General features: G+C 32.1%; 2 protein-coding genes across 3 annotated transcripts; one reads left to right on the forward strand and one right to left on the reverse strand.

Annotated features, from left to right (window-relative positions):
- Nucleotides 1-24,249: 24,249 nt before the first annotated feature.
- LOC139858701 (uncharacterized) lies at nt 24,250-27,638 on the reverse strand. Of its 2 annotated transcripts, none has more exons than XM_071847538.1 (9): nt 27,509-27,638; nt 26,647-26,906; nt 26,508-26,541; nt 25,999-26,129; nt 25,440-25,512; nt 25,228-25,327; nt 24,948-25,111; nt 24,780-24,826; nt 24,250-24,482 (listed from the first exon to the last, which is right to left on the reverse strand). In XM_071847538.1, exons 1-9 carry the CDS (start codon nt 27,579-27,581, stop codon nt 24,453-24,455), a joined length of 912 nt encoding a protein of 303 aa, XP_071703639.1. In that variant the 5' UTR covers nt 27,582-27,638; the 3' UTR covers nt 24,250-24,452. The 2 variants fall into 2 exon arrangements, with proteins under 2 accessions (XP_071703639.1, XP_071703638.1); XM_071847537.1 differs by having other exon boundaries at nt 26,644-26,906.
- Nucleotides 27,639-31,953: 4,315 nt separating this feature from the next.
- Nucleotides 31,954-34,813, forward strand: LOC139857611 (cytochrome P450 81Q32-like). Its single transcript, XM_071846427.1, has 2 exons — nt 31,954-32,976; nt 34,094-34,813. Exons 1-2 carry the CDS (start codon nt 32,077-32,079, stop codon nt 34,739-34,741), a joined length of 1,548 nt encoding a protein of 515 aa, XP_071702528.1. The 5' UTR covers nt 31,954-32,076; the 3' UTR covers nt 34,742-34,813.
- Nucleotides 34,814-72,089: the final 37,276 nt, after the last annotated feature.

Genomic DNA, 72,089 nt, shown 5'->3' on the forward strand with positions numbered 1-72,089 from the left:
GAAGCTTAATTTTTCTCTTCGATCGCTTATTAGCAGTCATATTGCTCAAATCAACGATTTACAACACTAAAACGAAACAAAATGAGTAAACGAACGTATTTACAGGTTGTAACGGGTCTTAATTTGGTGTACTATTTAAGTTGTTTAGTAACGGGAGGTTTTTTAATCCCTCCAGTTTTATCTTTTCATCTTTTACATGAAATAATTTATTTATTTTATTTCACTTGTTTTTTGCCAAAAAAAATAAATAAATAAATAAAATAAAACTTAAAAAGACATGATTACATGGTTTGTTCCTGAACTTATACACAAATTTCACATCTCGTCTTTAAACTTTTCTTTTTGCTAAGATTGTCCCTGTAGTTGTATTTTTTAACAATCTTCCCTTTGATAAAAAGTCGTTAAATATCTTCGTTAATTACTGTCATCTGCCAAGCACATGAGAGCATTTTAGTCATTTTTCTTCTTTATTTATCATCTAATTCAATTTTCGTCATTTTCATCCTCTTCAAGACAAAACCTTCAAAACAACTTCAAAAATAAAACCCAGATTTCAATGCTAATCCTAAATAAAATAAAGAAATCCTTTCATTTCTCTTTATCCTTAATTTTCTTATATATATATATATATATATATATATATATATATATATATATATATATATATATATATATATATATAACTTGTTTGCTATCATACGGGGAGATTGTCGGAAAAATATTTTCCTCTCATTAATGGATATCATGAAACAAATCGCAACCAACTTCTTGAGATCAACTTAAATGGTACGGGATTTAGTTTTTTTAGTTTACTAATCCCAAGAACTCTATTTGTAAAGGGATCTCGGGGTGATGATAAGTGTCTTTGCCTAGAGCAAAAACCCGATTTCATAACATGAAATTGTTTCTCCCCACTTTATCCAAGTTTTTGTACAATATTTGATCGATAAATACATTAAGCTTAGAGAAATCTTTTGTGCTATTCATTTTCGCACTAAATGTTGTTAAAATTGTTTTGCTTGAACAAGAAACCGGGACTATCAATTGGCATGACATGACTGAAGGGGTTGGTCTCCCAATGCCAAATGTTAGAACAGTTGATTGCTAAATATCGACCTCACCCTCAGATGGTGGATCTTCTTTCTCGTATATAAGTTTGCAGACACATTGTGAAATGTCCCGTTCTTATTGATTAAAAACGTTCCATATTAATTGATTTCGTTGCGAGGTTTTGACCTCTATATGAGACGTTTTTCAAAGACTGCATTCATTTTAAAACAAACCATAACCTTTATTTCATCAATAAAGGTTTAAAAAGCTTTACGTAGATTATCAAATAATGATAATCTAAAATATCCTGTTTACACACGACCATTACATAATGGTTTACAATACAAATATGTTACAACAAAATAAGTTTCTTGAATGCAGTTTTTACACAATATCATACAAGCATGGATTCCAAATCTCGTCCTTATTTAAGTATGCGACAGCGGAAGCTCTTAATAATCACCTGAGAATAAACATGCTTAAAACATCAACAAAAATGTTGGTGAGTTATAGGTTTAACCTATATATATCAAATCATAATAATAAACCACAAGATTTCATATTTCAAAACACATCCCATACATAGAGATAAAAATCATTCATATGGTGAACACCTGATAACCGACATTAACAAGATGCATATTTAAGAATATCCCCATCATTCTGGGACACCCTTCGGATATGATATAAATTTCGAAGTACTAAAGCATCCGGTACTTTGGATGGGGTTTGTTAGGCCCAATAGATCTATCTTTAGGATTCGCGTCAATTAGGGTGTCTGTTCCCTAATTCTTAGATTACCAGACTTAATAAAAAGGGGCATATTCGATTTCGATAATTCAACCATAGAATGTAGTTTCACGTACTTGTGTCTATTTTGTAAATCATTTATAAAACCTGCATGTATTCTCATCCCAAAAATATTAGATTTTAAAAGTGGGACTATAACTCACTTTCACAGATTTTTACTTCGTCGGGAAGTAAGACTTGTGTGACGATCCGGAAATTTCCGATCAAATTTAAACTTTATCTTTATATTATTCCGACATGATAAGCAAAGTTTGTTAAGTTAAATCTCAAGAATTTTAAATTGTGTTCATACATTCATTATAACCTCGACCAAATTCCGACGATTCACGAACCGTTATATATAAATAAATATGTATATATATGTATATATATATATATATATATATATATATATATATATATATATATTATAACTTAAAAATATTAATAAAGTATTAGACGTATAATACTTTACATGAACGTATTTGTTTCAATATGTTTATCGATGGAATTAGAAGATAATATCAAATGATTGATTTATCAGATACATTGTGATATGATTACGGGTCTATGCTATAAGGTCCACTGTGATTTAAGAAATCTATTCTTTTTGATGACATTCGGAAAATGGTAAAGTGATTTATAAGTAAGAACGTGGAGTGTAAATAACTTAGATGTTGGATATCGACAAGTTAAGTAACTCGACATTTTTCATTAAGATTATTTCATACGTTTATTTAACCTTTGAACTTTATCGCATGCTTCACCAACAGACTGTAATTTAAAAACTTGAAACCTATTATGAAAATATATAATTTTACTTTTCTAAAACGTTTTATGATATAACGATTTCTATTATTTTAACCTTTAAACAAAATGCTTCTTAAATATATTTAGTTTTGGAAAACAAAATTATCATATTTATTTGATTTAGTTTCAAACGTACAAAAACGTTTTCAGTTTAAAAAGAACTTTATTATTAAAACATATATAACTTTTATAAATATCTAGAATCACTTTTAATAACTCATTACTTAACCAGTATGATAAAGATAACGATATTTATATTTTATTTTATTAAATATATATAACAATTTAAATTAATATTATATATATTTATACGCATATTATACGTACATAGTTTTATACTTTTACTATACTTAAAGTTTACCTTTACTTTATTTTTACTTTACCTTAATTTTAATAATTTACTTTAATAATTCATACTTTAATAATTCACTTTAATAATTCATACTTTAATAATTTACTTTAATAATTCACACTTTAATAATTCACTTTAATAATTCATACTTTAATAATTCACTTTAATAATTCATACTTTAATAATTCACTTTAATAATTCATACTTTAATAATTCACTTTAATAATTCAAAAATCTATTATAAATAAAATTCAATAGGTTTCATTATTTGATAGAAACTTGAAAATATTTTCTCTAAACTCCCTCAATCAATTTACATATATATATTTACTCCGTATTATTTCAAGATATTATCAGTATACATAAAATATTACGACGGAGTGCTGTCCGAGTGATTTTGAAATTGTTTTTCGAGCGGGATAGAGCTAAGGAAATTATGGGTTAAAGCTATGGAGGTTATGGGTATGGTTCGGGAGTATTGCTCGTGAGTCAAACTAGTGTTTATCATCTCCGTTGCGTCTACATACTTTTTCTGCAATATTGAATCTCAATATTGATACGTTCGTGAATCCAAGGCCAACATTGCACTTGTTCAATGACGTCATATGTATTTTTACTACAAAATACAGTATTGTGAGTTTCATTTGCTCCCTTTTATATATATTTTTGGGACTGAGAATACATGCGCTGTTTTTATAAATGTTTTACGAAATAGGCACAAGTACTAAAACTAATTCTACGTGGGTTTAAACCAGAAATATACCCTTAGCTTGGTAACATTAAACTACTTGTCTATGTACGGTAGGCGCGAATCCTAAAGATAGATCTATTGGGCCTGACAAACCCCATCCTGAGTATGGGATGCTTTAGTACTTCGAGGTTATTTTAAACACACCTGATCTGGTGTACTTCAGAGGGTAAAACATGAACGTTAAGGCTTGTTACCGGGTGCCTACAACTTATAGAATACTTTTATACACTTGCGAGTGTACATATATTTATAAACGGAAATCTTGTGGTCTATTAATATATTGAAATGATTGTTATGATAAACCTATGAACTCACCAACCTTTTGGTTGACACTTTAAAGCATGTTTATTCTCAGGTATTAAAAAAATCTTCCACTGTGCATTAGCTCATTTTAAGGATATTACTTGGAGTCATTCATGGCATATTTTGAAAGACGTTGCATTCAAGTCATTGAGTTCATCAAGATTATTATTAAGTCAATTATAGTTGGATGTATTATGAAATGGTGTGCATACCGTCAATTTTCGTTGTAAAGAAAGTTTGTCTTTTAAAAACGAATGCAATGTTTGTAAAATGTATCATATAGAGGTCAAATACCTCGCGATGTAATCAACTATTGTGAATCGTTTATAATGTATATGAACGGGTCCTTTCAGTTGGTATCAGAGCGGTGGTCTTAGCGAACCAGTTCTGCATTAGTGTGTCTAACTGATAGTCGTTAGGATGCATTAGTGAGTCTGGACTTCGACCGTGTCTGCATGTCAAAAGTTTCGCTTATCATTTTTGTCGGAAATCATCTACTTATCATCTTTAGGAAATTACCTGCTCATTATTCTTAGTCTAGACACCTTTTACTGCATTGATTGCATGAATAAGTGTATAGACAAAATTCATATCTTAGCGTATCTGTTACTGTAGACCTTGCCTGATATCTCTCGTAAATTTCTCCGTAATTTAAGGGATCCTGGTACTATATATATCTATGCACATTATGCATTGAGAATACCATCCAACTATCAATTTCTGTCACTAAACTCTTCATACCAAAAATCTTTTCTGTGATCGCTTAAGATGGCCTCTACGAATCGACCAAGTTCCTCTGACTCCGAAGACAGCGTGACAGGAGCACACCAACCAATCAACTACCGTGATTACTGGAGAAAATGGGGGTGAGTTCGCGACATACTCACCCTATGGAGAAGGGAAGAAGGTACTCCATATCATGAACCAAATCTACCACCTAACCTTGGAGTACTTGACCCGCTAACCGGCGAACCCGTTCGCAACACCGTTTATACCCTTTTTGCAAGAATTTTTCATCTTGAGACTACCATTAACGGAACTAGAGAAGATATCCGACCTTTACCTCACATCGATAACCAACCAGGGTTAGTAGAAGAAGTTAAAGAACTCGGAGCTCGAGTGTTAACTTTAGAGAGCACGGTACACAATTTGCAAGCACCTGCAGTATCACCAACACCAGTAACATCACCAGCCTCAGCACCAACAGCACTAGTACCACCAACAACAACATCCGCGTCACCAGCTTCGACATCTCATTCTGTACCTCGAGTATAATCATTGTTCTACATGACGTTCTACATCATTTATTTTCATTCGACATAGCGATTATGTAATCTCTAATGTTTTAGAGATTATATATTCTTGTTCTAACGGTAAATCAAATGAGTTTAATATCATATTGACTCATTAAATCCATGATTACATCCGAAGAAAATATATAGGTATATATATATTTTTTTCATAAAGATTGTAATTAAAAATTCTTTCGTACAAACTGTTAATGGTGAAAATATTTTAACGGGTAGGTAATACCTGAGGAATATTTAGATTTCACATTAATAAGTTACATTGTACATTTTTCGAATCTGATTCAACAGTCATTTACTATCCTACTTACAACCACCGATATACGTATCCGTTCACCGCAGAATAATCATTTTCATCCAATTTTATATTTGAATTTTGACCTATCAGAATCCAACAAGTGGCATAATGAAGAAAACATTGGACAAAATAAAATTTGTTAGAAACAAACAAATTAACTATGAGAAATTTTGTTAAGAACTCACGCTAACTATTCCTAGCTAACTGTTCCTAGCTAACTGATTACATTTTATTTATCGCAATTTATTTATCGCAATTTATATTCTTGCAATTTTATTTATCGTCATTTAATTTCTGTTATTTATTTTTACGCATTTTAAATATCGAGACACGTATACAAGGTTTTGACATATCATATCGACGCATATATATATATATATATATATATATATATATATATATATATATATATATATATATATATATATATATATATATATATATATATATATATTATTTGGAATAACCATAGACACTCTATATGCAGTAATGCTGGAGTTAGCTATACAGGGTTGAGGTTGATTCTACAATAATATATATACTTTGAGTTGTGATCGAGTCTGAGACATGTATACGGGTCATGATACGTATTAATTAATTCGAATATTATATATTAAACTATATATGAATTATCGGACTGTTAATTGTGGACTATCGACTGTGGACTAATAACATTGGACAATTATAATGAATTAAAATATTGATTATAACATATGAAACTAAACAATTCTTCAAGTTTGCCACTTGATTTCATCCTAAACTTCATTTGTATCTTGACGATTACAATCTGCATTCAAATCTTTCATGATTCTTGAAAACATCTCAATCGAGAGGATAAACCAACCGCACTTCATCTACAGAAGAAAAGATCGATGCATATAGTTATGCACATGAAAACACTCGGAACCTGAGTAAACATTTAACACGTATCTGTGCTAGCTCCCTGGGCGTTGTTATTACCGAAAATCACTTTGCAATTCCTTTTCAAAGTAGCAAATTTTGTCACAGCTCCAGCAAATTAACTTCGACTTTTCGTTCGAAACAACCATATCATAATTTTGATATAAATGCGTGCTCTTTATTGTTACCGGGGAACCTTTTATATTCCACCATATTACCATCAACGTTTAATCATCTAAAAACACAATTCTCTTGAAACCACCTCGGATTGATAACCGATAACCCAGATATGGTAGCATTAAATGCAGAGAAAACAGCAAAATCGTAGATGGTCTAAACGGCCAAAAGTTTGATAATAAAGAATGGAATGTTGGGAACGCTCGATAGAAAATTTGGTACTGAAAAACAGATTGAGCTAACCATGAAGGAGACCAAGGACAAATACAAGGACCAAACCCTATATTCAAAGAATCCAGGTAATTCTGGATCCGATGAAATCTTTAGAGAATATCCTGCTTCGAAGTCATGTTAAAATCTTGCGGAAAATCTTTCTTCATCAACCTTCGATCTTAGAAATTCCAAAAATATCATCATAAATATCTTCGATATTTCTGAGGATATTTTCATAAGTATTCTTGTCCAAAATCATTTATCTCTTCGCGATATCAGTGTTATATCATAAAGGAAACTGTTTAGTTTCTAAAATCTGAAATCTTCAAGTTTGAAGTATGAATGTTTTCGAAGTAGTGTTGGGAACTGAAGCATGAGTTAGTATAATATAATGGCACTTGATCAACGTGATTATATTACAGTAAGTCATGCTGAGTTTCTAATGAAACATGATGATTCACAGACCATAACGTCATCATGTGCCATGTTACGCGACTCTTACATTCTATCTAATCTCTAAACATATCAAGAACATAATTTCTTGATAATTCTGTCTTTCCTCTTGAATTCTGGTAATTTAACCAACCAAGATCGTGCTATTACAATTTCTTCCTTAGAACATTAGTCATGTTCGTTCGAAACTCCATACTTACGAATTCTGAACCATTATTCGCTGACTTAAAGTCGAGAAGAGAAAACAAAAGGATGGAACTCCAAAATATAAAGGAAATAAAGAGGGTGAATTTATAATGAAATATCCGACAGAGCAATCAAAACAGATTATCGCATTTAACTAAAGAAGATCCTATTCCTTAATCTCCGAAGAATCAAATTTTATTCAGATTTTAAAGATTTCTTTAAATCCCTTGAATTCCAGAAATCCACCGTGACTACGTCAAAAGTTAAATTTCTATCTCAAACTGTTGTTACAGCTACCCTCGTACGCTTCACATAATCGAATCGTTTTATCTACATTACTCAGTAATGATGAAACTCTATTTATCAACTCATATTCGTCATGAAAACAGTTTTATGGTTAACCATGACGACCTTACTCAAATTTCGGGACGAAATTTCTTTAACGGGTAGGTACTGTGACGATCCGGAAATTTCCGATCAAATTTAAACTTTATCTTTATATTATTCCGACATGATAAGCAAAGTTTGTTAAGTTAAATCTCAAGAATTTTAAATTGTGTTCATACATTCATTATAACCTCGACCAAATTCCGACGATTCACGAACCGTTATATATAAATAAATATGTATATATATGTATATATATATATATATATTATAACTTAAAAATATTAATAAAGTATTAGACGTATAATACTTTACATGAACGTATTTGTTTCAATATGTTTATCGATGGAATTAGAAGATAATATCAAATGATTGATTTATCAGATACATTGTGATATGATTACGGGTCTATGTTATAAGGTCCACTGTGATTTAAGAAATCTATTCTTTTTGATGACATTCGGAAAATGGTAAAGTGATTTATAAGTAAGAACGTGGAGTGTAAATAACTTAGATGTTGGATATCGACAAGTTAAGTAACTCGACATTTTTCATTAAGATTATTTCATACGTTTATTTAACCTTTGAACTTTATCGCATGCTTCACCAACAGACTGTAATTTAAAAACTTGAAACCTATTATGAAAATATATAATTTTACTTTTCTAAAACGTTTTATGATATAACGATTTCTATTATTTTAACCTTTAAACAAAATGCTTCTTAAATATATTTAGTTTTGGAAAACAAAATTATCATATTTATTTGATTTAGTTTCAAACGTACAAAAACGTTTTCAGTTTAAAAAGAACTTTATTATTAAAACGTATATAACTTTTATAAATATCTAGAATCACTTTTAATAACTCATTACTTAACCAGTATGATAAAGATAACGATATTTATATTTTATTTTATTAAATATATATAACAATTTAAATTAATATTATATATATTTATACGCATATTATACGTACATAGTTTTATACTTTTACTATACTTAAAGTTTACCTTTACTTTATTTTTACTTTACCTTAATTTTAATAATTTACTTTAATAATTTATACTTTAATAATTCACTTTAATAATTCATACTTTAATAATTTACTTTAATAATTCATACTTTAATAATTCACTTTAATAATTCATACTTTAATAATTCACTTTAATAATTCATACTTTAATAATTCACTTTAATAATTCATACTTTAATAATTCACTTTAATAATTCAAAAATCTATTATAAATAAAATTCAATAGGTTTCATTATTTGATAGAAACTTGAAAATATTTTCTCTAAACTCCCTCAATCAATTTACATATATATATTTACTCCGTATTATTTCAAGATATTATCAGTATACATAAAATATTACGACGGAGTGCTGTCCGAGTGATTTTGAAATTGTTTTTCGAGCGGGATAGAGCTAAGGAAATTATGGGTTAAAGCTATGGAGGTTATGGGTATGGTTCGGGAGTATTGCTCGTGAGTCAAACTAGTGTTTATCATCTCCGTTGCATCTACATACTTTTTCTGCAATATTGAATCTCAATATTGATACGTTCGTGAATCCAAGGCCAACATTGCACTTGTTCAATGACGTCATATGTATTTTTACTACAAAATACAGTATTGTGAGTTTCATTTGCTCCCTTTTATATATATTTTTGGGACTGAGAATACATGCGCTGTTTTTATAAATGTTTTACGAAATAGGCACAAGTACTAAAACTAATTCTACGTGGGTTTAAACCAGAAATATACCCTTAGCTTGGTAACATTAAACTACTTGTCTATGTACGGTAGGCGTGAATCCTAAAGATAGATCTATTGGGCCTGACAAACCCCATCCTGAGTATGGGATGCTTTAGTACTTCGAGGTTATTTTAAACACACCTGATCTGGTGTACTTCAGAGGGTAAAACATGAACGTTAAGGCTTATTACCGGGTGCCTACAACTTATAGAATACTTTTATACACTTGCGAGTGTACATATATTTATAAACGGAAATCTTGTGGTCTATTAATATATTGAAATGATTGTTATGATAAACCTATGAACTCACCAACCTTTTGGTTGACACTTTAAAGCATGTTTATTCTCAGGTATTAAAGAAATCTTCCGCTGTGCATTAGCTCATTTTAAGGATATTACTTGGAGTCATTCATGGCATATTTTGAAAGACGTTGCATTCAAGTCATTGAGTTCATCAAGATTATTATTAAGTCAATTATAGTTGGATGTATTATGAAATGGTGTGCATACCGTCAATTTTCGTTGTAAAGAAAGTTTGTCTTTTAAAAACGAATGCAATGTTTGTAAAATGTATCATATAGAGGTCAAATACCTCGCGATGTAATCAACTATTGTGAATCATTTATAATGTATATGAACGGGTCCTTTCAACTTGGCCACTGGTTGATTCACGAACCTATAACAATATATACATATATATCAAAGTATGTTCAAAATATATTTACAACACTTTTAATATATTTTGATGTTTTAAGTTTATTAAGTCAGCTGTCCTCGTTAGTAACCTACAACTAGTTGTCTACAGTTAGATGTACAGAAATAAATCGATAAATATTATCTTGAATCAATCCACGACCCAGTGTATACGTATCTCAGTATTGATCACAACTCAAACTATATATATTTTGGAATCAACCTCAACCCTGTATAGCTAACTCCAACATTCACATATAGAGTGTCTATGGTTGTTCCGAAATATATATAGATGTGTCGACATGATAGGTCGAAACATTGTATACGTGTCTATGGTATCTCAAGATTACATAATATACAATACAAGTTGATTAAGTTATGGTTGGAATAGATTTGTTACCAATTTTCACGTAGCTAAAATAAGAAAAATTATCCAATCTTGTTTTACCCATAACTTCTTCATTTTAAATCCGTTTTGAGTGAATAAAATTTCTATGGTTTCATATTGAACTCTATTTTATGAATCTAAACATAAAAAGTATAGGTTTATAGTCGGAAAAATAAGTTACAAGTCGTTTTTGTAAAGGTAGTCATTTCAGTCGAAAGAACGACGTCTAGATGACCATTTTAGAAAACATACTTCCACTTTGAGTTTAACCATAATTTTTGGATATAGTTTCATGTTCATAATAAAAATCATTTTATCAGAATAACAACTTTTAAATCAAAGTTTATCATAGTTTTTAATTAACTAACCCAAAACAGCCAGCGGTGTTACTACGACGGCGTAAATCCGGTTTTACGGTGTTTTTCGTGTTTCCAGGTTTTAAATCATTAAGTTAGCATATCATATAGATATAGAACATGTGTTTAGTTGATTTTAAAAGTCAATTTAGAAGGATTAACTTTTGTTTGCGAACAAGTTTATAATTAACTAAACTATGTTCTAGTGATTACAAGTTTAAACCTTCGAATAAGATAGCTTTATATGTATAAATCGAATGATGTTATGAACATCATTACTACCTTAAGTTCCTTGGATAAACCTACTGGAAAAGAGAAAAATGGATCTAGCTTCAACGGATCCTTGGATGGCTCGAAGTTCTTGAAGCAGAATCATGACACGAAAACAAGTTCAAGTAAGATCATCACTTGAAATAAGATTGTTATAGTTATAGAAATTGAACCAAAGTTTGAATATGATTATTACCTTGTATTAGAATGATAACCTACTGTAAGAAACAAAGATTTCTTGAGGTTGGATGATCACCTTACAAGATTGGAAGTGAGCTAGCAAACTTGAAAGTATTCTTGATTTTATGTAACTAGAACTTGTAGAATATATGAAGAACACTTAGAACTTGAAGATAGAACTTGAGAGAGACCAATTAGATGAAGAAAATTGAATAATGAAAGTGTTTGTAGGTATTTTTGGTCGTTGGTGTATGGATTAGATATAAAGGATATGTAATTTTGTTTTCATGTAAATAAGTCATGAATGATTACTCATATTTTTGTAATTTTATGAGATATTTCATGCTAGTTGCCAAATGATGGTTCCCACATGTGTTAGGTGACTCACATGGGCTGCTAAGAGCTGATCATTGGAGTGTATATACCAATAGTACATACATCTAAAAGCTGTGTATTGTACGAGTACGAATACGGGTGCATACGAGTAGAATTGTTGATGAAACTGAACGAGGATGTAATTGTAAGCATTTTTGTTAAGTAGAAGTATTTTGATAATTGTATTGAAGTCTTTCAAAAGTGTATAAATACATATTAAAACACTACATGTATATACATTTTAACTGAGTCGTTAAGTCATCGTTAGTCGTTACATGTAAGTGTTGTTTTGAAACCTTTAGGTTAACGATCTTGTTAAATGTTGTTAACCCAATGTTTATAATATCAAATGAGATTTTAAATTATTATATTATCATGATATTATCATGTATGAATATCTCTTAATATGATATATATACATTAAATGTCTTTACAACGATAATCGTTACATATATGTCTCGTTTAAAATCATTAAGTTAGTAGTCTTGTTTTTACATATGTAGTTCATTGTTAATATACTTAATGATATGTTTACTTATCATAGTATCATGTTAACTATATATATATCCATATATATGTCATCATATAGTTTTTACAAGTTTTAACGTTCGTGAATCACCGGTCAACTTGGGTGGTCAATTGTCTATATGAAACATATTTCAATTAATCAAGTCTTAACAAGTTTGATTGCTTAACATGTTGGAAACATTTATTCATGTAAATATCAATCTCAATTAATATATATAAACATGGAAAAGTTCGGGTCACTACAGTACCTACCCGTTAAATAAATTTCGTCCCGAAATTTTAAGCTGTTGAAGGTGTTGACGAATCTTCTGGAAATAGATGCGGGTATTTCTTCTTCATCTGATCTTCACGCTCCCAGGTGAACTCGGGTCGTCTACGAGCATTCCATCGAACCTTAACAATTGGTATCTTGTTTTGCTTAAGTCTTTTAACCTCACGATCCATTATTTCGACGGGTTCTTCGATGAATTGGAGTTTTTCGTTGATTTGGATTTCATCTAACGGAATAGTGAGATCTTCTTTAGCAAAACATTTCTTCAAATTCGAGACGTGGAAAGTGTTATGTACAGCCGCGAGTTGTTGAGGTAACTCAAGTCGGTAAGCTACTGGTCCGACACGATCAATAATCTTGAATGGTCCAATATACCTTGGATTTAATTTCCCTCGTTTACCAAATCGAACAACGCCTTTTCAAGGTGCAACTTTAAGCATGACCATCTCTCCAATTTCAAATTCTATATCTTTTCTTTTAATGTCAGTGTAGCTCTTTTGTCGACTTTGGGCGGTTTTCAACCGTTGTTGAATTTGGATGATCTTCTCGGTAGTTTCTTGTATAATCTCCGGACCCGTAATCTGTCTATCCCCCACTTCACTCCAACAAATCGGAGACCTGCACTTTCTACCATAAAGTGCTTCAAATGGCGCCATCTCAATGCTTGAATGGTAGCTGTTGTTGTAGGAAAATTCTGCTAACGGTAGATGTCGATCCCAACTGTTTCCGAAATCAATAACACATGCTCGTAGCATGTCTTCAAGTGTTTGTATCGTCCTTTCGCTCTGCCCATCAGTTTGTGCATGATAAGCAGTACTCATGTCTAGACGAGTTCCTAATGCTTGCTGTAATGTCTGCCAGAATCTTGAAATAAATCTGCCATCCCTATCAGAGATAATAGAGATTGGTATTCCATGTCTGGAGATGACTTCCTTCAAATACAGTCGTGCTAACTTCTCCATCTTGTCATCTTCTCTTATTGGCAGGAAGTGTGCTGATTTGGTGAGACGATCAACTATTACCCAAATAGTATCAAAACCACTTGCAGTCCTTGGCAATTTAGTGATAAAATCCATGGTAATATTTTCCCATTTCCATTCCGGGATTTCGGATTGTTGAAGTAGACCTTATGGTTTCTGATGCTCAGCTTTGACCTTAGAACACGTCAAACATTCTCCTACGTATTTAGCAACATCGGCTTTCATACCCGGCCACCAAAAATGTTTCTTGAGATCCTTGTACATCTTCCCCGTTCCAGGATGTATTGAGTATCTGGTTTTATGAGATTCTCTAAGTACCATTTCTCTCATATCTCCAAATTTTGGTACCCAAATCCTTTCAGCCCTATACCGGGTTCCGTCTTCCCGAATATTAAGATGCTTCTCCGATCCTTTGGGTATTTCATCCTTTAAATTTCCCTTTTTAAAAACTCCTTGTTGCGCCTCCTTTATTTGAGTAGTAAGGTTATTATGAATCATTATATTCATAGATTTTACTCGAATGGGTTCTCTGTCCTTCCTGCTCAAGGCATCGGCTACCACATTTGCCTTCCCCGGGTGGTAACGAATCTCAAAGTCGTAATCATTCAATAATTCAATCCACCTACGCTGCCTCATATTCAGTTGTTTCTGATTAAATATGTGTTGAAGACTTTTGTGGTCTGTATATATAATACTTTTGACCCCATATAAGTAGTGCCTCCAAGTCTTTAATGCAAAAACAACCGCGCCTAATTCCAAATCATGCGTCGTATAATTTTGTTCGTGAATCTTCAATTGTCTAGACGCATAAGCAATCACCTTCGTTCGTTGCATTAATACACAACCGAGACCTTGCTTTGATGCGTCACAATAAATCACAAAATCATCATTCCCTTCAGGCAATGACAATATAGGTGCCGTAGTTAGCTTTTTCTTCAATAACTGAAACGCTTTCTCTTGTTCATCATTCCATTCAAATTTCTTCCCTTTATGCGTTAATGCAGTCAAGGGTTTTGCTATTCTGGAAAAGTCTTGGATGAACCTTCTGTAGTAACCAGCTAGTCCTAAAAACTGGCGTATGTGTTTCGGAGTTTTTGGGGTTTTCCACTTTTCAACAGTTTCTATCTTTGTCGGATCCACCTTAATACCTTCTTTGTTCACTATGTGACCGAGGAATTGAACTTCTTCCAACCAAAATGCACACTTTGAAAACTTAGCGTACAATTCTTCCTTCCTCAATACTTCTAACACCTTTCTCAAATGTTCACCGTGTTCTTGGTCATTCTTTGAGTAAATAAGTATGTCATCAATGAAAACAATGACAAACTTGTCAAGGTATGGTCCACACACTCGGTTCATAAGGTCCATGAACACAGCTGGTGCATTAGTTAAACCAAACGGCATGACCATAAACTCGTAATGACCGTAACGTGTTCTGAAAGCAGTCTTTGGAATATCATCTTCTTTCACCCGCATTTGATGATACCCGAAACGTAAGTCAATCTTTGAATAAACAGACGAGCATTGTAGTTGATCAAATAAGTCGTCGGTTCTCGGTAGTGGGTAGCGGTTCTTGATGGTAAGTTTGTTCAACTCTCGGTAGTCGATACACAACCTGAATGTACCATCTTTCTTCTTGACAAACAAAACAGGAGCTCCCCACGGTGATGTGCTTGGTCGAATGAAACCACGCTCTAAAAGTTCTTGTAATTGGCTTTGCAGTTCTTTCATCTCGCTGGGTGCGAGTCTGTAAGGAGCACGAGCTATTGGTGCAGCTCCTGGTACAAGATCTATTTAAAATTCAACGGATCGATGTGGGGGTAATCCCGGTAATTCTTTCGGAAATACATCGGGAAATTCTTTTGCAATGGGAACATCATTGATGCTCTTTTCTTCAGTTTGTACTTTCTCGACGTGTGCTAGAACAGCATAGCAACCTTTTCTTATTAGTTTTTGTGCCTTCAAATTACCAATAAGATGTAGCTTCGTGTTGCCCTTTTCTCCGTACACCATTAAGGGTTTTCCTTTTTCTCGTATAATGCGAATTGCATTTTTGTAACAAACGATCTCTGCTTTCACTTCTTTCAACCAGTCCATACCGATTATCACATCAAAACTCCCTAACTCTACTGGTATCAAATCAATCTTAAATGTTTCGCTAACCAGTTTAATTTCTCGATTCCGACATATATTATCTGCTGAAATTAATTTACCATTTGCTAATTCGAGTAAAAATTTACTATCCAAAGGCGTCAATGGACAACTTAATTTAGCACAAAAATCTCTACTCATATAGCTTCTATCCGCACCCGAATCAAATAAAACGTAAGCAGATTTATTGTCAATAAGAAACGTACCCGTAACAAGCTCCGGGTCTTCCTGTGCCTCTGCCGCATTAATATTGAAAACTCTTCCGCGGCCTTGTCCATTCGTGTTCTCCTGGTTCGGGCAATTTCTAATAATGTGGCCCGGTTTTCCACATTTATAACAAACTACATTGGCATAACTTGCTCCGACACTACTTGCTCCGCCATTACTCGTTCCGACACCATTTGTTCCTTTCGTTCTATTAACCCCTGGTCCGTAGACCTCACACTTCGCCGCGCTATGACCATTTCTTTTACACTTGTTGCAAAATTTGGTGCAGAACCCCGAGTGATACTTTTCACACCTTTGGCATAGCTGCTTCTGATTGTTGTTGTTGTTGCGGTTATTATTGTTGTTGGGATGATTGTTGTAGTTGTTGTTGTTGTTGTTGTTGGGCCGTTTGTTGTAGTTGCGATTGATGTTGCGATTGTTGGGATAATTGTTGCGATTATTGTTGTAATTGCTGTTGTTGTTGTTGTATTGGTGATTCTTATCACCGTTTTCCTCCCACTTTCTTTTGACTTGCTTCACATTGGCCTCTTCAGCAGTCTGTTCTTTAATTCTTTCTTCAATCTGGTTCACTAGTTTGTGAGCCATTCTACATGCCTGTTGTATGGAGGCGGGCTCGTGTGAACTTATATCTTCTTGGATTCTTTCTGGTAATCCTTTCACAAACGCGTCGATCTTCTCTTCCTCATCTTCGAATGCTCCCGGACACAATAGGCACAATTCTGTGAATCGTCTTTCGTACGTGGTAATATCAAATCCTTGGGTTCGTAACCCTCTAAGTTCTGTCTTGAGCTTATTGACCTCGGTTCTGGGACGGTACTTCTCGTTCATCAAGTGCTTGAATGCTGACCACGGTAGTGCGTACGCATCGTCATGTCCCACTTGCTCTAGATAGGTATTCCACCATGTTAACGCAGAACCTGTGAAGGTATGCGTAGCGTACTTCACTTTGTCCTCTTCAGTACACTTACTTATGGCAAACACCGATTCGACCTTCTCGGTCCACCGTTTCAATCCGATCGGTCCTTCGGTTCCATCAAATTCCAAAGGTTTGCAGGCAGTGAATTCTTTGTAGGTGCATCCTACACGATTTCCTGTACTGCTAGATCCAAGGTTATTGTTGGTATGTAGCGCAGCCTGTACTGCAGCTATGTTTGAAGCTAGAAAAGTACGGAATTCCTCTTCATTCATATTCACGGTGTGTCGAGTAGTCGGTGCCATTTCCTTCAAAATAGTCAAATGGAACAAGTTAATCATACAGAATATTAAGAGTAGTTAATAGTATTTCGTAGCATAATATGAACTCATTTATAAAAGCTTTTTCTTCATATTAGCATTTTATAAGTTTAAATTCGGGTAGTACATACCCGTTAAGTTCATACTTAGTAGCTAATATACAATTCAACTACTACAATTCTATATGAAAAACTGATTATAATAATATTTCGCGTTCAAACTTTTACACAATATTTTACAAACTTACAATACCGCTTATTTTACATATAGCATGAAATATAGCACACAATAAATTTGATACAAGATGGTTGTGAAGATAATTCTAGCTAGTACACAAGTCGTTCAGCAAAGGCAATAAAGACACGTAATTCATACGTCCAGAAACAAGTCATGCATTCTGGTTTTACTAGGATTACTTCCCATCCTTGGTCTTGTGGAACATAACCGTTATGGCCGTTGATAAGACAGCGTGTTGTAACGTCGTCAAAGGGACGAGGGTTACGTAATGTCCAACAGTCCCGTAACAATCTAAAAACCTCATTTCTTACCCCAATTACCGACTCCGTCACTTGTGGGAACGTTTTGTTTAATAGTTGTAGCCCGATGTTCTTGTTCTCACTTTGGTGAGAAGCGAACATTACTAATCCGTAAGCATAACATGCTTCTTTATGTTGCATGTTAGCCGCTTTTTCTAAATCACGAAGTCCAATATTCGGATATATTGAGTCAAAATAATTTCTTAACCCATTGCGTAAAATAGCATTTGGGTTCCCCGCAATATATGCGTCAAAGTAAACACATCGTAACTTATGGATTTCCCAATGTGATATCCCCCATCTTTCGAACGAAAGCCTTTTATAAACCAAGGCATTCTTGGAACGTTCTTCGAATGTCTTACAAACTGATCTCGCCTTAAATAGTTGTGCCGAAGAATTCTGACCGACTCTAGACAAGATTTCATCAATCATGTCTCCGGGTAGGTCTCTTAAAATATTGGGTTGTCTATCCATTTTGTGTTTTTATACTGTAAAATAGACAAGAGTTAGATTCATAAAAAAATACTTATTAATACAAGCAGTTTTTACATATATCATAAAGCATAAGCACACTATATTACATATATTACACCACACGAATACAACTATCTTATTCTGACTCGCTTGTTTCTTCTTCTTCGGTTTTGGTTCGTTTTGCCAAGTTTCTAGGGATATATGATGTTCCCCTAATACGAGCCGTCGTTTTCCACATTGGTTTAGAAAAACCTGGTGGTTTAGAGGTTCCCGGGTCATTGTTACAACTTAAGGACTTCGGGGGTTGACGATACATATAAAGTTCATCGGGGTTGGAATTAGATTTCTCTATTTTTATGCCCTTTCCCTTATTATTTTCTTTTGCCTTTTTAAATTCAGTTGGGGTAATTTCTATAACATCGTCGGAATTCTCGTCGGAATCCGATTCATCGGAGAATTGGTAATCCTCCCAATATTTTGCTTCCTTGGCGGAAACACCATTGACCATAATTAACCTTGGTCGGTTGGTTGAGGATTTTCTTTTACTTAACCGTTTTATTATTTCCCCCACCGGTTCCGATTCTTCTTCCGGTTCCGATTCTTCTTCCGGTTCCGACTCTTCTTCCGGTTCCTCTTCGGGAACTTGTGAATCAGTCCACGAATCATTCCAATTTACATTTGACTCTTCATTATTATTAGGTGAGTCAATGGGACTTGTTCTAGAGGTAGACATCTATCACATAATATCAAACACGTTAAGAGATTAGTATATCACATAATATTCACATGTTAAAAATATATAGTTTCCAACAAAATTTGTTAAGCAATCATTTTTCAAGTAAACACGGTCGAAGTCCAGACTCACTAATGCATCCTAACAAACTCGATAAGACACACTAATGCAAAATTCTGGTTCTCTAAGACCAACGCTCGGATACCAACTGAAATGTCCCGTTCTTATTGATTAAAAACGTTCCATATTAATTGATTTCGTTGCGAGGTTTTGACCTCTATATGAGACGTTTTTCAAAGACTGCATTCATTTTAAAACAAACCATAACCTTTATTTCATCAATAAAGGTTTAAAAAGCTTTACGTAGATTATCAAATAATGATAATCTAAAATATCCTGTTTACACACGACCATTACATAATGGTTTACAATACAAATATGTTACAACAAAATAAGTTTCTTGAATGCAGTTTTTACACAATATCATACAAGCATGGACTCCAAATCTCGTCCTTATTTAAGTATGCGACAGCGGAAGCTCTTAATAATCACCTGAGAATAAACATGCTTAAAACGTCAACAAAAATGTTGGTGAGTTATAGGTTTAACCTATATATATCAAATCATAATAATAAACCACAAGATTTCATATTTCAATACACATCCCATACATAGAGATAAAAATCATTCATATGGTGAACACCTGGTAACCGACATTAACAAGATGCATATTTAAGAATATCCCCATCATTCCGGGACACCCTTCGGATATGATATAAATTTCGAAGTACTAAAGCATCCGGTACTTTGGATGGGGTTTGTTAGGCCCAATAGATCTATCTTTAGGATTCGCGTCAATTAGGGTGTCTGTTCCCTAATTCTTAGATTACCAGACTTAATAAAAAGGGGCATATTCAATTTCGATAATTCAACCATAGAATGTAGTTTCACGTACTTGTGTCTATTTTGTAAATCATTTATAAAACCTGCATGTATTCTCATCCCAAAAATATTAGATTTTAAAAGTGGGACTATAACTCACTTTCACAGATTTTTACTTCGTCGGGAAGTAAGACTTGGCCACTGGTTGATTCACGAACCTATAACAATATATACATATATATCAAAGTATGTTCAAAATATATTTACAACACTTTTAATATATTTTGATGTTTTAAGTTTATTAAGTCAGCTGTCCTCGTTAGTAACCTACAACTAGTTGTCCACAGTTAGATGTACAGAAATAAATCGATAAATATTATCTTGAATCAATCCACGACCCAGTGTATACGTATCTCAGTATTGATCACAACTCAAACTATATATATTTTGGAATCAACCTCAACCCTGTATAGCTAACTCCAACATTCACATATAGAGTGTCTATGGTTGTTCCGAAATATATATAGATGTGTCGACATGATAGGTCGAAACATTGTATACGTGTCTATGGTATCTCAAGATTACATAATATACAATACAAGTTGATTAAGTTATGGTTGGAATAGATTTGTTACCAATTTTCACGTAGCTAAAATAAGAAAAATTATCCAATCTTGTTTTACCCATAACTTCTTCATTTTAAATCCGTTTTGAGTGAATAAAATTTCTATGGTTTCATATTGAACTCTATTTTATGAATCTAAACAGAAAAAGTATAGGTTTATAGTCGGAAAAATAAGTTACAAGTCGTTTTTGTAAAGGTAGTCATTTCAGTCGAAAGAACGACATCTAGATGACCATTTTAGAAAACATACTTCCACTTTGAGTTTAACCATAATTTTTGGATATAGTTTCATGTTCATAATAAAAATCATTTTATCAGAATAACAACTTCTAAATCAAAGTTTATCATAGTTTTTAATTAACTAACCCAAAACAGCCCGCGGTGTTACTACGACGGCGTAAATCCGGTTTTACGGTGTTTTTCGTGTTTCCAGGTTTTAAATCATTAAGTTAGCATATAATATAGATATAGAACATGTATTTAGTTGATTTTAAAAGTCAAGTTAGAAGGATTAACTTTTGTTTGCGAACAAGTTTAGAATTAACTAGACTATGTTCTAGTGATTACAAGTTTAAACCTTCGAATAAGATAGCTTTATATGTATAAATCGAATGATGTTATGAACATCATTACTACCTTAAGTTCCTTGGATAAACCTACTGGAAAAGAGAAAAATGGATCTAGCTTCAACGGATCCTTGGATGGCTCGAAGTTCTTGAAGCAGAATCATGACACGAAAACAAGTTCAAGTAAGATCATCACTTGAAATAAGATTGTTATAGTTATAGAAATTGAACCAAAGTTTGAATATGATTATTACCTTGTATTAGAATGATAACCTACTGTAAGAAACAAAGATTTCTTGAGGTTGGATGATCACCTTACAAGATTGGAAGTGAGCTAGCAAACTTGAAAGTATTCTTGATTTTATGTAACTAGAACTTGTAGAATATATGAAGAACACTTAGAACTTGAAGATAGAACTTGAGAGAGACCAATTAGATGAAGAAAATTGAATAATGAAAGTGTTTGTAGGTGTTTTTGGTCGTTGGTGTATGGATTAGATATAAAGGATATGTAATTTTGTTTTCATGTAAATAAGTCATGAATGATTACTCATATTTTTGTAATTTTATGAGATATTTCATGCTAGTTGCCAAATGATGGTTCCCACATGTGTTAGGTGACTCACATGGGCTGCTAAGAGCTGATCATTGGAGTGTATATACCAATAGTACATACATCTAAAAGCTGTGTATTGTACGAGTACGAATACGCTTGCATACGAGTAGAATTGTTGATGAAACTGAACGAGGATGTAATTGTAAGCATTTTTGTTAAGTAGAAGTATTTTGATAAGTGTATTGAAGTCTTTCAAAAGTGTATAAATACATATTAAAACACTACATGTATATACATTTTAACTGAGTCGTTAAGTCATCGTTAGTCGTTACATGTAAGTGTTGTTTTGAAACCTTTAGGTTAACGATCTTGTTAAATGTTGTTAACCCAATGTTTATAATATCAAATGAGATTTTAAATTATTATATTATCATGATATTATCATGTATGAATATCTCTTAATATGATATATATACATTAAATGTCTTTACAACGATAATCGTTACATATATGTCTCGTTTAAAATCATTAAGTTAGTAGTCTTGTTTTTACATATGTAGTTCATTGTTAATATACTTAATGATATGTTTACTTATCATAGTATCATGTTAACTATATATATATCCATATATATGTCATCATATAGTTTTTACAAGTTTTAACGTTCGTGAATCACCGGTCAACTTGGGTGGTCAATTGTCTATATGAAACATATTTCAATTAATCAAGTCTTAACAAGTTTGATTGCTTAACATGTTGGAAACATTTATTCATGTAAATATCAATCTCAATTAATATATATAAACATGGAAAAGTTCGGGTCACTACACATTGTCTATAAGCTAGGGATGGCAATGAATACCCGATCCAGTGGATATCCATCCGATCCACCCGATTATTCGTAGATATGGACGATCTAAATGGATATGGATGAAAAAATTTCATCATGGATGAACCCGCGTCCACCCGAAATAACTAAATATATAAACTTATCACTCAAATTAGCATCATTTATGTAGTGATATTTCATTAATTATATTCATATTCATCTTTCGTTATATTTTCTTTAAAAATATAACTTTATTCTTATATTTTGTTTTGTTTAATTTAAATATATTTATCGTACTTTGGTGGTTTAAATGTGATTGCATGTAACTAAAAGTAAGCAACTTACATGTCGATATCTTTACACATTTAATAGGCTATTTATTGAATATTTGTTATATAAATTAGTAAAAATGTGACTTTCGGTCGCATAAACTATTAAAAATATTACTTTTGATCGTATATAATGAACCACCGCTTATAATTGTTAAAAATAAGATAAATTTAAACGGATATGGATAATTATCCATTAACCCGCTTCACCCGACGGATATGGATATAGATGGATGAAAACTAAAAAAAAATAAATGGATATGGATATGGATACGGCCTCACCCGATTCATATCCGATCCATTGTCATCCCTATATAAGACTGCTTCTTATAGTCTTCCATCCGTCTTTCAAGTGTCTTCACCAGTCTACCAACGACACAACCACACAGGCATGTCTTCATTCTGTCATTAGGCGGACCAACGATTTTTATGTTTTGTTTTATGGAGAGAGATTGTCCTCTACTCGGCTTAACTTGCTCTCTCATATCCGTTTAGATGAGATTCGAATGCTGACATGTTTTGTTTTATGGAGAGATATTGTCCTCTACTCGGCTTAACTTGCTCTCTCATATCCGTTTAGATGAGATTCGAATGCTGACAAATCGCTTATTTTTGGTAGCCAACGAGAATCCAGATCAAAATATAGACTTGAATCTTAACTGTTGAATTACATGTTTAATACTATAACAAGGATGATGGGAGGGAAGATATATTTTGGTTTGGATGTGGAGAAAGTAGCAGAAGCAAAAAGCTTTCATGATTTATCGGCTGACACAAATGAGTTGAACAGACAGTCAAGTATGGCCGATATGTTGCCAATTATGCGGTGGTTCATTGGAGGGAAATTAGAAAAGAGTGTATGCCACGTTACAAAAGAGTGGATCGGTGAACATCAAGGTGAAGCAAAGAAAACATTCCTTCACGTTATCCATAATACCACACGGGCCTTTGCTTCATCTTGATGTTCATTTAAAATTTGGCACGTCAAGAGTCAAAAGACAATTTTTGCAGGCCACTTTCAAACTATACAACAACAATAGTATTCAATCTCGCTAATGATACAACAACAATAAGTATTTAACACCACTTTAGAATAGAGCAGGGTTGTTAAGCTAACATTTGAGTTTGTTTCAAATCAAATTAGGGAGAGGGCTAGTAATTATTATTATTATTATTATCATTATCATAATAATAATAATAATAATAATAATAATTATAAAGAACAGTGCAATCAAGTCGGTCGTTTCCTCCTTTCTATGTCAATAAGACCTAGACAACATGTTTTCTAACCAATAAATAAATACCAGATAAACAGGTAGTAACGATATTGATATAACAATTCAAAACGACATATCCATACACGTTAAACAGCCCACCATTCAAGACTAGTATTTAGGTAAACACAAAACATACAATTCATAAGCGGAGATTAGAGACCACTGCATCAATTACCAAAAATATACCAGTTACCAGAGCCTACTTAAAAAACCAATTCTGAACAGCCAAACATAGTTTCAAAAGCATCAGGTGTTTACTCACTCTTCACCAAGCTTCTTCTCAGCAGCCTATAATTATGAAAAAAGCTCATAAGATGATATCATACTTGGCAAACGTGTAAAATTGGGTAGAGACCCAAACGCGTTTGTGTTGAAACGGGTCATGGCCAGAACATGTTTAGGTCAAGACCCCTTAAGAACTCGTAGGACCTTATATATACATATGGGTCTAAGTTGGACCCATTTTTAACTTTTTTGTTAACCCAATTGGAATGGACCCACTTATCAAGCTACGGGTCTCAATTGCCGGGTATAATACAAAATATTATACACAAAAAGATAATCACACCCAAAAGATGTACTAACCTTAATGTTTCCTTTGATAGCTTCATTAGTTGGATCCAATTCCAAGGCTGCATGAAAACCAACCAGAATAAAATACATAAACTGTTTAGCAAGTTAAAATGATAAATTGATAATCCCATGACAAAAACTTCAAAAAAAATATTTAGATGAGAACTCGTGTTTACAAACCTTTCTTGAATCCGCTTTCAATCGCATCCTTGTAATTCCCTTGCGCGTAGTATACGAACCCCAAGCGGCTAAAAGCCTTGTTGTACTTGGGATCAAGTTCAATAGCTTTGTTACAATCGTGAATCGCTTCTGTATACATCTTGACCTGAGTGTACGCAGCAGCTCTGAAAAAGTACCAATTCACAAAAACGTAATTATCAATAATGTACTTTTAGAGAAAGAAAATGGCAAACATAATACTAAACAAAAACTCAAACTGTTTGTGTAAAAAATAAGTTACCTGTTGCAGTGATAAACAGCATTATCATCACAAAGTGCAACAGCAACACTGTAAAAGGAAATTGCATCTGGGTACAACTTACTTTGCATACATTTGTTACCTGTATGAAAACAAAGTGCATAAGTGAATGCAGTAAGTATACTTTTATCTATTTACATTTCTACTTAACCATAATTTCTAAGTGTTTTAACTTTTTCAAAGCAAATTATTACCTTGTAACTTAAAGAAATCAGCCAATTTTTTAAGATCAGGCTTTGTAGCTGTAGCTCCAGATTTTTCCAATTCCTTAGAGTAGACACGAAAGATATAATTAAACAACAGTAATTCACATCAATATAATTCATCAAAGTAATACAAATATAAATATAGGTATAAATATATAGAATCCTTTCAGACCCTCATCATTATATATAAGCATCAAGAGTGAAATATCAACAAAATTATAGATAGTTGTTATAAAAGGTTAAGGTTTTGTCAAGATTTACATTAAATTGCTAAAGTTTAATGTTTAGACATAACAGAACATTTTAAAACGACGTGTGCTTGTTTTCTCTTCGAAAAAATGTCATTTAAAGTATATATTGTATGTATGGATCAGAATGAAACAGTAAGAAGTCATTTAGTTTTCACAATACGAGTCTATTTCTTTGACTTTCAAAATTTTAAAGGCACCTTTCAACTTCAAAACTAGTATGAGACACCAAAATAAATATAAAAATAAAAAAAAAAACAAAAAAACACAAGATTTGAACTTAAAAGTTAGTAGCATACCCATAAAGTACAGTCGTACATCCAACTAGCTTGGCTGAGTGGCGGATCTCCGTTCGATGATGGAGACTCGAAATATCGAGCCTTTTCTAGAGCACCAAAAAATTCAACAAAAAGTGGATCCTTGAGCCACCCTGTTAATCATAAAAGATTTATAACTTTAGTCATTCATCTTAACATTTATATCCGTTTGATGATACGTAAGAATTTTAAACAGAGTTATACTTTTTCTCTGAGTCACAAAACCATTTACAATACTTTCATACAGAATGGTACTAATTATCTTGATGGCTATTCAAATACAAGTGGTTCAAAATGTATAATTAGAAAAAACTTTACAAACTTACTATATAAGTACAACGATAAGAGAACTATATACTCATAAACAAAAGCAATACAATAAGAGAACTATATACTCATAAACAAAAGCAATACAATATAGAAAAACCATATTTTCAATCTCTAAAATCATATATATGAATATGTATAAATATACAAGAAATAACACTTACTTGTGTAACAATCATCCTTCTTGTTGGTGTCACCCTACATAAGAAGTACAACAAGTAAAACATCAGAAAAGGAAACTGAATAGCTATCATCACCTGAAATATATATAAACAACAAATAAAAAATTATAAACATTACCACCAGAGTTTGAGATGCCTCGGGAATTTTGGAATTTTCTGGAGCATTAACATTGACTGTTGATGATGTATCTGCTTGAAATTTCTCACAAGCCTGCTCTGATTTGATCCCGTTATCCTGTACTGGTCGTGAACTGAAAAGTTGCACCAGAGAATCAGAAGTTGGCACGCTGACACTAGATAATGAACCGATCTTAAAAATCACCGATAAGCATTCTTTGGCTAATTGAAGACTTTCAGCATTAGCAACAGAACTAGGTTCAACTGAAAAACAAATTATGAAAGAGCTGTTAGCATATAAACATGGAAATGTAAGTTTCAGAAAGATAACACTGTAATAATTTATTCTTTTTTAAAGATTCTTGCTTCTGAACAAAGATAAAAATTAGTTTCACATTCAACATTTGTAAGTAAAATGCATTTCATAGCCTTCTTTCTCTACTTAACTTACAATTTTTCCCTCAAATTGCATTTAAACTCATTTCTAATAAAACCCTAATTTATGTCTAAATTCTCATAAAAACCCTAATTTAACTACTGTCAGTAATTTTACACTTAACATGAAGTGATTAGCAGCTGTCATTTTTCTAACAGAAGACAGTAAACCTAATAACGATCGTTATGTATAATAGCAAACCCTAGAAAATAAAAATTGAACTAAATAATTTTACACTTAAAATGAAGTAATCAGAAGCTGTCATTTTTCTAACAGAAGACAGTAAACCTAATAACGATCATTATGTATAATAGCAAACCCTAGAAAATAAAATTTGAACTAAATATTTATATTTATATTTATATTTATATTTATACTATTTATACGAATATTTATAAATAGACGAAGATAATACGGAAAGCGAGCGAACCAGAATTGAGAAAATCGAGAAAAGAGAGGACGATGCGACGACAAAGAGGGGAATCGGCCTTCAAATTCGCCATTTTCAATCAACAACTGAATGAGAGCAAAAACAAACGCGCCACTCACTCACTGTATTTCTTTTTCTCTTATATATGAGTAGTACGGAATAAAATAATACGAGTAAATACGGAGAAAGCTGAGATGAGCCCTAAAATTACTTCAATTTCAGGCCCATTTACTGGGGCCCATTACAGGTGTTGCATCTGACCAGAATATAGACCAAGAGCCCAGTACGTTTTTTTTTTTTTTTGGAACAGCTCAATTTTTTTGAACAGCCCAGTGCGTTTTAACAATGTTGTTTCAAAATTTGATAAATTGACAGGCAAAAAACGTATGGCGTCGGAGATGACTTGTAAAGCAGAGAGTGTCTCATATGCGGCCTTCAATACAGGGTGTTCAAAAGGGTATTGTTTTTAATTCTAGAAAACTGTTGTTCGAATCGGTTCAAGTTAAAAGGGCCGAGAAAAGAATCAAAAAATAAAATGTCTCACGATGAGGAGTTTGAAGTCTTCGGCGAATTTATCAAAGACGCTTGAGCATTTTTGGTTCGTGTGATGGCGGTTCCTCTTTGTCTTTAGATGATTCTTAATCTTCTGATTTTCGGGTAGGCCTTTATCTTTGTAGTTGGCTTTACGAGCTTTGACTAAGTTTTGTTTAGTTTTGCCTTTGTCTTTATCCATTTTTTCGTCAAAAAGAAAAATAAGTACACATGGAGTATAAATTAAGAGAAAATTGTGTTCATGATCTTTCGGTTACAAAAAAAAAAAAAAAAACACAAGGGAATTAAAAAAAAAAACTTTTGGTTGCAACGTATTTTTATGTATACACAATTAAATATGCATTAGAGAGTTGTTTCATACAACACTTTAATACATATTTGGTTGTGTATAGATAAAAATAGGTTGTTTACAAATCAATCCTCCATTAAAAGAATGTGTTTAGTCATTTATTTTTGTTAATGTTGTTGATCATTTATTTCATGTACTATTAACCAAAATGTCACATTTAAACTCACTATAACGATTTGCCTTGAAAAAACAAATGCAAAAAGGCTCTCGCAAGTCCCAGGGTAACATTGCGACCATGTGACTACTGTTTCTCAGTCATGACCGAGGAAATTTCAAGTCGCGATCTGGAGTATACGGTCATGACTGAAAAACAACGAGTCCCAGGGTTTGTTCTTGCGAACCTTGCAAGTTGCGACCGTAGTGGTCTAATTATTATTATTAGGTCACAAAACTAACATTCCGCTCACAAAACTAAAACACTCCCCTTCAACAAGCGATATTTGTGATTCGGTGACATTTCGTGTCAGTTATAAACGGTTACATACCAAGAATTTTTACAAACCCTTTATATCTCAGTTTCTTCAATTAGTAAACATTAAACAACGGAAACAAACCATTGCCGCCATCAACCACCACCGCCGCCGTCGAAAAGCTAAATTTCAAAAGTTCTTGAAGAATTCGAATGTCCAAACTTGGAGATCTAACAATTGATCGAATTCGAATGTGACTATTTGAACATATAGCAATTTTCATACTCACTACATCTTGTACAATGGAAGATAACGAGCTAAATATTATTCATTCTTGTTTTTTTCTTACAAGCATTTTATCGAACAGTTACTGTGTAGTATGTGTTAGGTTTCTCTTGCCACAAGGCTTGCAAGCCACTTTTCCATGACCTTGCGAACCTTGTTATGCACCAGTCGCACGCTTTTGGTTAGTCCTTTACATTAACGTTCATTAAATTTTTCGTTACGTTTCTTTATTATTTAATTAGTCCTTAACTGTTTAATTGTATCTCTCATTTGGTTCTTTACAATTCTATTTGTTTAACCCCTTTAACTCATTTAATTAAAACTTCTACCCATTTGATCCATTTCTAGAGGCATGTTTGTGAGCACAGTCAATTTTTATTCATTTATAATTTACCAGCAAAATGTATTTTGATTAAAAAAATCTCGCTAGCAAAGCATTAGAAAGGGAAAAAAAAAAAATGGTCACAGCGGTTTTATAAGCCAATCGTCCCAAATAATATTACATTTTCATATATTACAAATAAAACTAAAGAAGCAATGCATTTTGAATTCATGTACTCAAAACTGGGAAGAATTCGGTCCGCGCGTTGCGGCGGATGCATTTTGATATACGTTGCTTGGTACCTGTTTATAGTATCAGATGATATTTACATACGAAATGCCAGCATATGTTTACTAATTATTTGTCACGACCCCCATTTCGGTCCCCGAAACGTGGCGTGATTGCTGTCCCATTTATAGTTAACGATTACCAACGACGGCAACGTAAACGTTTTTATTACGACATATAAGTACGAGTTGTAGGTTGCATGTCGGGATCAAAAGAAAAGTTCACCAAATACATCCAAAATACAAAATATTACATCACTAGACAAAGTGCATCATGATATGTTTTCAAAAAGACATCTCGACATCCTCACGACATCCCAAAAGCAAACCTGTATGAATGCAGAGTCCTGTCTAGGGACATGAGAAAACAAACAGTTTTTGACTGGTTTGATATGGCCGAAACGGTCGGTTTATTTTAGTGTGATGTCGTCAAGTCGTTAATCGTCTATTAAGGTTATCAGAGGAGGACTGTAGTTTTAAATATATGATAGCGGAACCTAAAACTATTACTCCTTCCTACAGGTGAGTAATGGAAGTATGACATAGGGTCATTTGTTTAAGAAGACAATAGAAGCGAACACTCGTAATAGCAAACTAAGGGAACTTAGCAGACTAACTATTCTTAAGGAGTAGTGTGGATAATTTGAGTTTTCTAATTTCTAGATAAACATATATAAATAAATAAAGCGGTAAAGATAAGTTTTGTATTTCAGATAAGGCTAAAGCAAATGCATCTTATGATTTCACTAGTTACTTAGCTGAGAGAATGAAATGCCGGCTCATGAATAGGCGACGAACTTAGACTCGTTATGCAGTACCTAAACGTCCCTGTCAGATGACTGACATGTCACTGAGTAGTTACGTTAGGTTTGGTGATTCTAAATAGATAGCAACGCCCTAGACCCCTGTCGTCTATCAATCATTGCTACATGAAGGTATGGACGGCTCCTCAATAGGAGTGCTCGAAAAATACGACAGATTAACATTCAACACAAGTGAATCCGAAACAACATTACATAGCAGGCATTTCAAGGCAACATTCGTGTACACCTCACAAGCCATAAGCTTATATTATGTTTTCACTTTCTCCTTAATAAGCAGCCACACCATAGAGTGTCTCGAAATACACTGGGAGTACTACACAAGTGAATACCATGAAACAGTTAGCGCCCTTGTTCTAAAAGTATCCCAAACCATGTGCACTGCTAAATCATGCAACTACCCATCATTACCCCTCCATTTACGATCCACCTCGTGTCATCTACCAAATCACGAACATTAGCGTTAATATTCAGCCCAGCTCGGTGGGTATCCTGTCGAGTAATGCAGTAAATAATGGTCTAAAATCACACCATGAGTCGTACCACACAAATGTCAACTAACCACTACCAATAAATATGAATAAAGTGAGAACACACTCTATCGCTAATCTCCATCAACTTCCGCAAACTAACACTCGCTCCAGCTATAAGAGGCGCATCTCACATATTCCTTCCATTCAACTTATATGAGTGGAACTACTTGACCCATAAAGAGTTCTTATGAGTTAAGAGACGTCATAAATGAGAAGTCATCAATTTTACATTCCAATCTGTAGGACGCTGTAGGCCTAGTCCACCCCTCATCTTTAAGAATACACATATCTGACCATTTGACTTTAGCTTTTTCCCGTTTCATTTCACGTTGTTAAGAACATATTTGCCAACTCACCACTACTTTGTGGTACATGTCCCATGAACTATCATCATCTAACTTTAAAATAAATAAATAAATAAATAAATAAATTAAATTATCATCTAAATCACGCAGACTTGTTTGAGTGACCACCGAGTTGTCCAATGAAGCACACCACCCGAGTCTGATTTCTAACTATGCTAAATCGTTCAAAAAAGAAGTGTGATTAAAGAGTGCGCATAATACGCAATTCATCCGGTACGATGTCTCGCTAATAAAAAAAAAAAAAGGTACTGCGTATCATATAAAGAGATAGGGTTTGATTGAAAACATCATTTTTTCTCATTCTTTTCCTTAAAATGTGCTGATCATTAAGACAATCTAAATTTTTGGTAGTTATCGTTAAAGCTTTCAAGAGTTTCTATTCTTCTTAGGTTTCTTCGTCGTTTTATGATTTTTTTATATTTATTTTTATGTCTTTTCCCTAAAAACAAGATTACTCTGCCATCACAAACTCACCCACCCACCCACCCACCCACCCACCATTGGATTCCACTATTAACCATATTTAAATCTAAATTTCAACGAAATCGTATACGTTTATCTGCTCTTCATTTACTATTTATTCAGATTCAGAAGATACTTGAGACATATTATTAGGTTGTTGACTCTTACTCATCACCAAAAAAATGTCACTTGAATTCAACACCTGGATTTGTATTCCAGTTCTTATTTTTGTATATCTTCTATCAAAACATGTTCTTCACAAGCTTTATAACCTTCCCCCAACACCATTTCCAGTACTACCAGTAATAGGCCATCTTCATCTTCTAAAAAAACCGGTTTATCGAACACTAGCCAAGCTCTCGGGTCACTACGGCCCGGTTCTTTACCTCCAATTCGGGTCACGCCACGTTCTCCACGTGTCATCCCCGTTGGCAGCCGAGGAATGTTTATCCAAAAACGACATCGTTTTTGCCAACAGACCAAACATGCTTAGCGGTCAGTATTTCGGGTACAACTACACCGCCCTTCCCTGGGCCCGTTATGGCGATCAATGGCAGACACAACGTCGCATTTCGGCTATGGAAATATTATCAACGGCTCGTCTTGACTCGCTTTCTCATATTCGGTTAGACGAGATTCGGGTCCTGACCCGGAGGCTGTTTTTGAGTGGTAATGAAAACCCAGATCAGGTGATCAATTTAAGAACTGAATTGTTTGGGTTTATGTTTAATGTGATGACACGAATGATGGGAGGTAAGAAGTATTATGGTTTGGAGAGTGGGAAATTAGAAGAAGCAGAAAGGTTTCATGATATTGTTGATGATACAAATCAGGTTAATTGTGAGGCAGGTTTAGCTGATATGTGGCCAAATTTGAGATGGTTAGTTGCTAGAAAAATAGAAAAAAGGTATGGTGATGTGCAAAAGAGGCGAGATGAGTTTATGCAAGAATGGATTGATGAATTTCGTGCAAATGGTTTGGTTAATGGAAAAGGTGAGAAAACATTGCTTCAAGTTTTGTTAGATTTACAAGATGCAGATCCAGAATACTACACAGATGAAGTAATCAAAAGCCTTTCACAGGTTATATATTACAGTATTTTTTTTTTTTTTTTGTTATACTAGTACTAGTAAATGTTATATGGAGTACCTTCTAGCATTGTTGTAAAGATAAGGATTAATTGATTTTTAGAAGCAGACCGACTAGACTTTCTATAATTGATCTGATCAGTCGGTCAATGGGTGAAAATCGGACTTGGTCAAAGTTGGATTTAGTCAGTCTAATTGGTCAAGTCTTAGTTTGTCAACTTTAATTAGGAATTTACATTAGAATTATGAAATATTTGAAGAATTGAACGATCATGTTTATGTTTATAGACTATTAGTATGATGAAGTTAATGTTTGTTTATTTTTATTTTTTATGGTTTTCTTGTATAATTACAAACATCTATCTATAGTTTCTATTATATTGCTAAAATGATGTCATTATTAAGCTATTTCCTTTGTTAAGAAAAAATCAAAAAAAAAGAAAAAAGAAAAAAATCTTAAGCATGGTGGGTGATGTCATTAATCCAAATAATTTTGAATTAAAATTAAAACTTATTAATTGATTATTGTTATTAAATCTTATTAATAATTATTTTAATTATTAAAATTAAATAATTTTAAATTATTTTAATTAATTATTTTGAATTAACACGGTTCATTTCACTAGTATATGAAATATTATTTAAATATATAAAAGTCGGTAATCCCAAATTTACCGATTATTCTCAACAAATTTCGACCGATTAATCTTCGATTAGCAAGTTTTACAACCTTGGCTTATAAAATTATACATTATAGAAAAACATTATATTTATGATGGAACTATCTATTTGAATGTGCAGACTAAAATGGTAATTTGCTATAATACTTGGTAAATAGTAATCATCTAAATGTAAATTCTTACCTCTAAACTGACTAAATCAGTTACACTTAACATCAATAAACATAAACCCACAAGATTTTAACACAAACAACATCAAAATCAATCATTTTGACTCAAAATTGCTCTTTTAACAAATTGTGAAGAAATTAAAAGAATCTGTGGACATCAGTATACTTACAGAAAAGAAATAGGATTTATTGATTTAAATAAGAAAAATTGACAAATAGCAAATTAACTCGGTAAACTTCTAATGTTTATTTTGATTACAGGCACTTTTACATGGAGGGATCAACACTTCAGTTGAGACAATGGAGTGGGCAATGTCACTTCTACTAAACAACCCGCCCGTTTTAAACAAGGCCCAGATGGAAATCGATGAACACGTGGGATGCGATCGCCTAGTCGTTGAAGAAGATCTATCGAAGCTTCCATACTTGCAATGGATCATCAAAGAAACCTTAAGAATACACCCACCAGCCCCTTTACTTCTTCCTCATGAATCATCAAAAGATTGTACAGTTATCGGTTACCATATCCCAAAAGGTACAATGTTGTTGGTGAACGTGTGGGCCCTACAGCACGATCCCAACACATGGGACCGTCCTGAGAAGTTCATACCCGAGAGATTTGAAGGCAAGGAAAACGTTGGTAAAGCGAAAGAAGGGTTGATTATGATGCCATTTGGGTCAGGGCGAAGAAGATGTCCTGGTGAGAATTTAGCGTTGCGCATTATTGGGTTAGGATTAGCGTCGATAATTCAATGCTTTGATTGGAAACGTGTGACCGATGAACTGGTTGATATGAGTGAATCTGGTGGGTTTACTGCACCTAAGGCTCAACCTCTGATGGCTAAGTATCGGACCCGTCCGACCTTTATCGGTCATTTATCTAAGATCGAGTTAAAAAGGCCTAGTTAAAGGTTGCTTTAATTTGCTAATCCTTTTTAATAAACAAAAGCAGTACAAAGCAAAGCATGTATGACTATTATTATTATTTGGACAGTTAGTTGGGGATTACTCGGGGGACTTAACCACCCACGCGATCATCTCCCGCAGTTGCTATACCCGCCCCCAACTGCGTGCCCAGAGGCGAAACTGGGATTTTTTTTTCACCGGGGGCAAAAAAAAGTTTAAACCGTAGCAATTTTTTTGGACAAAATTTGAAGATTTTGGGGCAAAAGTAGGAGATTTTGGGGCGAAATTTGAAGATTTTGGGGCAAAAGTTGGAGAATTTGGGGCGAAATTTGAAGATTTTGGGGCAAAATATGTAGGTTTGGGGGCAAAAAAAAAAAAAAAAAAAAAATCCACCGGGGGCAAAGTCGAAATACCCAAAATTTTTACACTGAAAAAAAAAAAACCACTGGGGCGCCCGCCCCCGCCCCCTATCATTTTCGCCTCTGTGCATGCCCACGAGGAAACCTGCACCAATCTCATACGGGGCATGGACGGTAAAACCCCCCTCCCCCTTACCCCCAAATGTGAGAAAGGTGACATGAGTGGTACTTCATGGCAGGGATGAAATTGTGTGGTTAATATGTAGCCAAGGAGGGTCGAACTCCTGACCTCCCCTAAAGGAGGCAGGCCACCGTTGGAACAAATCACAACTTCAAGGCATCAAAGCATGTATGATTATGATTCTACATAGGAAATGGACGCGAGTGTAGTGTTACTTTTTCAATATGCTATGCATTGAAGTTTACAGTACAAAGCATACAATATACAATATCTTTAGTGATACAATTATGATTCTACATAGGACATGGATTTGACTTTGACCAAGTGGCTGACTTACGTCACAAGGAACAATTGTACAGTAAATCATCACATATGAATTCATATTTGTATTCAAATGCTGCAATTCTAGATGAAACTTGTATACCAAACTTCATAAACAGCTCAAATTGTTCAAGATTTTGTAATCATATTCGTAGTAGTGTTAATTACTACAGTGGCATCAAGTAAATTAACAAATCAGCAGGTTGTGAGTAAATTTGTCTTTTAAAGAATTTAGGGGTAGGATTTGTTCTTTAGCTAAAGATCAAAGTGGTTGTAGATTGCTGCAAAGAAAGTTTGAGAATCCGACAAATGAAGAGATTGAGATTGTTTTGTATAAAGTTTTGGATTCGATTAGCAATTTGATGAAAGATCAGTTTGAGAATCAAACTGTGTATTTTTTGTTCGTGGACTATTAATATGGGATGGAGGGAGTAATAAACTAACATGAATCTTTCTTTCGCACCCTATTCTTAATGAAAAGGCAGATAAATGTTACGAGGTTGCAACAGATCGGTGCGGTTGTTGTGTGCTACAGGCATGTGTGGAGCACTCCAATGGAGAACTGAGAGACCGTATCGCTGCTGAAATTTTGTCTGGTGCGATACCGCTTGCAGAAGATCGTTTTGGGTTCGTGTCTCTAAATCCTAATCTATACTTAAAATAGTGTTGCTTCAGTTAAGACTAACTTTACATAAATAGTTAAATGTACCGAAATTTACAGTACAGCTTGTGAAGCAGTTTCAAGGAAATTTTGCATATCTTTTGTGCAACAAGTTTGCTAGAAATGTTGAGAAATGTTTGAAAGAATCGGGTGAAAAGCTCTCAAGTCTAATAGTTATGGAATTGATCACAAGTCCAAACCCCTCAATGCATCTTGTGGGTCGTTATGCGAACTTTGTCATCCAGTCTGCATTGATGTATTCAACGGTTAGTTACGTAAACTTACGTAGACTTACGTCAAGTTACGTCAAGTTATGTAAAGTTACTTCAACTTACGTCACGTTACGTAACGTTACGTAAACTTACGTAACGTTACGTAACGTTACGTAACGTTATGTAACCTTACGTAAAGTTACCTCAAGTTACGTAAACTTACGTAACGTTACGTAAACTTACGTAAAGTTACGTCAAGTTACGTCAAGTTACATAAACTTACGTCAAGTTACGTAAAGTTACGTCAAATTACGTAAACTTACGTCAAGTTACGTAAACTCACGTCAAGTTATGTAAACTTACGTAAAGTTACGTCAACTTACGCCAAGTTATGTAAACTTACGTAAAGTTACGTAACCTTACATAAAGTTATGTCAAAATAAAGTTACATCAAGTTACGTAAACTTACGTCAAGTTACGTCAACTGAATTCAAAGTGAACGTATAAATGAACGTATAAATGATTCAATTGTGTAATCAATGTTTTGCAAACTTAGTTAACATAGATACAAAATTGTTTTGATGTTAATTTTCAGTAGATTAAAAACACGTAACTTAATTAATATTGTTATTATTATTACAATACATTTTTACTTTGAGCATTGATATTTCCACTTTTGAAATTGATAAATCCAGTTAAAATGTGCATTGAATACTTGTAATGTACAAGTGCTAATGCATATTTTGCAGTGGATCTATCATTTTTATTAGTTGATATATCACCATCCTTTTACTTTATTTTATAGTTTTACCTTTTATTTATCTTTTTTTCTTAGATACATTAAAGATGCATTAAAAAAATATACATATAAACTAATTTTACCTTCTTATTTTCGGATTCTATTGAAGAAGGATAGTCAGACTTCTTGACTCTGGAAAATTTATCAATTTATGTAAGTGTATAATTAATTTAAGACATTATAGAAAAGAATATTGAAAATTAAAATTTAGACGAAGAGAGTAGTATGTCAACTTCAATAACATTTTTTTATTTTTTGAGTAAACGAGAAAACCCTCCAATGAATAAGCACATTGGCTCCCCCATAGAAGGTAAAACCTCGGGTAATCAAGTCCACCGAGCGCAAGACCTGGTACCGGATGAATTGCGTATTGCGCGCACGCTCTAGTCACAGTCCATTTTTGAACACTTCAATAACATTCTTTCATATCAAACATTTAGAAGTCTTGTACGTCCACTTTACTACCTAAGAGAACTCTTTTAATAAGATTCTTTATCTATTATCTACGAAAAAGATTAAAATTAGATACACATTTAATATCAAATCGTTAGATGATTATTTAAGGTGATAATATGTCATCATCCTTTTTCGAACCAACAAAGATTTTATTAAGACTGACTCTAGCAAAGACTCTAGCAAGTGATAAGGATGACATGATTTTCTTTAAAACAATTGAACATCAATAATGGTGGTATATATTGACCCTAAAAGGAGGTTTTACCGGATTCGTTCACGGACCTATACCCATGAACACTGCCCGAATGGATGTGTTCCCGGGTACCGTCGATCGGGTTCAGGTTTACGCTCAAACGTGTGTGATTCGTGCAAATGACGAGGGTCGTTGAAATAAATGATCTACTGATGCAAAAAAAGCGCCGTTAAAAAAAACGACTCTAGCAAGGGACTAAAGCCAACTAACGAAAATACATTATAATGACTTTAAATGTGACGACCCGAAAATTTTCGACCAAATTTAAACTTAATCTTTATATTATTTAGACACGATAAGCAAAATTTGTAAAGTTGAATCTCAAAAATTTTGAACTACTTTCATGTAATCAATTACCCTTTGACTATGCCCGATGATTCACGAAACAAATATGTACAAATAAATATGTATATGTATATATATATATATATATATATATATATATATATATATATATATATATATATATATATATATATATATATAATTAAATATAAACATAAGTATATATATAATAATTTGAAATTTAAAAAATAAATTAAAATAATATATGATTTAAATTATAAAAACTAATTTGTAAAATAATAAACGATATAATAAAAGGTTGATAAAATGAATCTATATACATATAATTGCTATACATAATTATTAATCGTATGTATATATTAAAATGTATAAAATTTAGTATTCAATAAGTGATTATATAATATATAATATAATCATTTAATGTTACATAAACAATAATATGTAATATTAAAATTACAAGTTAAAATATAGTTGTTATATCAATACTATTATTATTACTTTCATTATTATTGATATCAAAACTAGTGTTAATATTAATATCGGTATTAATAATATTATTATATATAATACATAAATATGAAATTTGATACATTTAATATGCTACAATATTATTATTACTAATGTTATCATAATTAGTAGTAAGATTACAACTTTAGTTATTATTAATGGATACTTATTACCTTTATCAATATTAGTATTATTAATATCATTAATAATATTAATGTTATTATTATTATAAAATAATACAATCTATTATTAATATCATTAATAAAATTAGTATTTCTATTATTAATAGTTCTATTAGTACAAATCAGTATTATTAATTATTATTAATTAGTATTATTATTATTATTATTAATATATATTTATTAATTATTAAAACTAATTATATAATTTATAAAAAAAAAGAATCGAATCAGTTGCATGTAACTTTGAACCTGTTGTTCATTTTTGTTTCCTTGACTTTAATTTGTACGAAATCTATTTTATGTCACTTTCCAATTTCTTTTATTCTTCTTAATTGATTCTCTTGTCTGCGAAAATTGTGACTAGTCGAAACTCAAATCGTATTACAGACAAAATGGATCATATCAGTATCACTAACTCTACATAATCAATTTTCACCTTTAAATACAGCCAATTCACAACTGCATTTGGGAATTAAAAAAAATAATAATAATAAAAATAACAGCTCGTTCATCTCTGTTATACAACTTTTTAGCCAAAACACAATCTCGAAACGAATTTCAAAATCCATAAATGCAGAAGGTTTCTAAATCAAGTCGTGAGTCTTTCTTCAAAATCTCAGGTTTTAATTTTCTATATCAAGTACGAATTTGACAGTCAAAGTTTTTTAATCAAAAAGTCAACTTATGTGTTCATCAAAAAATTCGAACGGGTTTCAATATTTGTGGGTCGATTGATGGTTCCGAAAGTTTCCAGGAAAGTTTTACTATCAAGTTCATGTTATAATTTTCAACTAAAACAATTTGGAATTTGAAATTTGGATTGTGTTCTTCATTTTTTTTCTCGAATAGTCAGCGACTATTTTCAATTAGTTTACTTTGTTTTGGTGTCTGTTAATTGATACCACAATTGCTAGTGGTTTCTGTTTTGATGCTACATCATATATTAAACGATGATTTGAATTAGTCTAGGTCATTGTAGTGTTGAAGAAGATGATGAAATAGAAACTAAATAATACGGGTTAAATAAAAACGCGGTTGGTATAATTTCGAATAAAGGGCAACAGCCCAACTGGTTGAGGTATTGATGCGTGTTCGAGAGGTCGCGAGTTCGAGCCCTGCTTTGGGCAGTTTTCTTTTTAAATGGCTTTTCAAAGGTAGTTGCTATTTTTAAAAAAATTATATTATTATTGTTATTGTTATTATTATTATTGTTATTATTATTATTGTTATTATTTATTATTGCTATTATTACTAAGTATGATAATTATTATTAGTATTAGTATTGTAGTTATTATTATTGCTATTATCATAACTATATGTATTATAACCATTATGATTATTATTATTCTTATAAGTATTATTAATACACTTATTAATGTTAATTTTATCATTTAAGTATGATTTATTATTACTATGATTAGGATTATTATTACTATTATTATTATAAAAATAATATGAGTTATTATTATTTTCATTAATTTTAGTATTAGTATCATTTTATAAATATTAGAATTATTATGATTAATATAAGTATTATTATTATTATATAAATATTTAAAATCATTATCATAAGTATCATTAATAAAATTAATATTTTTCAGTTATTATAATTATTATCATTAATGTAATCATTAACATTAATACCTTTATTAGTAATATTAAGTACTATAATTTTTTTTTTATCATTTTTACCAATACTAATATAATTTTAGTATTATTATTACTATTTTTAGCAAACAAATGATATATATATAAAAATATATTTATTACAGATAACATAACAAAATTAATATTTTTACGTTATAAAATGAATATAAATTATAATATAAAAACTATATCATTAATAATAATAGTTAAATTTGTTCGATCACGATTATACGTTTTAATAAATATATAAATGATATAGGTTCGTGAATCCGAGGCCAACCCTGCATTGTTCAATGTCGTCATATGTATTTTTATTACAAAATACAGTACAATGAGTTTCATTACTCCCCTTTTAAATGCTTTTACAATATATATTTTTGACTCTGAGAATACATGCGCTACTTTTATAACTGTTTTACGAAATAGACACAAGTAATTGAAACTACATTATATGGTTGAATGGATCGAAGCCGAATATGCCCCTTTTAGCTTGGTAGCCTAAGAATTTGGGAACATGCCCCCAAATTGACGCGAATCCTAAAGATAGATCTATCGGGTCCAACAAGCCCCATTCTGGAATTTGGAATGCTTTAGTACTTCGAAATTATCATGTCCGATGGGTGTCCCGAAATGATGGGGATATTCTATATGCATCTTGTTAATGTCGGTTACCAGGTGTTCAATCCATATGAATGATATTTTTGTCTCTATGCATGGGACGTATATTTATGAGAACTGAAAATGAAAATCTTGTGGGCTATTAAAATGATGAAAATGAATGTTTATGATAAACTAATGAACTCACCAACCTTTTGGTTGACACTTGAAAGCATGTTTATTCTCGGAATTGAAAGAAATCTTCCGCTGTGCATTTGCTCATTTTCAAGATATTACTTGGAGTCTTTCATAGCATATTTCGAGAACGTTGCATTCGAGTCATTGAGTTCATCAAAGATTATTATTAAGTCAATTTATAGTTAGACAGTGAATATTATGAAATGGTATGCATGCCTGACAATTTTCGATGTAAAGAAAGTTTGTCTTTTTAAAACAAATGCAATGTTTGTAAAATGTATCATATAGAGGTCAAGTACCTCGCGATGTAACCAAATGTAATGTATTCGTCCAGATGGATTAGGACGGGTAGTTATAGGTGGTATCAGAGCGGTGGTCTTAGCGAACCAGGTCTTGCATTAGTGTGTCTAACTGATAGTTGTTTAGATGCATTAGTGGGTCTGGACTTCGACCGTGTCTGCATATCAAAAGTTTTGCTTATCATTTAGTGTCGAAAATTATTTGCTTATCATTCCTAAGTCTAGACACGTCCTACTGCCTTCATTGCATAGATAGTGTATAGATAAACTCATATCTTAGCGTATCTGTTACTGTAGACTTTGTCTGACAACTTCCGTAGATTCCTCCGTAACTTATGGGATTTTAGTATTATATATGCATATGTAAATTATGTATTGCAGGGTACTAATCTATATCCTATAATCTAATTCTTATCGAAAATCATTCATCTGATCGTACGAGATGAATCCCTCATCTCGTACGATCAGATGAATGATTTTCGATAAGAATTAGATTATAGGATATAGATTAGTACCCTGCAATACATAATTTACATATGCATATATAATACTAAAATCCCATAAGTTACGGAGGAATCTACGGAAGTTGTCAGACAAAGTCTACAGTAACAGATACGCTAAGATATGAGTTTATCTATACACTATCTATGCAATGAAGGCAGTAGGACGTGTCTAGACTTAGGAATGATAAGCAAATAATTTTCGACACTAAATGATAAGCAAAACTTTTGATATGCAGACACGGTCGAAGTCCAGACCCACTAATGCATCTAAACAACTATCAGTTAGACACACTAATGCAAGACCTGGTTCGCTAAGACCACCGCTCTGATACCACCTATAACTACCCGTCCTAATCCATCTGGACGAATACATTACATTTGGTTACTTCGCGAGGTACTTGACCTCTATATGATACATTTTACAAACATTGCATTTGTTTTAAAAAGACAAACTTTCTTTACATCGAAAATTGTCAGGCATGCATACCATTTCATAATATTCACTGTCTAACTATAAATTGACTTAATAATAATCTTTGATGAATTCAATGACTCGAATGCAACGTTCTCGAAATATGCTATGAAAGACTCCAAGTAATATCTTGAAAATGAGCAAATGCACAGCGGAAGATTTCTTTCAATTCCGAGAATAAACATGCTTTCAAGTGTCAACCAAAAGGTTGGTGAGTTCATTAGTTTATCATAAACATTCATTTTCATCATTTTAATAGCCCACAAGATTTTCATTTTCAGTTCTCATAAATATACGTCCCATGCATAGAGACAAAAATATCATTCATATGGATTGAACACCTGGTAACCGACATTAACAAGATGCATATAGAATATCCCCATCATTTCGGGACACCCATCGGACATGATAATTTCGAAGTACTAAAGCATTCCAAATTCCAGAATGGGGCTTGTTGGGCCCGATAGATCTATCTTTAGGATTCGCGTCAATTTGGGGGCCTGTTCCCAAATTCTTAGGCTACCAAGCTAAAAGGGGCATATTCGGCTTCGATCCATTCAACCATATAATGTAGTTTCAATTACTTGTGTCTATTTCGTAAAACAGTTATAAAAGTAGCGCATGTATTCTCAGAGTCAAAAATATATATTGCAAAAGCATTTAAAAGGGGAGTAATGAAACTCATTGTACTGTATTTTGTAGTAAAAATACATATGACGACATTGAACAATGCAGGGTTGGCCTCGGATTCACGAACCTATATCATTTATATATTTATTAAAACGTATAATCGTGATCGAACAAATTTAACTATTATTATTAATGATATAGTTTTTATATTATAATTTATATTCATTTTATAACGTAAAAATATTAATTTTGTTATGTTATCTGTAATAAATATATTTTTATATATATATCATTTGTTTGCTAAAAATAGTAATAATAATACTAAAATTATATTAGTATTGGTAAAAATGATAAAAAAAAAATTATAGTACTTAATATTACTAATAAAGGTATTAATGTTAATGATTACATTAATGATAATAATTATAATAACTGAAAAATATTAATTTTATTAATGATACTTATGATAATGATTTTAAATATTTATATAATAATAATAATACTTATATTAATCATAATAATTCTAATATTTATAAAATGATACTAATACTAAAATTAATGAAAATAATAATAACTCATATTATTTTTATAATAATAATAGTAATAATAATCCTAATCATAGTAATAATAAATCATACTTAAATGATAAAATTAACATTAATAAGTGTATTAATAATACTTATAAGAATAATAATAATCATAATGGTTATAATACATATAGTTATGATAATAGCAATAATAATAACTACAATACTAATACTAATAATAATTATCATACTTAGTAATAATAGCAATAATAAATAATAACAATAATAATAATAACAATAATAATAATAACAATAACAATAATAATATAATTTTTTTAAAAATAGCAACTACCTTTGAAAAGCCATTTAAAAAGAAAACTGCCCAAAGCAGGGCTCGAACTCGCGACCTCTCGAACACGCATCAATACCTCAACCAGTTGGGCTGTTGCCCTTTATTCGAAATTATACCAACCGCGTTTTTATTTAACCCGTATTATTTAGTTTCTATTTCATCATCTTCTTCAACACTACAATGACCTAGACTAATTCAAATCATCGTTTAATATATGATGTAGCATCAAAACAGAAACCACTAGCAATTGTGGTATCAATTAACAGACACCAAAACAAAGTAAACTAATTGAAAACAGTCGCTGACTATTCGAGAAAAAAAATGAAGAACACAATCCAAATTTCAAATTCCAAATTGTTTTAGTTGAAAATTATAACATGAACTTGATAGTAAAACTTTCCTGGAAACTTTCGGAACCATCAATCGACCCACAAATATTGAAACCCGTTCGAATTTTTTGATGAACACATAAGTTGACTTTTTGATTAAAAAACTTTGACTGTCAAATTCGTACTTGATATAGAAAATTAAAACCTGAGATTTTGATTATGTATTGCAGGGTACTAATCTATATCCTATAATCTAATTCTTATCGAAAATCATTCATCTGATCGTACGAGATGAATCCCTCAACTAGTTCCAGTCCCTCGGATTCCGACATGGAGTCCCACTCAAGCTCCGAAAGTAGTGTAACCGGAATGGATAAACCGATTAGCCATCATCTATTCTGGATGAATTGGGGTTGGGTTCGTAGTCTACTTAATCATTGGAAAAAGAAGGTGGTGATCCCTTCCACCAACCGAATTCACCTCTTGGCGAAGAACCTGAAGCACTTACCGGCGAACCTGTTTGAAACACCATTTTCTCTCTCATTTCCAGAGTATCTCGTCATGATTATATTCTATCCATAATTCTAAACCTTATTCATCCGCTCGTTCCGACTGACAATCATTCCGGAATAATAGAAGAAGTCAACGAACTTCGCGCTCGAGTAATCAATTTGAAGAATATTGTGCAAAATTTATCAACTTCAGCAACATCACCGGCGCCAACAGTACCATCAATACCAGCACCAGTAACCTCAACATCATAATCTATACCCCGAGCATAATCTTCGTTCTACATGGCAATTATGTAATCTCTAATGAGTTTAATACTATATTGACTCATTAATCCATGATTACATCTGAAGAAAATATATATGTATATATGTTTTTATAAAGATTGTAATTAAAAATTCTTTTGTACAAACTGTTAATGGTGAAAATATTTTAACGGGTAGGTAATACCCGAGGAATATTTAGATTTCACTTTAATAAGTTATACCGTACATTCTCCGAATCTGATTCAACATTCATTTACTATCCTACTTACATCCACAGATATACGTATCCGTTCACCGCAGAATAACCATTTTCATTCAATTTCATATTTGGATTTTGATCTATCAGAATCCAACAAGTGGCATAATGAAGAAAACATTGGACAAAATAAAATTTGTTAGAAACAAACAAATTAATTATGAGAAATTTTGTTAAGAATCCACGCTAACTATTCCTAGCTAACTGTTAATTCCGTATTACATTTTATTTATCGCAATTTATTTATCACAATTTAATTATCGCAATTTAAATTCTCGCAATTTTATTTATCGTCATTTAATTTCTGTTATTTATTTTACGCACTTTAAATAACGGGACACGTATACAAGGTTTTGACATATCATATCGACGCATCTATATATATTATTTGGAATAACCATAGACACTTTATATGCAGTAATGACCGAGTTAGCTATACATGGTTGAGGTTGATTCTACAATAATATATATACTTTGAGTTGTGATCGAGTCTGAGACATGTACACGGGTCACGATACGTATTAAATAATTCGAGTATTATATATTAAACTATATATGAATTGTTGAACTACAGATTGTGGACTCCTAACTATGGACTAATGACATTGGACAATTAAAATGAATTAAAATATTGATTATAACATATGAAACTAAACATTTCTTCAAGTTTGCTACTTGATTTCATCTTAAACCTCGTTTGTATCTTGATGATTACAATCTACGTTCAAACCTTTCGTAATTCTTGAAAAACACCTCAATCGAGAGGATGAACTAACCGCACTTCATCTACGGAAGGAAAGATTTATGCATATAGTTATGCACCTGAAAAACTCTCAGAAACTGAGTAAACGATTAACATGTATCTGTGCTAGCTCCTTTGGCGTTGTTATTACCGAAAATAACTTTGCAATCCCTTTCAAAAGTAGCCAATTTTGTCACAGCTTCAGCAAATCAATTTCAACTTTTCATTCGAATAAACTCTATTATAACCTTGTTATATAAGTTACCTTTCGTCATCGTTACCGGAAAACTGGTTATATTCCATCACATTAGCAGTAAACTTGTAACGACCCTGGATTTTCCAACGTTTGTTTATTAATAATTATTATTATTAATACGTGTGATTAAACGAATGTATGTTATTACATTTACATGTTGCCATGATTGCCCGAACTTGACTTTAATTGCCCGAAACGTCTTTGTGACACACGAAACTTGCACGAATAATATTTTCAAGTATTATTTACATTCATGATTAAGTTTTATTAATCATTTTATTTAACTAAGGTTACTAGTTAATTACATGGGCTTTTATTGGACTTATTTGTTAATTAATTGAACTTGGGCTTTGATTAATGTTGTGGACTCTTGAACATGGGCTTATAAGCCCACCCTACCCATTTATATGGAGTAACTAGCCCACTTAGACATGTAAGTAGTACTTGTAAGTGTAACTAGTTAGTTATTCACAATTGGAATCTAGTTAACATATAATCTACATGCATGCATCCTCATTATCCAACTTTTAAGCTTTAACACATGAAGAACCATTAAACATTACTCTTCCTCCCTTTTTTTTTCTACTAAAGCCGTAGGCCTTATGGCCATGTGGGGAGTTCTTTTTTTTGAATTTCCTTATTACTCTTTCAATAATCTTCATTTCATTTTACAACTCACAAAACACTTCACACTTTCCTCTCTTTTTCTCTCATTTTTGTAAGTAACAAGCTTGTGTTCTTCTTTCTTTTTCTCTTGTAAAACCGTGACCATACACACCCCTTTATATCATCATCATCATTTGTTGTTGCTACTTGTTCTTGTTTAATGTTTTATTACTTGTAGTTACTAGTTGTTGTTACTTACTTACTAGCTTTTAAGAAGCAAACTTATTAGTTTGATTCTACATCTAACTTGTTCTTACAAGGCATATAAGAACATAAAGTTTCTAGCTTATATTCATTTATTGTTTCAAAAGTTTGTAAGTTCATGGTTGTAAAACTCATACTTGTAATTCATGTTAGTAAAATTTAAAGTTTACTTTCTTAAAAATCAAACTTTGGTTTGAATCTTTAAAGTATGAACAACCCATGAACTAGTTGTTTTACTTAGTTTATTTCCTTACATCATGCACTTTAATTTCATGTAGTTAGTTTAAATAGTCAAGTACTACAAGTTAGTCTTGATCTCATTTCTATTGAACTAAAAGTTAACTTTACTAGTTCAAGAACATGTAAATGAAACTTTTTAATTATAACTTTGTATACTTATGCTTGATCTAGACTTTTGGGTCATGGTGTGATGACCCGGGAATTTTCGACCAAATTTAAACTTAATCTTTATAAGTTTCCGACACGATAAGCAAAATCTGTAATGTTGAGTCTCGAAAGTTTTGAAACTATATTCATGTAAACTATTACCCTTTGACCAATTCTGACGATTCACGAACCATTGTTGAAAATAAAAAATAAATATATGTACAACAATAAATGTATATATATATATATATATATATATATATATATATATATATATATATATATATATATATATATATATATATATATATATATATATATATATATATATATATATATATAACAATAATGAAAAGTAATGTAATATAATAAGATCAAATATGTAAATAAGATATAAAATAATTGTGTTGTACTTAAAATAGATTTATACATAAATATATGATTTCTATAGATAAATATTATAATATGTATATTGTAATATATATAAGAATTTAATACTCAGTACAAGTTACTATATATTAGATATTACGTAATTAGTAAATTGCATATATTAAATGTAAAAACAAGTTAAGAATATAATTGTCATAATAACCTTAGTATTATTTTTATCATTAATATTAGTATCAATATCAAAATTAGTTTTATGAATATATTATAATTGTAATTTAATTATTACCAGATAATATTATTGTTATTATTATGTATTAGTACTATAAATATTGTTAGTAAAATAATTAATTAGAATTATAAATATTATTATTATGGTTATTATCACTAATTATTATCATTTGTAATATTATTAAATATAATCATTATTAATATTATTTTTGGTATTATTTTGGCATATCATTATAAATATTATATTATTAGTATTTTTATTATTATTACTAATATTAGTATTATTTAATTATTTTTATTAGGATCTCTATCAATAATATTATAAGTATTATTAAAATATTTATAATTACTAAATATTAGTATTAACTATATAAATATGAAATCAGTTGAATGAGGGTAAACGCGTACAAATCACACCAACCTTTTATTGTTTATTTCCTGGATTACTGTATAATTATAGAAGATTTGTTTGACACCAGGAAGACTACAAAATCTGTTAAGCATCAATATCAAATTCTATTTTTTTCATATCTTCTTTGTCTGCCTCTTTTTTATTTTTTATTTTTTTTATTTAGCAACTGCAGTTGCTTTATAAAATGGAACGAATTCAGTTGTTAAAAAGAAAAACAGTCGACATACCACTACTCTTATCGATTACCTAATACACTAAACAGTTTTAATTGTTGAATTTAAAACATAGTTTTTTTAAGCTCGATAACTCTGTACGTTCCACTTTTATACCAAATCTCGAATGAGAACGAAATTTAAAAATCTAATAATACAGTATCATCAGAAATCTTGCACTCAAACTATCTGGAAAAATCTCGATTCTCAATTCCTTCTATCGACTTTTAATTTCGGAGTCAAAGTTATCTTGAAAAAGTCAACCGTCGTGTTCTTGGCAAAAATTCGAGTTCAACTCAGTGTTTTGGATTCAATTGAGGATTTAGAAAGCTTCTGGGAGTAATTTAGAATACTTTTCATGTTATGATCATAAGCTAAAAAAGGTTCTAATTTTGAATTTGAATTTTGAGTTATACGGTATTATATAAACTGTTACAGCGAGTTTATATATATTTTTTTTGATTTAATTGATTCAAACTATGGTTGGGGATCGTTTCTGTTTGGGTTAGAGTTTCTAAATACAACGATTAAATTGGTGTAATTGGGATTCAATCTCTGATTGAAATGTGAGTTAAAGAAGAAGAAGGAGGGAGAATTAAATGGTACGGGTTATAATAATTTGAAAGGGATTTTAATCAGAAAAACAAATTAGAGTGAATGGTTAAGGGGTGTTGCGGTGTCCGAGAGGTCATGGGTTCGAGTCTCCTACATGTCATTTCTTTTTAGGATGGCCTTTAAAGGGTATACACTTTAACTTTCTTTTCCATTATCAATATTATTATTATTATTATTATTATTATTATTATTATTATTATTATTATTATTATTATTATTATTATTATTATTATTATTATTATTATTATTATTATTATTATTATTATTATTATTATTAGGAAATGTTATTATTGTTATTAGTATTAATGATTATTGTTATAACTATTATTATTAATACTAATTATCATTACTTAGTATTATTATTATTATTATTATTATTATTAATACTAATATTAATATATGAATTATTATTATAATTATGATCGTTATTAGTATTATTATCATTGTTATGAACATAATACAAATTATTATGGATATTGTTATTAGTAACATTTTACAAAACGTTAGTATTATTAATGTTAATATCGACAAAAGTATTAGTCATAACATCATTATTATTAGTATGGTTATAATTAAACTTATTATCTTAATTAACGAAAATAAATATTGTTATAACTATAATCATTATTAAATTATGTATGATTATCAAAATTTAATATTTTCATAACCATTATTAACAAACTATCCATCTTATTAAAAACTACTAATATTATCATAAGAATCATTATTAGTATTAGGATTTAGGCTATTATTATTAGTAATATTATTAAAATCATTATTATTATAAGGTTACTAACATATAACATCACTATTATTATCATACGTATTGTCATTACTATTATTATCATTATGCAAATAATACAAATTACTATTATTTTCGTAAATATTAGTATTAGTATCTTTTTACAAATAATAGAATTGTTGATATTAACATAAGTATTATTATTTATAATATCACGAGTATTATTACTATGTAATTACTAAAATCAATATCATAACTATCATTAACAGAAAAATTAATATTTTTTAAAATTATAATTACTAATATCATTATAATTATCATTAATAGAATTAATAACATTATTATCTTTTTAGTAATATTAAGTATCATAATTATTATCATTTTTTACCACTATTAATACTATTTTGACTACTATTATTAATATACAAATGATATATATATATACATTAAAAAAAAAAAATTATCTAATACATATAACACGACAAGACTAATATCTTTATATATATTATTAATATAAAAAGGATACAATCAATAAATTTATATATATATTTTTGTCCGATTACAACTATGTATATTAATAAGTATACAAATGATATAGGTTCGTGAATCCGAGGACAACCTTGCATTGTTCAATATAGTCGTATGTATTTTTACTACAAAATACATTAGGTGAGTTTCATTAATCCCTTTTTAAATGCTTTTACAATATATGTTTTTGGGACTGAGAATACATGCGCTGTTTTTATAACTGTTTTACGAAATAGACACAAGTACGTGAAACTACATTCTATGGTTGAATTATCGAAATCGAATATGTCCCTTTTTATTAAGTCTAGTAATCTAAGAATTTGGGAACAGACACCCTAATTGACGCGGACTCTAAAGATAGATCTATCGGGCCCAACAAGCCCTATCCAAAGTACCGGATGCTTTAGTACTTCGAAATTTATATCATGTCCGAAGGAGGATCCCGAAATGATGGGGATATTCTTATATGCATATTGTGAATGTCGGTTACCAGGTGTTCAATCCATATGAATGATATTTTTGTCTCTATGCATGGGACGTATGTTTATGAGAAATGGAAATATGAAATCTTGTGGTCTATTAAAGTTATGAAATGATTATTTATGATAAACTAATGAACTCACTAACCTTTTGATTGACACTTGAAAGCATGTTTATTCTCAGGTACGAAAGAAATCTTCCGCTGTGCATTTGCTCATTTTAGAGATATTACTTGGAGTCATTCATGTCATATTTCAAAAGACGTTGCATTCGAGTCATCAAGTTCATCAGAATTATTATTAAGTCAATTATAGTTAGATATATTATGAAATGGTATGCATGCCGTCAACTTTCGATGTAATGAAAGATTGTATTTTCAAAAATGAATGCAATGTTTGTAAAATGTATCATATAGAGGTCAAGTACCTCGCGATGTAATCAACTGTTGTGAATCGTTTATAATCGATATGGACTTCGTCCGGATGGATTAGGACGGGTCTTCACAGTTGGATCTTCAAGATCTAACTAAGAACTATGTTCTACATCTTAAGATCTTGATTAGTTAGTTCCCTTTCAAGTTTGTAACTTATTATTAGTTTTAAAGTTCATGTATGTGTTAGATCTAAGACTTTGATGTAACCTTGGTTCATCAAAACACTTGCAACACTTAAGTGAGTTGTGCTTCATGTCTTAGACTTGAACTTGGGTTATGATGGTCAAACCTTGGTGAAAATGATGCAAACACATCAACGAGTTGTACACTTGAAGCTACATGCATCAAGGATGAGAACCGTGATAAGCATCGAACACCAAGAACCACTGGAACCTACTGACCTATCTATTTTCTGTATTCTGGGTCTGATCAGTAAGACCTGGGCTGTTGTGATTATGATTTTAAAATATATCTGTTCGAGTAAATAACTTTTCATATAGGACTCGTCTTAATCCGAGTTACAGTTTAGGATTTATGGCCCTCCGATCGTCACTATGTCCTTGTAACGTTGTGCAGAAATTTCTGACCTACTCGCACTTAGACCATCGCCACGGTCAAACGAAGACGAGTTTGCTTCTGTAAATTTTACCACACTTAAAGGACTCATAGATGGAGCCATGGCCACTGGTCTCACCTTATTACAGTAGGTATTGAGGCCGTGGTGACTGACCGAACTCAGCCTTTGTTTTATACTACTTTCATAAACGAAACCTACTTTACACCTTTTGTTTAATGATGAATGATGATGACCCTTAAGACCTTATTTACATACTTTTAAACCTATTCGGACGATTTACTGACTTAGTACTATTTGACTTAGGTTGAGGACCCGTTTGGACAACCTTCATTACTTGCTTACTTTTCGAGTCATACTTTACCGCTACTTTATCATTGTGAGTTATAGCATTCCCTTTTTACTTTAACTTATTTTGGGAACTGAGAATACATGCGGATTTTATGTTTTACATACTAGGCACGAGTACTTAAACTTATATATGTGTGGGTTATATAACGGCAGAAACATTCCCTTTAGCTCGGTAACGTTTAATCATTGGTTTTTGAACCGTGAACGCGAATCTTAGATATGGATCCATAGGGTTTGACATCCCCACTCGGGCTAGTAGCGCTAGCATTTAATGAGTGTTTAATACTTCGTAAATATACGCACTTGCCAAGTGTACTTTCAGGGGGTATAAACGTTAAGTTAGTTACCAAGTGCCCACGGTTAACATATACTTTATCATACTATTTTGAAACGCTCTTTGTAGCACTGAAATCTCATGGCCTACCTCACATACTGTTATACTTAAACTATAGCTCACCAACCTTTGTGTTGACGTTTTTAAGCATGTTTTTCTCAGGTGCTTGAGGTTAGCTTCCGCTGTGTACTAGTCGTGCTGTAGACACCCGCTGCTTAGAGTTGTTATCGCATGAACTACTTTATTTTGCATTTAAACATTAGTACTTTTGAACTATGACTTGTAACGACCATTGTGGTCACATACACTTATTATTTGCTTCTACTTAGTGAAGCATGCTTTTGGATTGTAAACATTCGATGTTGGTTTAGACATCACTTTATTAATGAATGCAAACTCTTTTTGAAATCGCATATAGTACTTAACCTTGTAATGATCCTGTTGTTGATAATTCGTACACGATGGTTTTGTACGGGGCATCACATTTGGTATCAGAGCATTGGTTGTAGGGAATTAGGTTGCATTAGTGAGTCTAAGACCGACCCGATTAGGATTCACTAATAGGACTAATCTACAACTTGCTAGTTTACGTGTTTCTACTGAACTTACTGCATGCTACTACTCGCTTTTACTGCTATATGCTGTATGCTACTACATGATTTCACTACTGTATGATATCACTTGCTTTCGATTGCATGCTACTTCTGTACGAATCGTTATTATTGCCATGCTACTTATTGTTATACATGATTTAAACTGTTGGCCTAATACGTGCTTGCTTTATGACTTACTGACATGGATGATGTTATGCGAGGTGATATGAAATAGCTTATATTTTTACTAGGAAAAACTATTAAATACGATACAATTTTACACAAGATATTTATTTATTTATAGAATGGATATACTTAAACCTTGCTACAACACTTATAGGCAGTGTACCTAATTGTAGAGTAGTGTAGTTTTTAGTAAGTCCGGTTCGTTCCACAGGGAATCTTTTAAACAAAGCTTAACGCTATATTAGTTTTAATTTATAAAAATACAAATATATATATAAATAATATTATTATTATAAAGGGGGGGGGGGGTTTACCGTTTAATGACCGGTTTTTCGATTTTAAAAACTTTAGTCGCAGTTAAAACCTAATGTAAAATATTAAATAAATAAAAGACTTAATTTAAAGCGTAAAATAAATAACGATAATGAAATTGCAATAAATAAAAGTGCGATAAAATAAACTTTCGATAATTAAAAGATGCGATAATTAAAAGTGCAATTAAATACAATAATAATAAATAAAAGTGCGATAATTAGAAGTGCAATTAAATATAAAATAAAGGAAATTAAATATGAAATAAAAGAATTATGCTTATTTAAACTTCCGTAATCATGATGTTTGACGTGTTGATTTTAGTTTTATGCCCATGGGTTAATTTTTCTTTGTGCTGGATTATTTAATATGTCCATACGGATTTGTACATAATAGTCCATCAGTCATAAATATAAAGAGCGAAAGCCTTCGTAAAATTATTCTTATTCCCGAAGTCAAATATTCCAACTAATTGGGGATTCGAATTGTAAGAAGGTTTTAATACTTTGTTTAATGAACACACCAGGTTATCGACTGCGTGTAAACCAAGGTTTTACTACTTTGTTAACAATTACACCAATTACCCTTGAATGTAATTCACCCCTGTTTCAACAAGTCTATTAACTATTAATCCAGTTCCGTGTCCGGTAAAATGAATAATTATTGGTATTTATAGATATCCCGCCCACCATACCCAGTCAAGCGTATGTGGTTATATATAAATACGTCAAATTATAAGTTTGTATATTAAATTAACAAGGTATTGTTTAGTTAATATAAAACCCATTAATAGCCCATAGTCTAATTTCCACAAGTGTCGTTCTTTTATCCAAACCCCAATTATGGTACAAAGCCCAATTACCCAATTTTTATATTTTTATCCCAACATCATGATTACTTCGGTATTAAATAAGCATAATAATAACTTAGCTACGAGACATTAATGAAAATAATATAAACATAACTTACAATGATTAAAAATAGCGTAGCGTTACACGGACAGAATTTCGACTTACACCCTTACAACATTCACTAACATACCCTTATTATAAGGATTTAAAATTAAAATTAAAATTAAAATATAATATATATATATATATATATATATATATATACGTTTACATATATTGAGAGAGAGATAGATTATGGATATTTTTTACGATCAGAATGCGCGAGCTTTATAGGCAGTTTCATATTTTGGGGCTCCGCGACTCGCGGCCCTTTTCTTCTTCAAACTCCGCAAGTCGCGGAGTTTGCAAAACCAGCTCACATAAGTTTGTCTTTTAATTTGCTGACGGTTTATTATATAAATATAATATATATATAATTTATATAATTAATTATATATTATATTATATTTATATACATAGTTAACTTGTAATTTTTAGTCCGTTGCGTCGAGCGTTGAGAGTTGACTCTGGTCCCGGTTTCGGATTTTTGAACGTCCTTGCGTACAATTTAATATCTTGTACTTTGCGTTTTGAATCTTGTACTCTTGTAATTTCGAGACGTTTCTTATCAATAATTGGAACCTCTTTGATTGTATTTTGTACTTTTGAGCTTTTTGGTCGTTTGCATCTTCAATTCGTCGAATCTGTCTTTTGCCTTCACCTTTTATTATTTAACCGAATATCACTTGTAAATAGGACAATTGCAACTAAAAGCTTGTCTTTCTTGAGGAATAATGCTATGAAATATATGTTCGTTTTTAGCGTTATCAAATATTCCCACACTTGAGCGTTGCTTGTCCTCAAGCAATATAGTCTTGAAATACTAGAATCACTTCTTTATTCTTCACACTTTGTACATCAGTGATTTCTTTACGGTGGTATGAACAATGATAGTAACGATATGGTTTACAGTCCCACATGACTATAAAATTTAGATCCTTTAAGGAAATTGGATCTTTATGAAAACATTTGATCTTTTGAAAATTAAATCTAGTTTTTACCCTAGATAAGTTTTCCGGAATAACCCTTCACCGGTGTTTGTAAATTGTTTTTGTGGGTTTGGTGGGTTTCAGATTTGAAAATTTTAGCTCAAAACTTGCGGTTTTGTGTCACCCACTTGCTAACCTTGTATTAGGAAAGCAACACGTCCAATATACTTGCTCCGAATATTACCTTTCGGTAAACTACCGTCCGGTTGTAAAGGAAAGCGTTGAACAAGCAACTATTAAGGCAATGTCCCCTGACATGCTTTTAATTATGGTCTATAACGTGTCGGACGTAATTACTATCCTTTGTAGGAGCAATAGTAAAGCTCACCCTTATAATTTTCCGGTCTGGCACAAGGTCCTATCTTTGAACATGCTATGCAACCACCGTTGTTACGGTTGACACCCGATTTGGTTCAGGTGACCTAATGAATTCCAGATGAATTCCTAGGATTTTACGTTCAATGGTAATGAACGCATTGAAAATGGGTTTTTAGAAAACAAATCGGTTTGTAATTTTGATCAAAATATTTTCTCGTTCAAGCTCGAGTTTAGATATCATCGAATTCCATGAGTTTGAATTCTCAATCTTTAAGGTCAATCTCAAGAATTGAGTAATATCAGTCTTAAAAGCTGATTTTTGATCTTTAAGGAGATTATCCTTTCTGGGGGTTTGATTCATTAGTCTTATCCAGCTAATTTGCACGGCGCCCTCCCCATTTTACGAGACAGATCCTCTCATGGTTAGGCTAAGTCTGACCACTTGGCGACCCTGTTTGATGCTGAGGTCCGTGGATTTCCTGCTGATTTTAGAGATGACTTTTCTAGATTTTTCGTCAACCTACAGCTGGTCTGGACGACAACTTCATGACCTAAATCAAGAAGCGCGTTTCTTTTTCGGAAGACTTTACTTCCTTTTAATGATGGAATTGATTCATCGTGTAGATCCATCTTTCTTACAGTAAATCGGGTAAAATTTTTTAGTTTAGTCCAAAGCAAAAGTATCTTTAATATGTGACATATGTTTAAAATAACTTGGTAAATTTTCCCACACTTGGCTTTTATTTTTCCTTTTTATTGTCCTCTATTCCATTTTAAATGAATTTTAACATTTTGGTTTGTTTATCAATTTATGTACTTTCCGAGGTAACAATAATTTCGGTGTTAACACCTAGTTTTATCGTTCATAAATATGTATAAACATGATTTTGAGTTCATTTAATTGAAAATTTTGAAAATTTTTACTAGAATTGGGTAGTCAGTATATAAGACTAGGGATGTTCTTTATTATCAGAGAGCACTAGATTCTAATACAACTAATGCTTTACTAGTATTTTTAATGGTAACCAAGTGTTTAAATAAAAATTTTAAAAATTCGAAAGAATTTAACCCCTTCCCATACTTAAGATCTTGCAATGCCCTCATTTGCAAGAAATCAGTAGCAATTTAAATTATTGAGGGTGATTAGCGTATAAAAATGATTAAATTTTACCAAAGTTTTCAAACATATTGTTGTTTGTGTTGAATAATAAATGGTGCATATCATTTGTTCATTCCGTCTTGTTGTTACATCACATATATTTTGCATCTTGTCGTCAAAATTAGTTGCTTTTGCTGAACTTAATGCCAGTATTTGAAAATGCGTTGTTTTACCCTGTTGTGTACATAAGATAAACTGCAAACATATATACATATTTTTGAAGTTTGGTATATTACCCCACATTCAAAAATTATTAAAATCTAATAATAAAAGTTAGAAAATTATAAAAACTATTACAATATCAACATAAGTGCTAAATGTAGTAGCATTACAAAAATAAAATAAATAAAACTAAATAAACTAGGGTTGTTACTGATACCAGTAGGGGTTCCATGCATAACCATATGTGTTATAAAATGCTTCAGCTGGGTTATAAGTAGGATACGGTGGTTGCATCTCTATAGACCAGGGAGGAAATATGGGCGTTGGAGTAGGAATATAGTTTCTACCTATATGTTGGCAATGAGCTATGATTTGGTTTTGATGAACTTGCCAATCTTCAAATGCTCGATGTCTAGCATTTTCATACTCTTGTGAAGCTATAAACCTTTGCATTTCTGTCATTTCATTTCCCCCTCCCACATTACCTGGCTGTTGATTTCTCTCAACCTGTGGATGTCTTCCATTATATCGTACTGCGGCGTTATTTCGCCTCTTCAAAACCTTAGCACCATGATATACATTTAAACCAATTGTATCGCGGGGTTCTGGTTCTTCGATTAATAATCCCCCCGACTTATATCCACATTGAGATACTCAGCAATTAATGTAATAAATATACCACCTCCTATTATAATGTGCGGTCTCATCCCCCTAACCATAGCTGATAAATAATAACCCACACAATAAGGTATACTTACAGCGCTTTGTGGGTCTCGAATACACATGTGGTAAAACAAATCCTGTTCATTTACCTTTTCCTTATTCTTACCTCGTTGTGTAATCGAGTTCGCTAGAAACCTATGAATTACTCTTAACTCAGCTCTATCTATATTCAAATAAGAGTAATTTCCCCCTTTAAATCGGTGATGGCTAGTCATTTGACTCCATACACCATGCGTATCAAAATTTTCATCAATCTTCCTACCATTCAATATCAACCCTCGACAATCGGCAGATGATAGCTCCTCAGGCGTATATATACGTAAGGCCTGAGCCATGTCTAGTAGAGACATGTGGCGCATCGAACCTCCTAACAAAAATCTAATAAAAGATCGATCGGTTAAACTAGCTACCCGATCATTTATTTCTATACTACACAATAATTCTTTACACCATACTTTATATACAGGTCTACGCATGTTGAATAATCGTACCCAATCGTTAAAAGTAGAATTAACATACCTCTGTGTAAGTAATTCCCTAATTGGCTCGGCCAATTCTACAGCTTCTAATGGTCCCCATTCTATTACTCTAGGTACTTCAACAGCTTTAGAATGAAGAGTATGCAAGCCCCTTTGGTATTTTAGATAATCTATCCAACGTCTGTCAAATCTCAAGTTCGGGTGCAAATCTTCCACGTGCATATCTGAAAATGTCATAACTGGATGAGGTATATCTTGTTTGTAATAGTTATCAACCTCCTGTTATTCCGCATTCTCAGAAGGAGCAATGCGAGCTTGGGATGAAGATTCACCCCTTTCAGTCTGCAAAACACATCAAACACAATTTTTGTGCATCCAAATATGCATTAGTGTCAGCAAAATCATCAATCAAATAATTACAATGACATGTTCAATTTATATCAAACTTATGCTCATTTTCATTTTTTTTTATCAAATCTACACTTCTTCAAATAAGCATATACGAAAATGTTCGCCAAGTTCATAAGCATTCAACTCAAATAACATGTCAAAATAATCATTATTAGTAACTAAACAAGTTTCAAATGGCATTATCTCTCAAAAATCAAGTTCATGAATTTTAGACTTGAAAAAGTCCACTTTAATTCTCAAAAATCATGTTTAGGCTCAAAGTTTGGATCATTTAACTACCTAAACATGTTACACTACTTAATTTAGCAATAATTCATGACAAAAATCGGCCATAACCTGTTTATATCAAAAAGCCTCAAATTGCTCAAGAACACAAACCCTAGATTACTCAAAATTTGAAGTTTAAGGCTTCTAATCATGTTAAATAGCATCAATCTAGGTTATACAAACATAATACATAAGCAATTTAAGCATAATTACACTAAAAAGCATCAAAATCGAATTGGGTATAAAATTGCTCAAGAACACTAATTTTCGGATTAAAGGGTGTTTTAGTGTAGAAATTTACCATTTTCCTTGAGTAATTCCTTGATAGCATCCTTCTCAACATGATTTTAGTAAAAAATGTGATGATTTTTTGTGAAAAAATTCGATTTTGAGAGTGTTTTTTCGGTATTTTTCGCAGTATTTTGAAGAGTGTGGGTTGGGACTGTCTGATCTGATGCGTTTTATTTTTTTCTGTATTTTGCAAGCTCCGCGAGTCGCGGTGTTTGCCTCTTTCAAACTCTGCGAGTCGCGGCGTTTATTTTTTTTATTATTTTTTTTTACTAGAAATCTTTAACTTATAAAACAATTAAGTAATTAATTTTAAAATTTTGTTTCCCTTGTTATTTAGGACGAGGTCGTTTCGGAACGATGTCCTAGTCCGTCCCTCGACAAAATTTTAAAATTTGTCTTTTTAAAGCGCGGTTTTAAAAGCAAAGATTTTTGGGGTTTTTTAATGTTTTTGGCATACTTTAATTCAATAAGATTAAAAATAATGATAATAAAAGTTCTTGTCCCTCCCTCGGGTAAAGCAATTTCGGTTCAAAGACCTAGTCTTCAACTCACGACGAATTTTTTAAAAATCATATTTTTAATTTAGCGAAATAAAGTAAATTTTTGTTTTTAAATTCACACCAAACTTAAATTTAAAATGCATAAAATTAAAAATTCATATTTTAAAAATTAAAAAAAATCACACCAAACTTAAATTAAAATGCATAAAATTCAAAATTAATATTAAAAATTCACACCAAACTTAAATTAAATTTTATTTTTATACATACAAACTTATATTAAAAATATTAATTTTTTCAAATATTTACAATTTTAAATATATATTAATTTTAAAAACATGGTAAAAATAAAATTAAAAATCTTTTTGGCTTTTATCCCACTTTAATCAATCAAATATTATCAAAAATATGCGCCCCTCTTTTCGGTAAAGTAATTTCGGTTCCATGACCTAATTTAACTCATGACGAATTTTTGAAATATTTTGAGTTGATTGATTAAAGATATTTATACCTTAAGAATAAACGTTAAATTTCGCAGTGATGTAATAAATTTTTGTATGATATCAATAATTTCGGTCGCAAGACCTAATTTCATCGAATACCAATTTAATACTTTATAGCGAACAAATTAGCGTTTATTATCAAAAGGTTAAAAATAAAAATAAAAATAAAAACTGTACAGACTTACCTGTGAAATAGATTTCTTAATGATATGCTCTAGCCCACTCATAAGATAGTCGGACTAATTGATTTTCCATGGCTACATAGGCGTAACCTCGAGCATTTAATGTTTTTTCTTCTAAACATATGAACGGTCCATCTCTGCATAAAGTAACAAATTCGGTATTTGAATAGGTTTGATTATTTGAACATTTACCTTCTTGTGACCATTTTCCGCATTTGTGACACTTTTCAAGGTGTCGTGCTCTTCTTTTCGCTGCGGATTTTGATTTTCCTTTACCAAATTGTAACTTATTATCTTCGCATCTGGATTCTTTTCTTACTCCGTCCAATTTACCTCTGATTAATGATACTATTTCACTCGGAAGTGTGTCATTATTACGTTTAGTGATCAAAGCGTGTAGCATTAGACCATGGTTTAGTTCACAGGAAGTCTTCATTTCATAAAAACCTAAAAAAAATAAAAATTCAGAATGGGGGGAGAAGACTAGTTCTTTAGGGTCTGCTAGGGAAAGACCATTCGGGTTCCATTTTCGAGAACTACACGAAAACAGAAAATTTAACTCTAACAGAAATACATATTATCCTTCAAATACTTGATTCTTCCCACACTTAGTTAGCTGTGGTATCGAAATTGTGATTAACTTTATTGTCAACTTCCATCGGACTATCTATGTAATGTTTAACTCCGTGACCATTAACTTTAAATTCAATTCCATTTGAATTTATTAATTCTATCGTTCCGTATGGGAAAACTCTTTTGACTATAAATGGTCCAGACCATCTTGATTTCAATTTTCTAGGAAATAGCTTGAATCGTGAATTGAAAAGAAGAACTCTATCTCCTTCTTTAAATTCTTTTGAACTTCTGATTCTTTTATCATGCCATTTCTTCGTTCTTTCCTTATAGATTAATGAATTTTCGTATGCTTCATGTCTTAATTCTTCTAATTCGTTTAATTGACTTAACCGTAGACGTCTAGCTTCATGTAAATCAAGATTACATGTCTTCAAAGCCCAAAATGCTCTGTGTTCAATTTCTACTGGAAGATGACATGCTTTTCCGTAAACGAGTCTAAAAGGTGTGGTTCCAATTGGAGTTTTGTAGGCTGTTCTAAAAGCCCAGAGTGCATCCTCCAATTTAATGGACCATTCCTTCGGATTTGATCCTACGGTTTTCTCTAGAATACGTTTTAATGCTCGGTTGGTATTTTCAACTTGTCCACTTGTTTGTGGATGATATGCAGTGGAGATTTTATGAGTTACTCCATATCTTTTGAGAACTTTCTCAAGTTGATTATTACATAAATGAGTGCCCCGATCACTTATTAAAGCTTTCGGTGTTCCAAATCTTGCAAAAAGATGTTTTAAAAAGTTGACTACAACTCGTGCATCGTTAGTTGAGAGAGCTTGTGCTTCCGCCCATTTAGATACATAATCAATGGCAACGAGAATGTAGAGATTATTATGAGATTTTGGAAATGGACCCATAAAGTCAATACCCCAAATGTCAAATACTTCACATACTTGAATGACATTTTGTGGCATTTCATCACGTTGACTTATTTTTCCGGCCCTTTGACAAGCATCACAGGATTTGCAAAGAAGGTGTGCGTCTTTGTAAATTGTAAGCCAATAGAATCCAGCATCATAAACTTTTCTTGCTGTTAGTTGAGGCCCATAATGCCCTCCTGTTGGTCCTGTGTGACAATGGTTTAAAATTTTACTAGCTTCATCTCCAAATACACATCGGCGTATTATTCCACCGGGACAACTTTTAAACAAATGTGGATCTTCCCAGAAATAGTGTTTTATATCACTGAAGAATTTCTTTCATTTTTGGTACGACAATCCTTTTTCAAGGAATCCACATACTAAGTAGTGTGCATAGTCTGCAAACCATGGAATTTCATTATAATCTATCTTCAATAGATATTCATCAGGAAAGTTGTCTTGTATGGCCGATTCATTTAGAACTTCTAATTCGGGATTTTCAAGACGAGAAAGATGATCAGCTGCGAGATTTTCTGCTCCTCTTTTATCTCGGATTTCAATATCAAACTCTTGTAAGAGTAAGATCCAACAGATTAATCTTGGTTTAGCATCTTGTTTCGAAAATAGGTATCTAAGAGCAGAATGGTCAGTATAGACCACCGTTTTAGCTAGAACGAGATATGAACGAAATTTGTCAAAAGCAAAGACAATAGCAAGGAGTTATTTTTCAGTAGTTGTGTAGTTCGTTTGTGCTCCTTGTAACGTCTTACTAGCATAATATATAGGTTGAAATCTTTTTTCAATCCTTTGTCCTAAAACGGCTCCCATTGCAAAATCACTTGCATCGCACATTAGTTCAAACGGTAGATTCCAATTTGGTGTTATCATGATCGGCGCATTAGTGAGTTTCTCTTTAAGAATATTAAAAGATTTGATACATTCATCTGAAAAGATGAATGGAGCATCCTTTTCTAGGAGTTTATTCATAGGAGTGGCAATTTTAGAAAAATCTTTTATGAAACGTCGGTAAAAATCGGCATGCCCTAGAAAACTCCTAACTCCTCTAACATTGGTGGGATGTGGAAGTTTAGCAATTACATCTACTTTAGCTCTATCCACTTCAATTCCTTCCTTTGAAATTTTATGACCAAGAACGATGCCTTCTTTAACCATGAAATGGCATTTCTCCCAATTAAGTACTAGATTTGATTGTTCGCATCTAATAAGCATTCGTTCCAGATTAGCTAGACATGTTTCAAAAGTATCACCGAAGACTGAAAAGTCATCCATGAAAACTTCCATGCATTCTTCTATCATGTCATGAAAAATCGCCATCATGCACCTTTGAAAGGTTGCAGGGGCGTTGCAAAGTCCAAATGGCATGCGTTTGTAAGCAAAAGTACCATAAGGGCACGTGAACGTGGTTTTCTCTTGATCTTCGGGTGCTATTGGAATTTGAAAATATCCGAAAAAACCATCAAGAAAACAATAGTAACTATTTCCGACTAATCTTTCCAACATTTGATCAATAAAAGGTAAGGGAAAGTGATCTTTTCTGGTGGCGTCATTTAATTTTCTATAATCAATACACACACGCCATCCTGTTACAGTCCTAGTAGGAATAAGCTCATTTTTCTCATTTGTAATGACAGTCATGCCACCCTTCTTAGGCACGCATTGAACTGGGCTTACCCATGGACTATCAGAGATTGGATAAATTAAACCTGCATCAAGCAGTTTAATAATTTCTTTCTTAACTACATCTTGCATATTAGGATTTAGTCTTCGTTGGTGTTGCACATACGTTTTATGACCTTCTTCCATAAGGATTTTATGTGTGCAATACGAAGGACTTATTCCTTTAATATCATGAATCTTCCATGCAATGGCTGGTTTATGAGCTTTCAACACAGAAATGAGTTGTGATTTCTCATTTTCAGTAAGAGAAGACGATATTATTACAGTTAATTCAGATTCACCATGTAAATAAGCATATTCCAAATGGTTTGGAAGTGGCTTTAACTCTAATATCGGAGGTTCTTCTATCGATGATTTATATCGATATCTGTCTTCTTCTTTTAGCATTTGAATTTCTTCTGTTGTTGGTTCATATCCATTAGCTATTAGTGTGGTTAACATTTCAGTTTCATCAATTGATTCAGTTCCTTCTCCTAAAGAACATTCTCCTGTTCCTTGTAATTCTGGAAATTCTTTTAACAATTCTGCATGTGAATCTATAGTTTGAATATAATAACATGTATCATCTGCAGATTGCAGTTATTGCATTGCTCTATCAACTGAAAAGGTAACACTCTCATCCTCTATACTTAGGGTCAATTTCTTACCAAACACGTCTATCATTGCTTTAGCCGTGTTTAAGAATGGTCTTCCTAATATGAGAGGAACTTGAGAATCTTCTTCCATGTCCAGAACAACAAAATCTACTGGAAATACTAAAGTACCAACTTTAACTAGCATGTTCTCCATTATTCCTCTAGGATATTTTATTGATCGATCGGCTAGATGTATGCTTATTCGTGTTGGTTTCAATTCTTCAAGGTCTAGTTTAGCGTATAGTAAATATAGCATTAAATTTATACTAGCACCTAAGTCTGCCAATGCTTCTATTGAACTAAGACTACCCAGAAAACATAGAATTGTGAAACTTCCTGGATCAGATAGTTTTTCTGGTATCTTATTCAACAGCACTGCTGAACAATTAGCATTCATAGTAACGGCCGAGAGTTCTTCCATTTTCTTTCTATTTGTGATCAGATCTTTCAGAAATTTAGCATATCTAGGCATTCTTGAAATCACATCAATGAAAGAAAGATTTACATTTATTTGTTTAAACATATCCAAGAATTTGGATTGCTCGGCTTCAAGTTTCTCTTTTTTCATTTTACTCGGGTAAGGAAGTGGTGGTTGGTATGGTTTAACATAAGGTTTTGTCTTAACCGTGTTATCTTCATTAACCTTTTCAACTACCGGTTCTTTTTCCTTATCTTGTTCAGGTTGTGGTTCTTGTGGAGTAGGAATAGGTTCATCAGAAATTACAGGTTTTTCAGGTGGTTTAAGTGTTGTACCACTTCTTGTGGTAATAGCTTTAGCTGTTTCATTCCGGGGGTTAGCATTTGTATCACTAGGTAAACTTCCCGGTTTTCTTTCACCTATTAACCTTGCTAGGTTACTTACTTCTTGTTCCAAGTTTTGAATAGAAGCTTGTTGATTTCTAAATGCTTGAGCATTTTGTTCATTAGTTTGTTTCTGAGATGTGAAAAACTGCGTTTGAGTTTCAACTAGCTTCATCATCATATCTTCTAAATTTGGCTTTTTATCATCGGTTTGTGGTGGTTTGTTTTGAAAATTAGGTCTTTGCTGATTGTAAGTATTATTGGATACTTGTTGATTGCTAGGACCTTGTTGGTTGTTGTATGGAACATTGCGGTTATAATTCTGGTTTTGATTGTAAATCGGTCTTGGTGGTTGATAATTATTCTGATAATTATTTCCAGGCCTTTGGTTTAGATATGAAACATTCTCTCTTTGTTCCATTGTTAGTTCAATACTGAGACAATCTTTTGTCAAATGTGGTCCTCCACACTGCTCACAACTAATTCGTATTGAGTGTATATCTTTAGTCATCTTTTCCATTCGTCTCTCAACAACATCTATCTTTGCAGAAATGAAATCTAAGTCATGGCTAGAATCGGCTCTAGCTGCTTTAGATGATCTACCGATATCTTTTTCTTGGTGCCACTCATGTGAGTGGGAAGCAGTGTTATCAATAATTTTGTAAGCATCAGTTTCGGTTTTCTTCATAATAGAACCACCAGCTGCTATATCTATGTCTTTTCTTGTAGTGATGTCGCATCCTTGGTAGAATATTTGTACTATTTGACAAGTGTCTAAACCATGTTACGAACATCCTTTTAATAACTTTCCAAATCTTGTCCACGCCTCATATAGAGTTTCATTTGGTTTCTGTGTGAACGTAACAATTTCTCCTTGAAGTCTTACGGCTTTAGATGCCGGAAAGAATTGTTTAAGAAATTTTTCAACTAAAACGTCCCATGTATCAATCGCCCCTTCAGGTAACGATTCCAACCAATCTTTGGCTTCTCCCTTTAAAGTACAGGGAAATAACATGAGATATATCTGTTCATCTTCAACTTCTCTTATTTTAAATAGTGTGCAGATCCTATTAAAGGTAGGAAGATGTTCATTTGGATCTTCCTTCGGCGCACCACTAAATTGGCATTGATTAGTCACCATATGTAGAATTTGTCATTTGATTTCATAATCTGGCGCATTAATGTCAGGATGAGTAATTGCGTGACCTTGGCCAGTGCGTTTAGCTCTCATTCGGTCTTCCATACTTAAAGGTTCCAGATTCTCCATTATTGAATTTGTTGAATCTGAATCACTAGAGGATTCTGATTTAATGGTTGGTTCCTCAACAATCTCTGTTTGAATGATTGGTGGTTCCGGAGAAAAAATTAATGGTTCAGGATCTATGAATTGTCCCTGAATATTCTCCGGATTCTCAATTGTGAGGTCGGGTTCAAAAAATGGATTATCGGAAATTTGAATTGGAGTACTTGGTCGACTGGATGACGATTCTAAAGAAAAATCAACGGCGGTAATATTTGCTAAATGTCTTGATCTAGTTACAGGTGGTGAACGTACAAAAGGTGTTGAACGTCTTGCTCGGTGCATTCACTGAATATCCTATTAGTTTTTAAAAGGAAAGAAAAATTATATAAGTTATCCAATTAATAGACTTTTCTGATTTTGCCCACGTTTCGAATAGCCAAAAGATGCAGCAGAGGGGCAGGATTCGTTTGGTCTCAATATATTTAAGTACTGTTTGGCTCCAATAACCCGGTCCACGTACAAATCCAACTATTACTACGAACCAGAAAATTTTGATGTCTATCAATTTAACCACTTAAAATAAATTTTCGTAATTTTAAGAAATTTAGATAAGAAGAAGAATAAAAATCCATGTCCTAAAACTAGAATGACGAGAAATAAGAAAGAAAAAGAGCGCGTCGAAAAAGGTCGAAAAAGGGTTGAAAAATAAAAGGCGTCGGAAAATAAGAAAGAAAAAGAGTGACTTATAAAACTTTAAAACACTCGACTAACCCAACCTTATTACTATCACTAACTTAAAATTAAAATTGCAAATTGAGATTACTAATTGGAGTGATAATTGATACATAGGTAAAAGACGTCGAAAAATAGAAATAAGAAAGTAGCGCGTTAAAACTTAAAAAGGAACTAAAAACTAAAAAATTAAAAGTTGCGTCTAAAAATATTTAAGCTTACAAGTAAAACTATATCCCAAATGGCAATATCTTAAAAAGGAACTAAAACTTAAAAAGGTGTCGCAAAATTCTAAAGCACCTAAATCTTAGTCTAAAGAAAAAGCACTTAAGGGATTTTACGACAAAGCCTAAAAATCTAGAAGTAAAAATAACTATGGCAAAAACTATGGCTTAAAACTAATTATGGGCGAAAAATACAAAAAATTATGCTAAAAACAAATAAAAAGGGACAAAATATAAAAATATACTAAAAGTTATAAAAATTACAATTTTTATAAAAATATTATTTTTATATTATTTATTTTATAAAATTACTAATTTTACAATTTAATTAAACTAATTAAAACTAAATAAAACAAAATAATAAAATTAAAACTAAATATTTTAATAATAATACCCTAATTAGGGTTTAAAATTAATAATAATAATAATAATTATCCAGTAATTAATGCGAAATTAGGGCTGACTGTGGCCCGTGTCAGACTGTTCCGCGAGTTGCGGTACACTAGGCAATAAACTAAGCGAGTCGCGGGGTTTGAAATTTCAGTTTAGGTGCAGGCCAAAATCGTTCGACAGGTTTTTTTTTATTATATTTTTTTAATTTTTTTTGTGTTTTATATTTTGTGTTTTAATAATTAAATAAAATATTTATATAAATGAAATAAAAACTTATGTTTTAAAAACTAAAATAAAAATAGAAATACTTTATAATTTTATAAAAATCTAAAAAATAGATTTATATATATATTTTTTTCGGTTTTTTTATATATGTTTTAAATAAACACAAAATATTTAAATAAAACTTATATTTTTATAAAATAAAAATAAAGAAACTTTATAAAACTTAAATATTTAACAAACTCTTAAAAATATTTATATTTTTGTTTTTCTTTTTATGTTTTCGAATATTTAAAACGTATTTTTAGAAAAACGTATTTTTATAAAAGTAAACTAAAAATAAAAATCTTTTTTTTTTCTTATATATTAGTGTTGCGCTTCTGGCTTTTAAGCTAGATTTAGATCCCCGGCAGCGGCGCCAAAAATACTTGATGTTATGCGAGGTGTATATGAAATAGCTTATATTTTTACTAGGAAAAACTATTAAATACGATACAATTTTACACAAGATATTTATTTATTTATTTATAGAATGGATATACTTAAACCTTGCTACAACACTTATAGGCAGTGTACCTAATCGTACAATAGTGTAGTTTTGAGTAAGTCCGGTTCATTCCACAGGGAATCTTTTAAACAAAGCTTAACGCTATATTAGTTTTAATTTATAAAAATACAAATATATATATAAATAATATTATTATTATAAAGGGGGGGGGGGTTTACCGTTTAATGACCGGTTTGTCGATTTTAAAAACTTTAGTCGCAGTTAAAACCTAATGTAAAATATTAAATAAATAAAAAACTTAATTTAAAGCGTAAAATAAATAACGATAATGAAATTGCAATAAATAAAAGTGCGATAAAATAAACTTGCGATAATTAAAAGATGCGATAATTAAAAGTACAATTAAATACAATAACAATAAATAAAAGTGCGATAATTAGAAGTGCAATTAAATATAAAATAAGGGAAATTAAATATGAAATAAAAGAATTATGCTTATTTAAACTTCCGTAATCATGATGTTTGACGTGTTGATTTTAGTTTTATGCCCATGGGTTAATTGTTCTTTGTCCTGGATTATTTAATATGTCCATACGGATTTGTCCATAATAGTCCATCAGTCATAAATATAAAGAGCGAAAGCCTTCGTCAAATTATTCTTATTCCCGAAGTCAAATATTCCAACTAATTGGGGATTCGAATTGTAACAAGGTTTTAATACTTTGTTTAATGAATACACCAGGTTATCGACTGCGTGTAAACCAAGGTTTTACTACTTTGTTAACAATTACACCAATTACCCTTGAATGTAATTCACCCCTGTTTCAACAACTCTATTAACTATTAATCCAATTCCGTGTCCGGTAAAATGAATAATTATTGGTATTTATAGATATCCCGCCCACCGTACCCAGTCAAGCGTATGTGGTTATATATAAATACGTCAAATTATAAGTTTGTATATTAAATTAACAAGGTATTGTTTAGTTAATATAAAACCCATTAATAGCCCATAGTCTAATTTCCACAAGTGTCGTTCTTTTATCCAAACTCCAAGTATGGTACAAAGCCCAATTACCCAATTTTTATATTTTTAGCCCAACATCATGATTACTTCGGTATTAAATAAGCATAATAATAACTTAGCTACGAGACATTAATGAAAATAATATAAACATAACTTACAATGATTAAAAATAGCGTAGCGTTACACGGACAGAATTTCGACTTACACCCTTACAACATTCGCTAACATACCCTTATTATTAGGATTTAAAATTAAAATTAAAATATAAAGTATATATATATATATATATATATATATATATATATATATATATATACGTTTACATATATTGAGAGAGAGATAGATTATGGATATTTTTTACGATCAGAATGCGCGAGCTTTATAGGCAGTTTCATATTTTGGGGCTCCACGACTCGCGGCCCTTTTCTTCTTCAAACTCCGCAAGTCGCGGAGTTTGCAAAACCAGCTCACATAAGTTTGTCTTTTAATTTGCCGACGGTTTATTATATAAATATAATATATATATATAATTTATATAATTAATTATATATTATATTATATTTATATACATAGTTAACTTGTAATTTTTAGTCCGTTGCGTCGAGCGTTGAGAGTTGACTCTGGTCCCGGTTCCGGATTTTTGAACGTCCTTGCGTACAATTTAATATCTTGTACTTTGCGTTTTGAATCTTATACTCTTGTAATTTCGAGACGTTTCTTATCAATAATTGGAACCTCTTTGATTGTATTTTGTACTTTTGAGCTTTTTGGTCGTTTGCGTCTTCAATTCGTCGAATCTGTCTTTTGTCTTCACCTTTTATTATTTAACCGAAGATCACTTGTAAATAGGACAATTGCAACTAAAAGCTTGTATTTCTTGAGGAATAATGCTATGAAATATATGTTCGTTTTTAGCATTATCAATGGAAAATTTATTTTTCCTTGTTCAGATGTCGGATGTACCATCTGCTATCGTTTTGGGCAGTTTAGACTCGTCAGCCACCCCACATGCTGCTGCTGCTGACACAACGATCCTGATACGCACCAGTGACCCCGACACTTCGTCTTCCGGAGCTAGTAGTAGTGCGCCGGCACCAGTGACTACTATTGACGGACACGTGGACCCTACGGAGATTCCAGCTCCGTCTGCTCCCGGACCCTCGGAGCCATAGCCCCGCATCGGTGGTGTTGTGATTCCCGCGGAGTTCGTGGAAGGGCCATTCCGTAACCATATGCGCATGCCGTGCCGACGCGCTGCTAATGGACGTTTAGTGCCGATTCCGCCAGGCAGACACAGAGAGATGTTGGCCGCCTTCGGACTGCCAGTTCAGCCACCCGTACAGCCGCCACATGATTCGGATGACTCATCATCCGCCAATTCTTCATCAGATGACTCTTCCTCAGACGACTCCAGTGATGATGAGGACCCTGCTGATATACCTATTCAGCCACCCTCCACCCTGCCGAAGAAGCGGTATCGCTTCGACGGTACCATCATTCCGGGGATCAACGGAGGCTGTGCTTTCACTGACGCATTTGGTCGGCGTCGTAGGGTTACTGCTCGTAAGCGGCTTGTGCCGTACCCTGCCGACCTACAAGTGCGTAAGACACCCCGTTACGTACTGACTATTTCTGGAGCCGGAACGTCTGCACCCCATTTCGTGCGGTCTGCACCACCCGCACCACCGGCACCACCTGCACCGCCAGCACCACCTGCCCCACCATCTCCCACTGTCGAGGAATTGACAAGGGAGGTGGAGACCCTCCGAGCTCGAGTTGCTGAGCTAGAGGACCAGATGGCCCATGTTATGGACATCGTACACCCACCACCACCGTAGGGCTTTTGTATTTAGATTTCATTATGTAATCTAGTTGTAGTTTTAAGTTTTACTTATGTATTGTACGAACTTATTCAGATGTATGAAACTTATTATTATTAATGAATGGAAACTTTGTGATGTTACTTTTTGCACAAG

The sequence above is a fragment of the Rutidosis leptorrhynchoides genome, chromosome 7 (genome assembly GCF_046630445.1).
Source record: "Rutidosis leptorrhynchoides isolate AG116_Rl617_1_P2 chromosome 7, CSIRO_AGI_Rlap_v1, whole genome shotgun sequence".
Classification (NCBI taxonomy): domain Eukaryota; kingdom Viridiplantae; phylum Streptophyta; class Magnoliopsida; order Asterales; family Asteraceae; genus Rutidosis; species Rutidosis leptorrhynchoides.

What these genes read in the sequence shown, in the direction of transcription:
- LOC139858701 (XM_071847537.1), bottom strand. Translation starts at nt 27,581, where the DNA reads ATGGCGAATTTGAAGGCCGATTCCCCTCTTTGTCGTCGCATCGTCCTC. An exon ending in TCTCGATTTTCTCAATTCTG is followed by an intron (nt 26,907 to 27,508) that starts GTTCGCTCGCTT and finishes TTTGTTTTTCAG; the next exon opens with TTGAACCTAGTTCTGTTGCT. An exon ending in TGTACGACTGTACTTTATGG is followed by an intron (nt 25,513 to 25,998) that starts GTATGCTACTAA and finishes GTCTACTCTAAG; the next exon opens with GAATTGGAAAAATCTGGAGC.
- LOC139857611 (XM_071846427.1), top strand. Translation starts at nt 32,077, where the DNA reads ATGTCACTTGAATTCAACACCTGGATTTGTATTCCAGTTCTTATTTTT. An exon ending in TAATCAAAAGCCTTTCACAG is followed by an intron (nt 32,977 to 34,093) that starts GTTATATATTAC and finishes TTTTGATTACAG; the next exon opens with GCACTTTTACATGGAGGGAT.